This window comes from Populus alba, chromosome 7, assembly GCF_005239225.2.
Source record: "Populus alba chromosome 7, ASM523922v2, whole genome shotgun sequence".
NCBI classification, from domain to species: domain Eukaryota; kingdom Viridiplantae; phylum Streptophyta; class Magnoliopsida; order Malpighiales; family Salicaceae; genus Populus; species Populus alba.
The window spans coordinates 5,186,711-5,258,799 of NC_133290.1; the positions used below are offsets into that span (position 1 = coordinate 5,186,711).

General features: G+C 37.1%; 3 protein-coding genes and 1 pseudogene across 3 annotated transcripts in view; 1 reads left to right on the top strand and 3 right to left on the bottom strand.

The window, feature by feature from the left end:
* The first annotated feature begins 5 nt into the window (after window positions 1–5).
* LOC118047913 (nuclear pore complex protein NUP58-like) lies at window positions 6–2,733 on the top strand (annotated as a pseudogene).
* A 19,721-nt stretch (window positions 2,734–22,454) lies between these two features.
* LOC118047901 (cysteine-rich receptor-like protein kinase 34) lies at window positions 22,455–25,371 on the bottom strand. The gene is made up of 7 exons (XM_035057335.2): window positions 24,490–25,371; window positions 24,265–24,387; window positions 23,994–24,115; window positions 23,635–23,845; window positions 23,241–23,478; window positions 22,997–23,144; window positions 22,455–22,911 (listed from the first exon to the last, which is right to left on the bottom strand). Exons 1-7 carry the CDS (start codon window positions 25,322–25,324, stop codon window positions 22,573–22,575), a joined length of 2,016 nt encoding a protein of 671 aa, XP_034913226.1. The 5' UTR covers window positions 25,325–25,371; the 3' UTR covers window positions 22,455–22,572.
* A 21,649-nt stretch (window positions 25,372–47,020) lies between these two features.
* On the bottom strand, window positions 47,021–49,944 carry LOC118047895 (cysteine-rich receptor-like protein kinase 34). Its single transcript, XM_073410368.1, has 7 exons — window positions 49,071–49,944; window positions 48,846–48,968; window positions 48,575–48,696; window positions 48,215–48,425; window positions 47,820–48,057; window positions 47,576–47,723; window positions 47,021–47,490 (listed from the first exon to the last, which is right to left on the bottom strand). The coding sequence occupies exons 1-7, from the start codon at window positions 49,903–49,905 to the stop codon at window positions 47,152–47,154; spliced, it is 2,016 nt and encodes a 671-aa protein (XP_073266469.1). The 5' UTR covers window positions 49,906–49,944; the 3' UTR covers window positions 47,021–47,151.
* Window positions 49,945–70,137: 20,193 nt separating this feature from the next.
* The window catches only part of LOC140955810 (uncharacterized), a 3,031-nt gene continuing 1,079 nt past the window's right edge, over window positions 70,138–72,089 (bottom strand). The window contains exons 3-6 of the mRNA XM_073410533.1: window positions 72,009–72,089; window positions 71,210–71,540; window positions 70,604–70,837; window positions 70,138–70,485 (exon numbers count right to left, since the gene is read on the bottom strand). The exon at window positions 72,009–72,089 is cut by the window's right edge and continues 173 nt beyond it. Coding sequence (XP_073266634.1) covers window positions 70,138–70,485; window positions 70,604–70,837; window positions 71,210–71,540; window positions 72,009–72,089 — 994 coding nt within the window. The remainder of the gene's footprint in view (window positions 70,486–70,603; window positions 70,838–71,209; window positions 71,541–72,008) is intronic.

Sequence of the window (72,089 nt, forward strand, 5' to 3'; positions counted from 1 at the left end):
TGATAATGAATACTTTAAGGCATATTTGCAGGAACTTGGGAATCAGTACTTCCATGGAGAGACAGAAAGCTCTTTTACAAGAACTTATGACTAATGTTAAAGACATGTTACGGAACCACAGAGATGGCTGTTCGTTCTTTCATGATGGCTACATGCCTAGATTCCTTCATTCTAATGCAGGAGGTGGTGCTTCAAATGCACAGCACCATCCCAGCCTCCTGGAACAACAGGAATACCTGGTTCCAACTAGTCAGCCAAAACCTTCCTCTATAGTTCCAGTGTTTGATTTTTACAGTGGCCTTCCGAAGAAACCATCTCCCTTTTTACAGCAGACAGTTGCTAGATTGAAAAGTAATTTGGGTGAATGCAGCCAGTGGATTGAAGAATTAGAGCAACTGCTCCTCTTAGATTTCTGAGAGGAACTCTTCCCCCCTGGATCCTCATTATTGCAGTCTCTGCAAAAGTCATGTCAAATGTGCATGATTTTTTGTTCATGTGGCTGCTAAGGTTAAAATAAAGATAGATGTGGTCGCAACCCTCAATATCTTGTTATATGTCATTGCCTGTGTTGGAATATCTTATGACAGTCCATATTTTCTACATATAGTATATTTCTAGGCGGATGGACATGTGATCTTCGAATTCTCTCATTTCCATGTTAACAAGGATGGACCCATGAAAATATATTCTTATCTGACAGACAACAGTTGGGCTTATGATTTATTTTTTTTATTCGAATTCAGTTAAAAGTTTTCACAAATCTGGGATGCTCCCTTTTTATTAATTTTTCCTGAGTGAAGTATTATAGTATTTCAATCCATGATACATGCACATAAAAACTATACCATGCTAGTTTATTGATGATACAGGCTGCTTATATTGCCTGTGTAAGAATTCTCACACAGTCAAGGTTCAGATTTGATTCAATATACATGTGGGCTTTCCTTAAAAGTGGAAGCATGTGCGTGCGCTAAAGTTTAGAACATATTTTAATTGTTTCTTTTAATGTCCTTTAGGTGGAGAGCATTCATCAGTACATTGAATCCATGAAAACAGCCTATCTTGTTGACCAGCGTCGTCGAGGGGATGGGAATGATCCATTCCTTGAGGCTGATCGACGTGAAAGAGCAAGAAAAGAAGCTGCTGCTAAAAGGGCGCATCCAACTTTGCATTTGCCTTCAAATTCACAGCCTTCTACACAAGGTGCTGGTTTTGTTTGCAAGCTCGGCAACTTCTTTCAGCATCAAACTGCTCCCCAGATATCCACAGCAACAGCACCAGCACCAGCACCTTCAGGAAATGCTTTCTCACTTTTTAACACACCTTCTGTGCCATCTTCCTCCATGTCATCTTCTTTGTTCGCAACACCGACAACCTCTGCTCCAGTATCCACTTTGTTTGGGTCAGCTGCAACTCCCTCTTTATTTGGCAGTGCTTCTCAAGCTTTTGGCGCTTCTTCATCAGCACCAGCTCTTGGCTCTGCTTCAACTCCCTCTTTGTTTGGCAGTACCACTCCAGCTTTCGGTACTATTTCTACTGGAGGTTCACTATTTTCAACACCACTTCCAGGTGCCTTCTTTTCTAGTTTGTGTTCAACTGGGTCCTTAAAACATCCATAGGTGGATTGTCGTACAATGTGCTTAATAACTTGAAGGAAGTTTAAAGTTGTGCAACCTCTATTATTTCATTAATTTTTTCTACAGTATGTGCAAATCATTGCCAAGATAAATGAAAGAGCTTAAATTTCAGTGACTAAAGAGTTGTTTCTGAAAACAATCTTTAATTTTCCTGCTAGGTACGGTGGCAGGATCTGGCACTAGCTTCGGACCTACATCTGTGAGTATATTTTTTCCTTCTGAAGCTTTATTATTATTATGGAAGAAATTCAGTTAATTTGGTACCAATATCCATGTTGTGTTCTCAATCCTCATTTAGACATTGTTCTTATTTTAGAATGGCTGCAAGAGCAACAAACATGGGATTTAAAAATCCCTCAGTCATTGTTATTTTTGAAGCCATAATGTCTAATGTCACCCTCTTAATGTCTATGTTTCCACTGTCTATCTACTAAATCTCAATTCCACGTTCCTTTGCTTCTGTCTTGCAGAAACCATCAAGACCAAAATATCGAACTGTCCGTCGCTAATCTCCATGGCATTGGATGATGAAATCTGATGTCAACTTGTATGCTGGCTGCCCTGATGATTGCCTGAATTTAACAAGGATCCTTAAATTTCATTTTAAGAACATGTTTCACTGCTCTATATGTTGTCTTTCTCCCGGCTTTTGCTCAGGAGTGTTCCAAATCACCTACTTACTGAGTCTTAGAAATTTCTTTTCTTTTCATATTTGCATGGGAGGCAGCATTGTCCGTTCTATTCATGCATGTCCTTAATGCTACACAAGATGCTGCACCATGTTCCTATAACGTTGTATAAATTCTAGGTAGGATGTATTTGGATATATCAGTGTGAAAAAATGGCGGTTACATGTCAAGGCATCATTCAAGCATGTCAAATAAACTCCTTTTGTAGCTGGTCATATCTACGTTGTCAAAACAATACGCTGGATTTTGTTTGCCAACAAGCTTGATGCGCATTTACTGGTAGTTTTCACCTGATTTGTTTATTGGTGGACAGTCGTGTATTTATTTCTATTATTTGGAGCACTGTTTTCTCCAAACACTATTTGTGTGGCTGAAAAGATGATCTCTTCATTTTTTTCGTACGAACAGTTCATCTGTGTATTTTGTCTCCCTCTTACCTAAAGTTTAGGGCAGATTATGAATATGAGAGAGCAAGGTTCTCCAATGTTATTTTGACAAGATACGAAAAATATAATATAAATTTAGATAGTAAAATTAAAAGTAATTTTTTTAATTAATTATATATTGATAATTCTAACTATGAAATTAAATTACATCAAAATTTAATAAAGTGAGTGAATAATATTATAATCAATGAGTGAACTAAATAAATAAAATAAGATATATAATATGAATAAATAAATTAATAACATGAGGAGGTAAATTGTTTCATAACAAAACTTTTCAATATAGAGAAATTATTGAATGGTAGGAAGTATACATGAACCTAGTGACAACTTGGTTGTTTCTCATCATAATAAGTCATAATGGATCCCTTTTGGGTAACAAGCTAATGAGCCTAAATTAATAATTAACTAATATAAATTTAGTAATGTAATAAACCCTTAAACAATGTTTAATGCGTTAGAAAAAAATTCAAATTCAAATTAATTATTTAAAAATAAATAAATAAATAAATAAAATAATAACAAAAAGTTTTCATGTTAAATTCTTCCATATAGCTTGAATTTTCATTTTTTGCATATATTTTTGTGAATTTGAGTCTCGATTTCAAACATGTCGTTCTCTCTCTTTGGATGAATTACTAGGCCTAAGATATATGGTTGGAAAGCTTCAAATGTCTAGTTTCCAGCCCAACTTTAATCGTAGCAAAATTCCACCAATAGCTTTAGATATGTCCTAAACAGTATACGAATGTCTAGTTTGACATATTTGACAAAATGTCTACTAACTTTGACCCTTTAAAATATTATGTTCTCGAATCTCATTTGACTTGAAAATTTATCACAATATATTTTTCATATGTCTAATATTTCTCTGTAAAATATTAGCTCTATCCAATGTATAGATTGAAAGATATGTCAAATCTTACAAAACTAGTCAGCATATATTGTAAGACCAAAATTGGATCTGACTTGGTTTATATTATAAATTTAATAAACTTGTAAAATCGAATCGAGTTTACCTATTTTACACGAATTAAGTTTGATTTTACTGGTTTCAAGTATTTAGTTTGATTTAACATGTTAGATATATGTTAACTCGTAAAATCATATAATTTTGCAAGTTAACTCGTGATTTTAACAATAATGGGAGAGAGACTCTTTTATTCGTGTTCTGCTTGCGTTTTATGCAAAAATACAACAAGAAAATCTTCATTACCATGAATCGAATAAAATAGAACATCCTTGAGTACAACGTTGGTCACACACATCATGTATTGCTACCCTCTCATGATAACACAGGCATTAAGCAAACGAGCAACAGATGTAAATCATGAAGCTACATATATGTTCAACAACGCATGAAGACACAATATTCGCTGCTTTGTTACAAGGTTTCCTAATATGATGAATGATAAAAACACTTGCTCCATCAAACACTACAATTATATCGTTTAAAATTATTTCAATGATGGAATCATATTATTTGATAGTTTTATTTATATTTACTTAATGTTTTGTTCATGTTTTATATATAAATGCATTGATAATCTTTGTTTTATGTTTTGAAAGTACTTTTGGATGTGAGATATGAAAGAAAGTAAATTGGAGATAAAATTCAGACCATGTTCCAACTGGTGTTAAATATTAATAGATTTGACATCTGATTGATATTTTATGCAAAACTTGAGTTGTAGAGGTCAAAATGAAGTGGTTTTAGTAAAATTAGAAAGCTAACATCTATACCTTTCTATACATATATGGCAAGAAAAAAAAGAGAGGATGGAAATCGCAGCCTTTAAAGACAAGTCTTCCATTCTGCCAATTTTAACCTTCGGTCATTTCAACTTGAATATCTTGAGTTAGAGAAGTCCATTTGATGCAAACTCAATTGTTTTGGATTCCTGACTTAAAGACCTATCATCCTACCAAATTTTAGCAAGAAAGAAAAAAAAAAATCCTCAAATGAGAGAGATATGATTTTTCTAAGACAGCCTATAAATTCTGTCAGCAGACATATTTTGTGAATAAACAAGTTTAACTTACTTAAATGTAGATTGTTTACTTTGGAAATGACTATTTTTATATTTTTTAGGAGAATACAAACGAATTAAAGGGATGAGAGGATTGGGGTTTCATATCAATTAAAAATAAAAAGAGAGAAAAAAAGGAGGCCGGTAGAAAGAAGAGGGAAACTCTACCATTTTCTCCTATACCTAAAATTATATTTTCATCTGTTCTAATCATTAGTTTTTTTAATAGACATGCAAGGCTAAGTTATTTTTCTTAGTTGAAAGGATACAGAAACCTTTGGATTTCAAAAACTATAAGATCTATTTTATCTTATCTTTCAGTTTATATGATGAGTATGAATGTTTTTCTATACTTATTTCATAAGAATGTTAAGTTTCATTGTTAAAACAGACTTTAAATTATTATTCTGAATCAATATGATATGAATCATACGTGGAGTACATGTTGAATCACACCTGGAGCTACATGTGAAGTGGACTAAGTTAGGAGCAGTAATTGTGAGTAAGGTGTCTGTTGCACTAGAATCGGTCAACTAAATAAAAGGCTGATTAGTGGGTGCTCCATGTCTTCAGAGCTATTTTGTTAGGAGCCAATCTGTTAGGATTTCTTGTTTTATTGCTAGCTATTTTCGTGCTTTGTCAGTTGTAAGGTTGCTGGCCTATTTAGGCAGCAAAGAAGAGGAATAAGATTATCAATCAAGCATTTAAACATCCTTTCTACTCTGTTATTCTTCTTCTCTTGTCTTACCAAATTAATTCTATCAGTGGTATCAGAGCTTTTGTTTTCGATTCATGGATACACGTTCGAAATCAAATGCAGAATTCCGAACTGAAGTCACCGACATCTTAACCCGTCACGAGTCCAGCTTTGATGAGACAAAACAAGACGTCAATGCGATGAAACATGACTTGAATGAAATAAAACAAAATTTTTCCCAGGTTACGTCAACATTGCAGGGTGTCATGGCTGAACTACAAGCTTTTCGACTTAGCCGCCAAGATACTTCCAGAGACAGGGAAGGCAATTTCTTTGAAAGAGGAGAGACGTCTGGCAGCAGTCCTACCACCATCACACGGCCAGGTTTCGAACGATATCCGAATGCTTTTGACAGAATTCAGAATCAGGCACCTGACAGAATTCACCATCAGACTCAACTCAAATTGAATTTTCCGATATATCGTGGTGATGAAGATCCTACCGGGTGGATTTTTAAGGCAGAACAATATTTCGAGTTCAAGGGAATCGAACTCACGCAGCAAGTGCAATTGGCGTCATTCCATCTTGAAAAGCTGGCCTTACAGTGGTATCGCTGGTTCACAAGGGATAGAGGACCGATGAATTGGGCGGAATTCACCAAAGTTATTCTTAAACGCTTTGGACCTACAGACTATGATGATCCATCAGAAGCCTTGTCTAGGCTCAAGCAAACTACCAGCGTTATAGCCTACCAAGAAGTCTTTGAGCGACTCTCCCATAAGGTGGACGGGCTGCCTGAGAATTTTTTAATCGGTTCTTTTATTGCAGGTTTAAAGGATGACATCCGGATAGATGTACGGGTCAAACAACCGAAGACTCTCTCAGAAACCATCAGTGTAGCCCATCTCATTGAAGAAAGGAATCTGTTGCAGCGGAAGCCTAGCTCCAATTTTCGTTCGGCAATGCCAAACTACAATCATAGGGCACAACCTACAACAACAGTGGGTCTTCTGGGACCACCTCCAATGCAACCTGTCACCCAACCAACCGGAAACAAGTTTCCAGGTCCTATTCGGCGCATCACCAGTCAGGAAGCCAGGGAGAGACGAGAGAAGGGGTTATGTTTCTATTGTGATGACAAATTCGCTCCTGGACACAGGTGCATCAGGCCACAGTTGTTCATGATGGAAGACATACTCTTTGAAGATTGTCCAGCCGATGTAGACATGGACATTGAGAGTAATGGAGAAGAGGCCATTCCAGAAATTTCTTTCCATGCTCTGGCCGGAACAAATCACCCTCAAACCTTTCGGGTGATTGGAAAGGTAGGAAATAAAGAGGTCACGGTCCTCATTGATGGAGGAAGTACTCATAACTTCATAGATCAAGCGGTTGTCAGCAAACTGGCGTTACCAGTAATCCGTGACAAGGTGTTTCGGGTGACTGTTGGAAACAAAGAAATCATTGAGTGTACAGGGCGCTGTATGGGGCTTCTACTCACTATCCAGGGGTTGCCAATTCGAGCTGATTTTTATGTGTTGCCCGTGGCTGCATGTCAAGCAGTTTTGGGAGTGCAATGGCTGGAAACATTGGGTCCGATTGAGACAGATTACAAACAACTTAGCATGTCATTCTGTCATGCAGGAAAGTCACACACCATTCTAGGATTACACCGGTCTGAGTTAGCCCCCATGACAGAAAAGGAGTTGCTGTACCATTCAGGCCCCAGATTTTTCCTTCATATGATGTCAACAACAGCCCCGCTAGAACCACCAACGCACATTCCAGCTGACTTGCAGCGGTTGTTAACAGAGTTCGATCATTTATTCAAGGAGCCATCCGGGTTGCCGCCAGTACGAAGTCATGATCACCATATTTCCTTACTGCCAAATCAGCCACCGGTTAGCACACGGCCCTATCGGTACCCCCATTATCAGAAAAATGAGATAGAAAAATTGGTGAGTGAATTCCTTGAATCCGGCATCATCCGTCCAAGCAGGAGTCCATTTTCGTCACCAGTTCTGTTGATAAAAAAATCTGATGGCTCGTGGCGGTTTTGCGTGGATTATCGTGCTCTCAACGACATCACAATTAAAGATAAGTTTCCAATTCCAGTTATTGACGAGTTATTAGATGAATTGCAAGGTGCAAAATATTTTTCGAAGTTAGATTTGAGGTCTGGCTATCATCAAATAAGGGTTTGTGACGACGACATCTCCAAAACTGCCTTCCGCACTCATGATGGTCATTACGAGTTCCTTGTGATGCCTTTTGGTTTGACTAACGCTCCCGCCACATTCCAGAACTTAATGAATGACATTTTTCGACCTTATTTACGGAGGTTTGTCTTGGTTTTTTTTGATGATATTCTGGTGTACAGCAAGTCTTGGGACGAGCATTTACAACATCTTAAAGTGGTCCTCCAACTCCTGACCACTCATCAGTTGTTTGTCAAAGCATCCAAGTGCCAATTTGGGGTTTTAATGGTTGACTACTTAGGCCACCGAATTTCATGGGAGGGGGTTGCGGTAGACCCCAATAAGATCAATTCAGTCCAACAATGGCCTGTGCCGACTTCAGCAAAAGGGGTTCGCGGATTCCTTGGGTTGGCAGGATACTACAGGAAATTCGTCCGTGATTTTGGTTCAATTGCTGCACCTCTGACACAGCTCTTAACCAAGGATGGATTTCGGTGGACAACTGAATCTCAGGAAGCATTTCTGAAATTAAAGACAGCACTTATTACTCCTCCGGTTTTGCGACTTCCAGATTTTGAGCAGCCCTTTGTTGTCGAATGTGATGCAAGCGGGACAGGTCTAGGAGCTATACTGTCACAAAATGATCAACCAATTGCGTTCTTTAGTGAAGCCTTGAAAGGGTCGGCAAGGGCACTCTCAACTTACGATAAGGAAATGTTGGCAGTGGTGAAAGCTGTGCGCAAGTGGCGACCGTATTTGTTGGGCAAACCGTTCATCATCAAAACCGATCACCAAAGTTTAAAATACTTACTGGAGCAACGTATTTCTACTCCTTCTCAAGCTAGATGGCTGCCCAAACTTATGGGATATGACTACACCATACTGTACAAACGTGGCAGAGATAATCAAGGTCCGGATGCTCTATCTCGTGTCACCTTGCTTCAGTTTCAGGCCATCTCATTATCCTCCGCAGATTGGTGGTCTTCCTTGCAACAAGAGGTAATTGTTAATCCTTACTATGCCACCTTGAGTACGAAGGGTTCCTCCAATTGTGTTCTCAGAGATGGAGTTTGGATGGAAAATGGTAAAGTCCACTTGAGCCCAAACTCCTCCTTACTACCTGCAGTATTAGCAGACGCACACTCCTCGCCGGTTGGAGGGCATTTTGGCTATCTTAAAACCATCAACAGGGTCAGCTCAAGTTTTATATGGCCTGGGTTACGCCCAGCTGTGAAGGAATTCATCCGCAATTGCATGGTCTGCCAACGTTGCAAGTATGACACTCTTAAGCCAGCAGGGTTGCTGCAACCCCTTGCTATTCCGGATCGTATTTGGTCTGACATTTCTATGGATTTCATCGACGGACTACCGTCCTCCCAAGGCCACGATACGATTATGGTGGTAGTCGATCGATTATCAAAATATGCTCATTTTGTGCCTATCAAGCATCCTTACACAGCATTATCGGTTGCCAAGGCCTTCGTTGCTAACATTGTGCGGTTACATGGTATGCCTCTCTCAATTGTCAGTGATCGTGACAGGGTCTTTCTCAGCAATTTCTGGCGGTCCCTTTTCCAGTTGCACAACACTGCTCTTTGTTACAGCTCCAGCTATCATCCTCAGTCGGATGGCCAGACCGAGGTAATAAATCGTATCCTGGAGCAGTATCTTCGCTGCTACACATTTGATAATCCTAAAAAATGGTTGGAGTGGCTGTCATGGGCTGAGTACAGTTACAATACATCAGTCCATTCATCAACAAAAATGTCTCCTTTCGAAGCTGTATATGGTGTGTCCCCGCCTTCTATGGTTTCGTATATACCCGGTACTGCTAAGGTTCAGGAAGTGGATGATATGTTGCGTTCACGGGACGACATTCTTCGTGATCTTCGAAAGAATTTGGTTGCTGCTCAAGTTCGGATGAAGTGTCAGGCTGATCGTCACAGACGAGAGGTTTCATTTGAGGTAGGAGACTATGTTTATTTACGTCTCCAGCCGTATCGTCAAACATCTGTTGCGTTCCGGAGTTCGTTGAAATTGTCTCCTCGATTCTTTGGTCCCTTCAAAATTATGGCCAAGATAGGGACTGTGGCATATCGGTTGGACTTGCCCGCGGGAGCTCAAATTCACAACGTGTTCCATGTGAGTTTACTAAGGAAACATTTTGGTCCGCTCGAATTACCTATCGTGTCATTACCTCCTATTTCAACTGATGTCCACATTTTACCTGAACCTGAAGTTATTTTGGATCGACGGGTGGTTCAGAAAGGCAAGTATAGACCAAAAACTGAAGTGTTGGTTCAATGGAAGGGTGCTGGCCGTGAAGATGCAACATGGGAGAACTTATGGCGACTTTCCAATTCCTATCCAGATTTTGACCTTGAGGACAAGGTCACTCCAAGGGGAGGGGAATGATATGAATCATACGTGGAGTACATGTTGAATCACACCTGGAGCTACATGTGAAGTGGACTAAGTTAGGAGCAGTAATTGTGAGTAAGGTGTCTGTTGCACTAGAATCGGTCAACTAAATAAAAGGCTGATTAGTGGGTGCTCCATGTCTTCAGAGCTATTTTGTTAGGAGCCAATCTGTTAGGATTTCTTGTTTTATTGCTAGCTATTTTCGTGCTTTGTCAGTTGTAAGGTTGCTGGCCTATTTAGGCAGCAAAGAAGAGGAATAAGATTATCAATCAAGCATTTAAACATCCTTTCTACTCTGTTATTCTTCTTCTCTTGTCTTACCAAATTAATTCTATCACAATATATTGCTAAGTTTGCTATCAAAACTAGAGTTATGATATTTGAACTTGTGAAAGAACTAAGTTTAATAATTATGACATATCTATATTGTTAATCTTAGAAAAAACACAATTAAATCAAACATAGACTGCAGACAATTATGTTGTCTAGATTTATCAATCTATTTAGTTCTTAAGGCTGCCATTGAATTAAATTATTAGTGCAGATATTGTGGTTGTTTAATGGTTAAGGTTAGGTACATTGCGAATCAATTAACTGACTAATGTTAAGGAAATATAGATATTCAGAATATAAATTGACGTATCGTTTTAGTGATCAGTTTTGATTTCCGTACGTAGACGTTTACTTGAGACAATTGTTTTTCTCTTGATAAGTTTTGGATTTATTTAATTTAACTTGATTGTTTTCTTCTGTTTACCGTAACATAGACTAAATAACTTCAAAACCCTTTAATTTTGAACCATCTAGCATAAAAACCTAAATTAGGTATCTCTTGTGGGATCAACCCTTACCTTACTTTATGCTATCTTGTTTGTTTTAGTTAGAATAATTAATTTATATGCCCATGACATCGCAACATTGAACAACAGGTTCATGAGCACCGATATGAAGATCATTAATTATTCCATACAATCAATTCCCATTTCAAAATTTTGCCATTACACAAGAGGAGCCCAAATGGATGCGCTTCTTCAAGTTTCAATAAACCAAGCATCAGAAACATGCTAAGGGTAGCTCTTTTGCAGCAATGAATTGCCAGAATCACCATGAAGAATGATGTTGATTTCACCCTCTTTACATTCTATAGACCATGCCCTCATCAACATTGATCTTCAGCAAGCCACGAGGAGGAGCCTGCCAATATGAAGAAATAGTAGATCAAGGCGGAACAACTTTGATATTGTTGATTTTTGACACTTTTTTAATTGCCAATGAATTGTTATTACTGGATCAACTATAGCATTATCAAATACCACATCATTTTGCTGTTTTAATTGTGCCATACTAGTATATAACCCTTTGCTATTCTCACATCTATCTAGTTTGTTAACAACCTGATTTCACCATTTGGCAAATGAATTTTAACCTAAAGAGGAGTCTGGCTGTAAAGGAGAGCACAATACCAAATGATCCTACCCAAAGGGCAAATGGGAAGAGATGAAGCTGGTCTCCATAGAGTTTCATATTCAGGAAGAGCAAATAAACGCAACTCCTTGATTCGTCAAATTTTCTCCTAGAGGAATCATTGATATGTTTAATTTAGAATTTTGTGAAACAAAGAGAGGAGAAAGACAAGGAGTAGAATTTTGGACAAAATCACTTAATTGAATTCAACTGGCTATATAAATAGCCATTACAACTAACAGAAATAAAGCAACTTAATACAATTAATTGCTGCAGAATGGAACTGCCGCTGGAGAATAGGAACTGCTTTATAATTGAAACAATTCCTCTGTATTATTGAATGAAAGTATCTGAAATGCAATTAATCTGTGCCCACGTCTAATGCCCTCGTCTGCAAAGTAAATAACTGAAATGCAATTAACTATGCCTTCATCTGTACCCACATTTAGTGCACCTTTGCCAAACATGCGTTCCATGCATGCATTGAGTGAAGCTCGTAACAATCCTGCCCACTTAAACTGTCATTGTCCTCAAGGACAAAAATAGGGGTAGGACTTAAAAAACCGCCACTCATTTTCCCAAGTGGCATCATCATTTGATGCACCCACCCATTTCACTAACACTTCTGCCTTGGGATGATATTTTCCTTTCTAAATTTCATGCCTGGCCAATATGGAAGCAGGTTAGGGAAGAATGGAAGAATCGTCTACGCGAGGAGGAAGTTGGGATGATAGAGGCGTGATTGATCCCAAATGTTTCCATAACAAATTGATATGGAAAACATTATAAATTTGGTAGTTTTTGGGGAGGTCCAACTGGTATGCCACGAGACCGACTTTACTCAGTATCTGGAATGGTCCATAAAATCGAGGGGAGAGCTTTAAGGAACTTCTGAATGCAACTGTAGTCTAATGATAAGGTTGTAACTTCAAATATACATAATCATCGACCTTAAATGAAACCTCTCGCCTTCGCTGATTAGCATGGCTCGTCATTCTCTCTTGAGCAAGATGAAGATTTCTACAAAGACCACGTAAGAGGGAGTCTCGATCTTGGAGGTATTCCTCAACAGCTTGAACCTTGGTAGTCCCTAGAATAATAGGTGAGCGGGTGTGGTGATGGAATTCCATAGAGAGCCTCAAAGGTAGTGATCTTGGTTGGTAAATGGGTCGACGTATTGTAGCTAAACTCTGCCTTAGGTATCTAGTCCATCCATGACTTTGGTTGTAGGCTGACAAAGCAACAAAGATATTGCTCTAGGATGCGATTAACGACCTTTGTCTGTCCATCGGTCTGGGGATGATAGCTAGAACTCATACATAACTGCGTCCCTAGTAGCTGAAAGAGGGTTTGCTAGAAGGAGCTAATGAAGACCTTATCCCTGTGACTCACAATGGAGGTGGGAATACCATGTAAACGAACCACATTTGCCACAAATGTTTTAGCAACTGAAACAGCTGTAAAGGGATGCTTTAGGGGAATAAAATGAGCATACTTGGAGAGATGATCTACCACTACCATAATGACAGAATGACCATTTGAAATGGGAAGGCCTTCAATGAAATCTATTAAAATATTTGTCCAGATTTGCATAGGAATAGGCAGAGGCTGAAGCAACCCCGCAGGTTTTATGTAATATGATTTGCGTTGTTGGCAGACCGCAAACAATTATAGGTATTCCTTCACTGTCTATCATAGCTTTGACCAAAAGAAGTTGTGGCTGATCCGAGAAAGGGTCTTATGGAACTTGAAATGTCCCCCCACAGGAAATGAGTGACTGTCAGCTAGAATAAATGGAATTAGGGAGGAGGTGGGACTTATAAAAACTCTATCATTGTGGAACCAAACCCCATCACATAGAGTCATCGGTTGGGAGGTATTCTTGCTTGTATACGAAGCATAAAAGGGATCTTGTTTCACCTTCATTTGTAGTTGGGGCCACCAATTTGCATGGGGAACTGAAATGGAGAGGAAGTGTACCTCTCCTGTACGTGATAAGGAGTTTGCAACCTGATTCTCAACCCCCTTCTTATACTCAATAGTGTAATCGTATCCCAGAAGCTTGGGAAGCCACCATGTCTGGGCAGGAGTGGTAATGCGCTGCTCCAGCAAGTACTTGAGGCTTTTATGGTCTGTACACACGATAAATGGTTTCCCAAATAGGTAATGTCGCCACTTCCAGATTGCTTTGACAATGGCTAACATGTCCTTTTCATATGTAGAAAGAGTGAGGGATGTTCCTTTAAGGGCTATACTAAAATAAGCCACGGGGTGGATGTTTTGTGTAATGACGACACCTATTCCTAACCCACTGGCATCACATTTAACTACAAAGGACTGGGAAAAATTCGAAAGGCATATGATGGGTGGAGTTGTGAGTGCCTGCTTGAGTTGATTGAATGCTGCCTCCGTTTTGTCAGTCCAATGGAACTTTTCTTTAGTCAAGAGTTTGGTTATAGGAGCTGCCATGTTGCCAAAGTGACGAATGAATTTCCTGTAATATTTGGCTAAGCCTTGGAATCCTCGAACTTCCCTAGCTGTAATGGGTGTGGGCTAAGCCACAACTGCTTGTATTTTGTCGGGGTCCATATATATGCCATCTTTGTTGATAAAATGCCCTAAATACTTAACCTGTCGAACTCCAAAATGACATTTGGACTCTTTGGAAAACAACTGGTTAGTAGCTAAAATCTTAAGGACAAGTTGCAAGTGAGTTATGTGATCTTCCTATGACTTGGAACAAACTAGGATGTCATCGAAGAATACCAAAATAAATTGCCAAAGATAGGGTCGAAAAAGGTCGTTCATGAGGCTTTGGAAAGTTGCTGGGGCATTAGTTAGCCCGAAAGGCATGACAATGAACTCATAGTGTCCTTTGTGAGTTCGAAATGCTGTCTTTGAAATATCATCCTCCTTCACACGAATTTGGTGATAGCCTGACCGTAAATCCAATTTAAAAAAGAACTTAGCTCCATGGAGCTCGTCTAGTAACTCATCAGTCACTGGTATATGATACTTATCTTTTATGGTGATCTTGTTAAGAGCCCGTTAGTCAATGCAAAATCACCAAGTGCCATCAGTTTTTTTTACCAACAAAACTGGTGAGGAAAATGGGCTATTGCTTGGTCGTATGAGTCTTGATTCTAAAAGCTCCACCATGCGTTCAATCGCTACCTTTTGATAGTATGGATATCTATAAGGGTGCACGCTTACTGGACCTGTGCTAGGCTAGAATGGAATCTTATGGTCATGTTGGTATTGAGGAGGAAGACTGGGATTAGGGGCGAAGACCTCTGCAAACTCCTTCAAAAGACATTGGATCGATGGAGGGCATGTATTTGTTGAAAGCGTGTCTTTAAGTGGTTGAATTTGAAAAAAGAACCCCATCCTTTGCAAACCTGAACACTCTTTATTATGCAGAACCTCGCTGCTAGATGCTTCAGCCTCCTGTCCAAGATGCTACAAAGTATACCTGACTCCGCCGATTCTAAAGGTCATGGTGTGTTGTTTGTAGTCTGTCTCTACTGGTCCCAGGGTCTCCAACCATTGCACCCCTAGAACCACCTGACAGGCTGCAACTGCAGAACATAATAATCAGTCGTGATGGTAATTCCTTGGATTCATAACCTGATTCCTTGGCAATGGCCTGCACTTTCTACATGTTCCTGATTAGCAACCACCACCTGAAGTTTCTTGTCTTTGATGATCGGCAAGCCAAACCGAGTTACAATGGCTTGGTCAATGAAATTATGAGTGTTGCCCCCATTTATCAACACTATCGAGCTTTTGTTCTGTAGTTTTCCCAAGACCCGAATTGTTTGGGGATGCTCAACACCAGCAATAACATGTAAGGAAATCTCCAGTGTCACCTCTATAAGCTCTGCCTCCAGCTGGTCTTCCTCAGAGTTCTCATCGCGGGGAGATTCCTCTATCATGAACAATTATGGCCGTTCACAACGATGGCCTTTATAGTATTTCTCATCATAGTAATAGCAAAGTCCCTTCCCTCGTCGTTCCCTAGCTTCCTGATTTGTAATTCTTCAGAACGAAGTAGTTGAAGGTGAGGATTCAATATTTGCTCGTTGATTAGGAGACGAGCCTAGAATCCCAGAAGAAGAATTAGAGTGCCCTTTCTGAAATGTCGTTACTAGCAGTAAACGATTATTCAAAAAAGGCTTGTGCTGTGGTTGGTTGTGCTCTTCCACCAGTTGTGCCACTCCAATTGTGTTTGCCAAGGTTTTGGGTTGTTTTTTCTTGACATCTAATCGAATTTCATCCTGTAATTCTGTAATAAAACAACCAATTAGGAATGTTTTGGGGAGGCCATCAACTCTATGGGAGAGCCTTTCAAAGGCTTCCTGGTAAACAGCAACAGTTGATGTTTGTTTCAATCGGGTCAAAGCTTCAGAGGGATCTTCATATTTGGTTGGGCCGAATCTCAATGAGATGGCTTATGTAAGTTCATCCCAAGTGAGTAGCACACGAAACTTTGTTAGCCAACAAAACCATTGTAACGGAATGCCTTCCAAGTGGAATGCAGCTAATTGTACGCGTTATGCAGCTCTAATGGTCTGAAACTCAAAATATTGTTCAACTTTATAAAGCCAACCAATTGGGTCTTCTCCGTTGAACTTTGGGAAATGCAGCTTGAGTTGTGGTGGATGTGGGTGATTAAAACTAGTAATAAGAGGGGGGCCGTTTGTTCGATGGGAAGAAGATTCCTGTTTAAATGGGTTGATGTCAAGAGGAACGACTTACATACATTGGGTGGTACAAATGGCCTGTAATTCAATGAGAATAGTTTGTAAGGTTGCATTGAGTTGATCAAAGCTGGCCTCGTGCCTAACCAAAGTCTCATTGACTTCGTTGCGGAATTCAACATTAGTTTTCCCACAGGTGTCCATGGGCCGAAACGGCTTTGATACGAAATGATGTGTTTAATTTAAAATTTTGTGAAATAGAGAGAGGATAAAGACAAGGAGTATAGTTCTGGACAATATCATAATACCTAATTGAATTCAACCGGCTATATAAATAGCCATTACAACTAACATAAATAAAGCAACTTAATACAATTAATAGAGAGAGGAGAAAGACAAGAAGCACATAACAATCGCATATGAAAACCGAATGGGGTATTTAACCTTACCCTCTATATGAAAACACTCCTCCACTTTAGTAAACATCGCTTTGTGTCTGGGGATCCATCCGTAAAACTGAAACCATTATTACTGAATTATTAGGCGGAGAAGTAGCTCTTAAATGTAGTCGTAAGACATGGTAACCATGCATTAACTTAACCAGCTTGTAGTGTAAGGAAAAAAAATAGATTCAACAGAGTAATTACTCTTTTCGTTTCATTTTTATGCTTTATTATATAACAGCAGCAAACAAGACTCTCACATGTTAAGACAAAATTATACAATTGAGTTACTGAGAACAACATTTTATATTCTACAAGGCTTCAATAAGCTATAGAAACTTTGAGCCTTTTAAGTTGATATTACTTTACCTTCACTTTTGGTTTCACTAATAATCTCTCAAACTTCGAAAAGAAGAAAAAAAGAAAAGGAAAAAGAAAAGAAAAGAACAATGTAGCAATAGAACGTTCCCTGCAGTTCTGTATTTTTTAGGGGATGTGTTATGTAATTTTAGGAATTGTTAAGGTGTTGTTTGGGTAATTTGAATTTTTGTTATTTTTTTTTACATGTAAAAAGATGGTGTATGAGAAAATCATAATTAAAAAAAAAGATGTGTGTCTGTTTGTATTTTTATTTATGTTATTGAATTATAAAAAATAAAAAAAAGACAAAAAGAATTAAGTGTTCAATTTGAATATGGGCAAATATCTCAAGGATAAATAAAATCATGTTGTAGTTTCCATGAAAATGTAAGAACATGGTTCTACATATATTCTGGGATTTAATAACTAATTTACTAAAGCTTTAGAATTTAACTAATATTTTAAATTTTCAAAACACATCAAACCATAAAGCAACTTACCTCAGGTAGGGTGCGCTAGTGGTGTTAATACCTTCCCTAGCCACAACCAGTTACTTACCCTCGAATCTCTGACAAGACTAGTATATCCAGGTTTCCTAGTAGCCTTTAACCAAATACTAGGTGGCGACTCCCAAAGAACAAGCAAACGAAATGAAAAATTGCCAGCTGACGCCGCGTGGGTGACGTGCGACAATGGTTACTGCTAAGACAGTGGGAAGCTTATTCTACTAGAGGGGACAACAAAAACACATAAGGCAACATGTCAAAGAACGCAGTGTGTCAAAGAAACAAACATGAAAATATGGCTAGCCCAGGTCTTCTACAGCCACTGCTTATTCCATATGCACGATTCATTAATATCAGTATGGATTTCATCGAAGGCCTACCCAGATCTGAGGGAAAGGATGTTATTCTAGTGGTGGTGGATCGCTTCAGTAAGTATGCTCACTGCCTTGCACTAAGTCACCCTTATTCTGCTTTTAAGGTTGTGAAGATGTTTATAGACAATATATACAAACTACATGGGTTACCAGCATCTATCACTAGCGACAGGGATCCAATATTTCTTAGTAGGTTTTGGAAAGAGATGTTCAATATCCAAGGCGTGGATCTTTACTACTCTACAACATACCACCCGCAGAATGATGGTTAGATCAAAATTGTCAACAAATACATAGAACACTACCTAAGACGTATGATCAGAGATCATCCTCACCAATGGGCAAAATGGCTTCCCCTTGTAGAGTGGTGGTATAACACCAATTATCACTCTGCTACCAAGATGACACCCTACGAAGTGTTGTACGGGGTTCTTCCTACCATATACATTCCTTACTTCCCTAGAGATTTTGCAGTGGAGTCGGTGGATGCATAGCTAACTACTAAAGAAAACCTAATTAAGAGAGTCAGGTCACACCCACAAACAACTCAGCATAGAATGACTACAATTGCAAACCGGAGGCGGAGTGGCAGAAGTTTTGAGGTGAAGGACTATGTTTATCTCAAGCTTCAACCATATAGACAACAATCTATAGCTGCTAGAGTTTCACACAAATTAGCTGTGAAATACTACGGTCCTTACCAAGTGTTAGCAAAGGTGGGAACCGTGGCATATAAGCTCAATCTGCCACCATCTTCAATGATTCATCCAGTTTTCCATGTATCTCAACTTAAGGGCAACCAAATAGCGCAGCAGACCCTATCGACACCACAAACAACACCTTACCTGTAACTAAGAGCCATATTAGACAGGCGTTTAGGAAGAAAAAATCACAAAGCTACCACCCAAGTTCTAGTGCATTGGGAGGGACTACCTCTTGCTTATGCCACATGGGAATTCATTGATGAATTAAGAATGAGGTTTTTGAGTTTCAATCTTGAGGATAAGGTTGGATTCAAGGAGGGGCGATTGTTACCAACCAAAGATGGAGAAGAAGAGGATTGATATGAGATTCAAATTAACTTTCAATTACTGTAAACGCACAATTTAATTAAGCCATTAAACTGTACTGTTTTGTATTTTTCTTTAAACACATCATTTTGATTAAATGTAATAAATCCATCAGGAGCAGCTGAGGGTAGTCTAGAGAAGCTTCAGCTATATCTACCTGTAAAAGACTGCATAAGTTTCTATGTGAAAAAGAAAATGAGAAATGAATGACTCTCTTGCAATTCAGGAATGTTAACAAACTTACCACTATCACCAAGCTACCCATACCCTTGCCATGTTCACACACTGAACCTTATTGTTTCTTCTCTGCTAAGCTTCCTCTTACTCAAACCTGCCATGCAGAACCAATACTGTTTGGATCATTGAACATTGCACACGTAACACAAGACCGTTACATTGATGATGGAGACGTATTGTGGGGTGCGGGGCGACTTTTCCTCTTCCAGTTTGGTTTGCTTAAGAAGATGAATAGTGTCTATTAAAGCGCCACCGCTTTGGGACGAGAATAGCCATTTTCAATTTGGTAACTGACATTCTGCAATTTTGTAATCAAGTCCCCTGGAAAATTATAATTAAGCCCTTTAAGTTTATCACTATGTATATAATGGTCAATTACTTTAATTTCTTGCCATTTTAACCTGAATCAGCACCAAACTTTGGTATTTCTTCAATTAAGCCCCCAATTTCCTTAATTAAACTAATTTCAAGTTCAATTAAGACCCCATACTTATCTATTATTCATTTAAGCTCTTGATTGGATTAATTAAAGTAATCCAAAGTTTAATTAAGTCTTCAAAGTTCCAATTTATATTGTCTTAACTCAAATTTCAATTTATTCTTCATTCATTTAATTTTTTTTCTTTTTTCATCATCCTTTTCTTCCATTTTTTTTTATCATCACTTTCCCAATTTTTTTCATCATTTTTTTTTTCATTATCATTTTGATTATTTTTTTTTAAAAAAAAAAAAAAAAAAAATTAGGTTATGACTGTCACATGTCACTCGCGCGACTTTGACTGATGATTTTTCTTTTTCTATTTGCTTTGGCTCGTTCGTTGGGAGTCGCCACCTAGTATTTAATCGAGGGCTACTAGGAAACCCAGGTGTACTGGTCTTGTCAGAGATTCACGGGTAAGGGATTGGTTGTGGTTAGGGAAGGTATTAGTACCCCTAACACACCCTACCTGAGGTAAGTTGCTTAATGGCTTTGACGCGTTAAAGAAGTTTTAAAAATTGTCTTTTCATCGAATATTAGAAATACGACTTACATGAAAGTTCATGACCGTGAACAAATCAAAATATTAAATTCTTCTTTATTAACAAATATCCATAAAACAAAAACAAATACACACATACACTTTTACTATATTTTTTCCTTTTTTTCTTTTCTTTTTATTTTTTATACACTACAAATTATACAAATTCAAAAACAACTAAAAAAAATTACATTAAACACTTTAAAAATTACAAAACAGGCCCAAAAAATCCTTAACAATGTTGGGAAACCTTTTGCCGCCACTAGCGGCGCGTCTCCTCCACGTGCCACTGTATAAAAACTAGGAAAACGGGTGGGTCTGGCTCAGCTTCTTCTCCTCTTCCCTTCCTTGCTAGCGGTGAGGGGCCTCATCACCCGCAAAAGAAAAAAAACTCCCAAGCCAGTTGATTTTAATTTTTCTTTCTTTTTCAGATCTGTTTCGGTCTTCTCCTTTTCAGATATGCTTCACCGCATATATTTTTTGGTTTACATCTTTTTCTCCTTCGCTTCAGGTGGTCGACAGCTTGACCAAAGGGTTGCTGGCGATTGGGTTTCTATCACATCGGTGCAGATATATGAGGACGAGCTCAGTTTTGTTGGGTGAAGGAGAGCGAGGTGGAATATTTTCCGGTTGAAAGGGTGAGTGGCGACCTCTGTGCGCGTGCTGCTGGAGAAGGGCCGTTGTGGTGTTCGACTATGAGAGGAGAGGCTGGTGCTGAGGGTTAGCGGGGACACCACTGTTGGGAGGAGGATATGAAGGAGATGATCGGGGAAGTGGTGAGGCGATGTGAAGTGGGGGTTGCTGTGTTTGGGCTGATGGTAAAGGAAAAATCACTAGGGGAAAAATGGTTTTGGGGGTTGTGGGAGGAGAAGGGGAGCTCTGGTTTCTGTCGGGTGTGTGGCTGAGGGAAGAAGAGGAACATGTTGCCAGATTGGAATGGAGGATGGTGAGCAGCAGGGGAAAATGTGGGTGTCTGATATGGTGGAGGGTCCTTGGCTCTAAGGTTATGGGAGAGAAAAAGCCAAGGACCCCCCAAGGGGGACAACAATTATTATTATTATTTTTAAATCTCTCAGCTGTTGGGGGGGGGGTTTTCTTTGGCTTAAGGAGAAAGATTTAGGTTTAGGGTTTTTTTTGTGTTACCTCCAAATAAGCAAAATTGCCCCTCCTCCATGTGTAGGTGTTGGAAACTCCTATTCATAGGCAAATATGTTGCTAGGGCTCCAAACTTGGTCCCTCAACTTCTTTTTTTTATAAATTTGATTTTTCTTATTTATTTGGATTTTTCTTATCAATATTGACTTGAATGAGGAAAATCAGTTATTTTAAAAATAACACGTTAAAAGTCGAATGCGTTCCAAAGATCCTTGAAAATTTAAATTCCTTTGAGACGATGCTGAAAGTACTAAAAACGATGCAAATATATTAAAAAACGTATTTTTTTGGATTTTCATTGTTTTTTGCTATTTTTGGATTTTTTTAAATTTATTTTTCAAAAAGATGGGTAAAAATTGGGTAGCAACAATGACAATGAACAAGCGATCAACCAGTTCACTTGATATCATCATGTGGTCAATTGAGGCAAGTTAAATTCGTACGAGAACAACCGCAAATCAAATTCAAAGTCAAAATTTCATGTTTTGTTCTTGAATATAACAATAAACAAGGAGTAAATACTCCAAATAGAAAAATTATGCCACAAAATGCACATTTTTTGTTTTCATAGCAATAAATGATAGAGACTTAAAGGGGTAAATACTTGTTTTCATAGCAATAAACAAGGAGTAAATACTCCAAATAGTAAGATGAAACAATAATTCAAGATTTGATGAATCAATGAAATAAAATAGAAGGCAGACAATAAAAAAAATTAAAAACACAGTGTTTTAAAGTGATTGAATAGATGATATAAAGTCACATGCCTAAAAAAAAAGTTAATATTTAAAGTAAGATATAATTAACTTGCTCTAATACAATGTAGAAGTTTAGAATATAAAAAGAGTTTTCACAATTCCATAATTTAATTATATATATTTTATTCAACTTATGTATAAATTATATATATTGTCATACAACAAAATATATAATGAAATAGAATAGAACAAATTATACAAGATGTTTTATCATCCTCTTTAAGATGACTAAAATAATTTTGTGATTGTCTTGAATTGCTCTCTCCCTTGATTTCTTCCTTTTGTAAATTAGGAAATAGCCAAGAATACTTACTGGATTATTTTCTTAATAATAAGAAACCCCATTTTTTCGCTATATGATGAGGAAATTATCGAGGATCTAACTCAGTAATTGAAATCTCATTCTTCGATGGTGGGACAGTCTTAAGCTGGGATTGCGTCATCCTTGAAGTATAGCTGATCAATGAAGAAGCTGGTTGATCTGTTCTTCTGCTAATAAAAAATGCTGGTTTAGAAGGTATATGTAAAGTAAAAGAAGAGCTGCTTAGCATCAGAACAACTGAAGCCATTGTCGGCCTGTCAGCTAGATTTTCTTGAACGCAGAGTAACCCTAAGTGGATACATCTCATCATTGCAGCTGCTGAGTCGTTCCTCAAAATGGGATCTATAAGATCTAAAGCAGTCCCTTCCCTCCAACGTCTCCATGCCTACAAAATTTATCCGAAGTGAATTCACAATATTCAAGGGTAAATCTTTCAATGATGTGTTTGATTTGTAGGTAGTTGTACTTACATGGCTCGTAAGGTGCTCTATGTCATCTCCATCGTGGAAACTAGGTTTTTGACCGCTCACAATCTCCAAGACTAGCACTCCAAAACTAAACACATCTGACTTGACCGAGAACTGTCTTTTCCTTGCATATTCCGGAGCAATATAGCCACTGAAATGGTACATTAACAGATCTTAGTTGCAATGGTGCGAATCATAAGCATTCTGTATTCACACCTCTTCCATTATTGCTGTAAATTAGACTTACAAGGTTCCAGCGATCCTCGATGCAGCATCATGAGTTTGATCAGTTTTCATTAACTTTGCCATTCCAAAATCTGAAATTTTAGCATTCATGTTTCCATCTAACAGAATGTTGCTAGGCTTGAGATCACGATGAATAATCCGGAGCTGAGAATCTTGATGCAGGTACAGAATCCCTCTAGCTATGCCTTCTATGATTTTGTAGCGCTTCTCCCAATCCAGGATGAATCGTTTGTTTGGATCTAAGCGTTCATAAAATGAGAGCTTCAGAAACTTCGGAAAACTTGTCTATAGAATTTGACACCATTTATAATTCCCTTACAAACATGAATTGATCTTGATAAAAAAAAAATGATGAGGAAAAAAAAATTACAAGATAATGTGGAATTCAGGATTACCATGTATAAATTGATCGAGACTTGAATTAGGCACAAACTCGTAGATTAGAAGCTTTTCTGTTCCTTCCAAGCAGAAGCCCAGTAACCTAACAAGATTCCGGTGATCAAGTTTGGCTAGTAGCCGTACCTCATTCTTAAATTCAGCTTCTCCTTGCCCAGAATTACTTGATAATCTCTTTACAGCTATAGCTTGTCCGTCTGCAAGTATACCCTGAAGCGTATATCCATTGAGAAAAAGAAACAGAGAAAATTAAGTGCATCAATTTGAAATATGAATTAACCTTCAAAGTTCTTTTTTTATTTTTTTTTAAATAAAAAAAATCGATACCGTTTATTTTCTACTAGTTATAATAAAGTACCTTGTAAACAGCACCAAAACCACCTTGTCCAAGCTTATTATCATCAGAGAAGTCGTTTGTTGCAAGTTTGATGGTGGCGAATTTGAATTCCCAGCATTTTGTGATACTAATTTCATCGAAATCTTCACAAAAAGCAAGTTGTTAATGTTTTGTTTCCAAAGTTAATTTGTAGGATGTTTGGAAGAAAAACAAATTATCTAGTGAATTTGATTCGTATTAATGAATGAACCCAAGCTGTTTACTATGTAAGAACCAATAAGCAACAACTTACTTTTGACCTCTTGCTTTGGCTTCCTAAAACAGAAAATGGTGAGAATAAGGATAACAAGTGCCAAGAAGATAGCTGTAGGGACGATGGTAACAATAACTGTCCGAGAAGCAGTATTCTCCTTCCCTGCCAAGCACAGCCATGTTTAGGATAGAAATTACAGAAGCTGAAACTGGAAATCGTGAAACAAGTGAAATGATTTCAGTATAGAAAAAGAAGTTAGCCTACCTTTCCTGATTGTGGTATTGGTTGGCGGAGGAGAACTAATAACAAATGGAGGAGATGGTGGAGGTGGAGATGGAGATGGTGGTGGAGATGGAGATGTTAGTTGAGGAAATAAGTTGTAGTAGGGATACAAATCCCACCGAAAAACACAGTTTGGTTTCATGACAATACCTCCTTGATACCCGTAGCAACAACTTTTATAGTCATCTACGGATTGTTGTAGGCAAACACTGCAATTACCCGGTGATACATCAGGAGTGCACTGCATAAACACATAAGCTTTTTGATTGGATGGTAGGTCTGCTGTCTCAACTGCTGGCATAAGCATGGATGAGCCCGTGGAAGCGTTTCTTACCGTTTCTCCCAAACCACTCCAAAATTGTTCAAACTGTCTAGAAGTTACGTCAAGGATACCCGTATTATATAGAATGCTAGGAGGAGATTGCTCAAGTGTTCCTAAAAAATAACGATTCGCATAATGTACAATACATGGAAGTGGATTCCCTCCCCATGAAATTGCTTCTTTTTGGTTTGGACATCCCGCCATGAGAGTTTGAATAGCATAATTGACGCAGCTGGAACAATTTTCAGCTGATGGGGAAGCCATACAGAGCACAAGACCATAAACTGTGTCATTGCCTAGACCTATTGTAGTATTGTAGGAACCCCCATTGTTTGTGACATTGGAAGCTAGTGAACGGAGAACAAGGTCTCGGTTTTTTGCGTAGGTGCTATTAGCTGTAAAGTTTCCTGTGTTATAACAGGATTGAGCATCGGTAAGAGTGATGCTTACGATAATAACATGTAAAAGAAGAGAGACGATAGTTTTAGAACCCATTTCAACAGAGGAAATATTAACTTCTGTTCACAATTTCTTTCTTCGTGAAAGAAATCCCTTGCATAGATGGTATTTTATATACAAAGAGGCATGGCCAATTTTGTTAACGAATTTAGGACAGAAAAAGAGGTAGCAATTTCGATGGTGCCATCTAGTGGAAAGTACTCTATATCTAGGCTTTCCGCGTAAGAACAGATCAAGAAGTTTTGAGGTTAAATCGTGGGATTTTCTTAGAGAAATGGTCGGTATCACAGTGTGAAATGGCGACTTTACTTATGGTCCCAGTTCCTGACTGCTTAATTGTCTTTACTTGTGGTACAAAATTATTCAAAGACTCCGTGGAAGACATAGACACATTGACTGTGACAAAAAAAAAAAAAAAAAAAAAGTCAATAGACTCAGTCACATGCAACTTCTTCTTTTTTTTCGTCCCATACTACTTGTTTGGTTTGAAGACTTACCCGATGTCCCACACTAGCGTTGCTGTGCTAGAATTTCAAAACTTTGATGTTGGAATAGCAAAACAATGTCATTAATTAATCATTATAAACAACACGTTAGCGCATGGTCGTAGTCAGCCATTTGAGGTGTCGCTAATCTTCTTGCAAGTTCTTTTTTTTTTTTTTTTTATTATTATTATTAGTGAACATTAGTTACAACATTAAAATCTGATGAGAAGGACATGGAAATATGTGTGTGATATGAAAGTCAAAGAGTTGAAATCTCGTGCCAAAGTGACCCACATATGCTAGCAGAAGAGATCAATTAAAAGTAAGCAAGTTTTAAAACGACAACGCGATATCAGACAACAAGAAGTAAAACAAAATTTTAATTAAAAATTAAAACGACAACGCGATATCAGACAACGCGCTCGGTGTGGCAGCTCTGTATAGAGAGAGGTGTCCACAGATCATCAGCTTATATGCAGTGGCGGAGCCAGAGTTTTTTTAATGAGGGGGCAAATTATTAACAAATACTAAATTATATAGATATACATTAGAAATCAATTCAAAGCATATATACTAATTCATATCAAGTAAAATTAATTTAAAAATACTTTTAAAATGAAAGAACTTACATTATAATTGTTCTCATGATTAGTGTCTACATAATAATTAACACAACTACATAATAATTCACTGTTAAATAAAAATCAGTTGAGTTACACAATAATTCTAAATCTTTCATATGAAATTCATAGCAAAATACATATCAATTCATCAAAATCAAAACCTATTTCAATTCATATCTATATATACATATAATAAGTATGTTGATTGAATTATACTTAATTATTTCTAGATATTTAATTGAGGAGCAATGCCTAGTGTATGTGTAAAAGAAACAATTCTTGAAAAACATGTTTTCTACTTGATATTTTACTTACAAACAAGTCATATGAAAATATTAAATTTCAATAAACTACTCTGCCAATACAAGAAATGTCAAGAATAGTGGTTTTACATGAATATTAATCTATTCCTTTATAATAAGAAAAGAAATATTTAATTGATTAAATTAGTAAATTTAAACATTTATTTTGAACATATTTATATCAAAATCTATAAATTATCATAAACCCAAATATTTTTTATAACTAATTATAAAAGAATAAAATTAAAATTAAACAATGAAATAAATAGAAAAAATAAAATTTTTTTACCTAAAATATAAAGCAAAAGACAAAAAAAGATTAATTGATTACCTATACTTGATGAGAAATTTGCATACGAGAGAGGCAGAGAACAACAACTCATGAAAAAAACAAAAACGGCAGAGCAACTCATGAAAAGTGTTGCTACCCAATTTTTGACCCATGTTTTTGATATATTTTTAAAAAATCCAAAAATAGAGAAAAACAATGAAAATCCAAAAAAAATATGTTTTTTTAATATATTTTCGTCATTTTAGCATTTTCAACGTCGTCTAAAAAAGAATTTAAATTGTTAAAAGATTTTCAAACGCGTTCGACTTTTCACGCGTCATTTTTAAATCATTGATTTTCCACATTTGAGTCGACGTTGATATTGCTCATTTTCAAAAAATACAAAAAATAAGAAAAATCAAAATTTACAAAAAAGAAAGAAGTTGAGGGACCAAGTTGAAAAACCTAGCAACATTTTGCCTATAAATACTGGTTTCCTCAACACATTTAAGGGGGGGGCAATTTTGACAACTTCAGAAAAAATACAAAACCTAACCCTAAACCCTTTTTTTTCAAGACAAGCCGCCCCCCCCCCCTCTCTTGGTTTGAATTTTTCTATAGCCGCCGGCCACAAACACAAGCCAAACAGCAGCCCCTCACCTGACACGGTTCCCCGGCCATTCTCGTTTTTTTTTATCCTCTCTCCCGGCCGGTTCCAGCTTTTCCTTCTTTTCCCCCACAAAATCCTGGCCTCCACACCGTAGCCCCTTCCCCGGTTGAGATTTTCTTCTTCTCAAAAACAGCCTCACCACGCCGCCATCGTCCCCTCCACCGCAGCCGACTGCAGCTGCCCTCTTCCCCATTTTTCTCCTTCTCACAAACCACCAGCCGACCACTTATTTTTTCCCTTGGCTTTGCTAAAACAAACCGGAGAGCATCGGACTGACCTCTCTCTCTCGGCCACGATTTCCATCTTCTCCGCAGACCCACCTCCTTCTTCCAGCAGCAGCGGCGCCCCCTTTTCGGTTGTTCCTCTTCACCGCCAGCCACCTGAAGCGGAGGAGAAGAAGAAACACTCCCAGCCACCAGATCGGCCATGACAGAAGGAGAACCAACCGAAGGACAGTAGAAGGGAGCAGAAAACCGAGACTTGAAAGGCGCGCCGATCTCCCAACAGTTGCAGCGGTGGACGACACCGCCGGTGTAGAAATGAAGGAGGAAGATGGAAGTTGCCGATCCTGACATCCACATGCCTGAACTGTCATCGGCGGTCCGTGTAGCATCCAGCTTCAGATTCGGCAGATTTAAAGAAAAGAGAGGAGAAGCAGATCCGAAAACAGTGGTGGAAAAATAACTAAAATCAACTGGCTTTTGTGCTTTGATTTTTCTTTTCAGGTCACCGCCGGCAGAAGAACGAAGAGGGGAGGAAGCCGCCCCAGGCGCCCCTGATTTTTTCGGTTTTCCAGCGGCGGCGCGTGAACCCACGCGCCGCCAGTGGCGGTGGTGCGTGGGGTCCACGTGCCGCTACTGTTCAGCAGCCCAGAACTGTTCCTGAAGGGTTTCCCAGTACTGTTATGGATTGTTTTAGGGACCATTTTGTAATTTCCAAAGGGTTTAATGTAATATTTGTTTAGTTTTTAGTTTTTGTAATTTGTATTTTGTAAATATGGATGTAAAAGAAAAGAAAAGAAAAGAAAAAGAAAAGAAACAAAAATAAAAAATAGTGAAAGTGTATGTGTATGTGTGTGTTTTTGTATTTGTTTTATGAATTTGTTATTTTATTTATTTTATTTTTTCAGGATAAAATTGCAAATATATTAAAGAAGAATTTAATATTTTGATCGGATCACGGTTAAGAATTTATTAACTTATACGTAAGTGATATTTCTAATTTCCGATGAAAAGACAATTATTAAAACTTCTTTAACACATCAAAGCCACGAAGCAGCTTATCTCAGGTAGGGTGCGTTAGGGGTGCTAATACCTTGCCTAACCACAACCAGTCCCGTACCCGCGAATCTCTAACAAGACCAGTACATCAGGTTTCCTAGTAGCCCTCAATAAATTACTAGGTGGCGACTCCAACGAACCAATTCAAGCAACGAACGCAACATACGAGATTTAAGTCGCCAGCCGATGCCGCGCGCTGAATGATTTTTTTTGGGGTGCGACAGAATGGCGACTCCACTGGGGAAGGTACTGTTTCTGACATTATTGGACTAAGCTTTGTGTATTTGATGTGTTTAAGTTTTTGCATTTTTATCTTTTTTTTTTTTAATATTTATTTCCATGCATTTTATAGAATTGTCTCATGCATCACCTGTATTTATTTTTAAAAGCACACACAAGCTTCTAGGTTAGGTGGGGAACTAGCGATCTGCCCTAAGACTATTGGTCAGGGTTCAGATGCGTGAAACACCCAACTCATATCTGAGTGCCTGCTTGGTAATGGTGGGTATATGTGCCTTAACCATTCCTTGCAACGCCCCCATACTGTCTTTACGAAGAACGTCACTGGGCAGATATGAGACCCTTTTGAGACCAGATAGAAAACCTACCCATGTTCACATAATGAATAGAACCTGTCCTTAGGTTGTATGTGCTACCGTTTTTTGCATAAGGGCAAACCCTTCTTGAAGCATCTTGAATTCAAGACTTGTGGGTGACACATTGGCCGTTGCTCCGAAAATTTTCATTGTAGAGTTTGGTCAAAAATCACGATTCTTGTCCATCATACAAGAGTTACGACCATATTGTCACCTCTCGAAGGGTGAGTTCATCATATAGATTACATGTTCATACATTTATTATGCATGTACCGGGCTGAAAGGTAGGTCCCCCACACAAGTTGTGCTACACGTGATTGGAGAAAAATGACGGAGGTGAAGAAAGGTGTCAGATAGAGGCTCATTATCAGATTAAGGTTGAGAGCATTAAATGTGAAGTAGCTAGACTCAGATCTGCTCAAACAAGTGTTGAGCATCAAATGGAAAGAGAATATCTGTACAGTCTTCTGTGGGAACACTGCTTGTTCACATCTAATTGAAGTTGTATCTCTCTTTTTTTTTCGTCATGAACAAAAGCAACAACGCCTTCAGTCATCAACTGATGACAACTCTGGTTCTTATCCAGTTGCATTGTTAAATGTTCATCACCTCCACATCATCTAATGGAACCAAACAACTATCGGTCTCCTGTACATGGTGCATTAATCTGTTTTGAAGCCACCCCAATTATGAGCTCAACTCCAGTTCAACAGCACAAGATGGTCTGAAAAATCATGATTAAACACTGAACTTCAATGTGGCAGAGCTCCCTCCATAAAAATCCATTTATGGCTCTGCAAATTGGGAATGCAAGAGGGAATTTATAAGTTGCATATGCTACAAATATTTCTCTCATCAGTTTCAGCACGGAGACATCTTAGTACATTGAAGATCCACACCTGGTCTGAAAAATACGAGCAGATTTCAAACTTCAACGTAGCAGAGCTCTTTCGGCAGGAATTTGTTTGTAGATCCGCAAATGGGAAATCCAAGAAGGAATACAGTAGTTTCAGATCAGCTATGATTTTCCTCCAACAGTGTCAGTATTAAAATGCAAGAGTAGAGAGAAGAGACATGCCTAGAATGAAAAACATGAAGAAGACTGAAACTTCAACAGAGCAGGACTTCCTCTATAGGTGTTTGTTTGCTGCACTGTCAGTGAGAAATTGAAGAGGGGACAAAGGAGTTTTAGATTCACCAGGTGCTCGTCCAATAGAGACAATGTGTGATTCCACACGTCGGTAGCGGCGATACTACGAGTTTCTAGGCGCTGCCAAGATTACCAAGCTATTTGAAAGTTTTCTAACAATCCTCAACCAACCACAACAACATTGAAATGATGTTGTGAGGATTTGCCGAAGAATTGAACAAGCTATGAAGAGAGGAAAGATTGAAGGATCTGCCATGGATTCCAGAACAATGATGAGAGGTGCATCAGAAGATGACTCTCGATTGAGAAACCTCAGTTACTTTGCCTAGTCAAGTCTCGCTCAAGCATCAATTGCTCAAGTGTCTTTGCCAAGGTTGACATTCCTCTGCCACTTATGTTTGTCGGCCAACACCTGCCAGATTCTAGAATTTTTGCTTGACTCCGACAAATCCCATGCAACCACCAATTTCTAGGTGGTATAATCCAGATAAGAGATGTGATGTCATAGTGGGGTCCTCGACCATTTTAGTAAACAGATGCAAGAGTTTCAAGAGTCGAGCTTAATTTGCGAAAGATAATGTCATCAATCATTTTCAGAATGACAAGTGATTGGAATTGCTCGGCAAAACACAGATATTGCCAGAGAAGCTGATCCAAGAAGGAGTTAAATTGTCAAGCATTTTTGTTATGGATTTTGCATTTTTGTTTTGATATCACATCTCATCCTTCAACGAAACATGCCTTGCTTTTGTCTTTTTGTTGTTTTGAAATCAACAGATGTTTAACATTTTATTTTGACAAAATGTTTTGATCAAACTCCAACATGCAATAAAGGTTAATCAAGTCGAAAGATTAAAAGTGTTTTGATTACAGAAATGACTCGATACTTGAAAATAACATGAGGTGACCAAACAATTTTGAGCTCACACCTGAAACTGAACCACACATCATATAGCTAAGTTTTAACAGTATGCATAATGACATGTAGTGGATTCAGTAGTTATAGACTCGTGAATCATGATTCTTACAAGTCCCAATCATTACACTGGATGAGGTCAAAATTTATCGGTTCTAACCGACCTTGCTTGAAATGAGAAAAGGCCATCTTTGATATCCCTTCACTTTCTAAAGATTATATCCCTTGTAGTCCCATTTTGAGCCTAGTAAAATATTTTCTTTCAAAAAAGAAACCCTGACTAGGATCACACCCCACACTGGGGGCAAATGAGAGATATTTTGGAGACATTGATATAATTAATGGATAAAGGGGAAGGCTTAGAACAAAGGTCCAATGATTGAGAGAGAGCTAAAAGAAAACACATAGACTGGGGGCATATAAGAAAATTTTGAGGAAGGCTATGAAAAAAAAAGAGAATGAAAAAAGGAAGTTGAAATTGCCCTTACTTAAATACAAGTCAAAGATAAAGGAAGGAGAACGCCTATCAAGTCTATGAAGAGCAAAAGAAATTTCAATCAAGGAAATGCACAACAAAAGTCAATACCAGAAAAGACTAAGCTATAAACGTGACTTTTGGTGTCCATTATAAAGCTTTTGATGTTATCAGGTGATTAAGGTTGGTTATTCATCAAGGAAAGGTGGATTTGCATTATGACTTATGTTAAGCGAAGGCTGATCTTTGAGGTTAACAAGGTTATATGTCGTCTCCTCTACAAAGACAACAATATAAAAGAGTTGATGAATAGTTGATGTTGATCCTAGGTCTTTGAAACCCTCAAACACCGTTTGAGCCTTTGAAATTCCTTTCTTTCATAGCCATGAACCATAGCCTGCATTACGTGCTTTTAAAAGCCCTTTTTAATCAAGCAAGCAATTTGAACCGATAAATGACGCTCTCAAAACTTGAAGAGTTTTTCTATAAGAGTCGTGACTTCATAAATTAAGCTACTAGTTATTATGCATGCTGATAAAATAAATGATAAGAAAAGAAACAACTTTTCTTAATAAAGCCTGAGCATCTTGTTTTTGAAATTCATAAAAATGTCACCTCATCACAGACCATCAAATGATATACCCAATATCAAGGATTCAAATTGATACAAAGAACCATGGAAAAAGCCATTTTAATCCTACAACGGGTCGATTTCTGTTTTCAAAATACAAGACAATCAAAGGACTGTGTATTTCGAATAACGTGTGTTGGGTCTTTGATAAAAAAGCTTGATTTTCAAAAGATTTCCAAAAAAGGACATCTCTGATTTCATTTCAACAAACTAGACTTTGAATAGACATGATTTTTGAAATATGAGAGTTGATTCCAGAACAAGGAAGATTATCAAACACAGAAGAACATTGATTGAGTATGCAAAATCGTTGATAGAAATGACATTGAAGTCCTCGACACTCCTTGAAAAGTTGAGCAGCTGGGGGCAATACAGTGGACCTTAAGAAGGGAAACAAACAGTATCCAGATCAGCTGGGGGCAAAGAAAGAATCAGATGATGAGTCATCAAAGTCCCGGAAAGTTATGATTATCATCTGACAATGACAAAGGAAAACATCATTGCGTATAAACTGATGAACGAGCATTCATATCATTGCTGGGGCAATGTTGCTCAAAGACAATCCATGATTCAGTGAACTTCAGCAGCAATTGATGAGCAACGCTGCACTTGAAGGATATTTTCATATCTCCATCTTGGGTCACCCTCTGAAACATGGCTATGACTCCTGACAGATGTTATCGGGTGAGTGCATTTGAATGAACATCGAACATATGCACACCACCAAGACTGACTGTGGAACAATGATGCACTTGAAGGACAATCTTATATTGTCATCCTTTGAAACATGGTTATCGACAGACATTACCACACAACTGCATTGAATGAATGTCAGAAAGGCACCCACCCCGAAGACTGACTGTGTGGGACAATTTGTTTTGAAGCTAGATGAGCACTTCACCGCATGAGTATGGGTGATAGAAGTAGCATCATTGATGAGGCCGAGGCATTTCTTTTCACAATCTGATTAGAAGAGTTGAAAGGAGTCTATGAGAAGAGCACTGAGCATACAACCATGAGCCTTTGTACTGCAAGCTATGAGATGCATGATTGGATGACTGAATGAGTTCCAAGAAGGCTGATGATAACATGTACTTAAAGAGTACTGTTTCAAATAGAGGCAAGTTCATGACTGATTAACAATTGTGATGGGTATTGGCATGATGCACACAATCAATCAGAGGATAATTCTCAGAAGAAGCCAGGAGAAAATCCTTCATGATGAATCAAGCAGTACCACACTTGGGGGCAGGGTCAAGCTTGATGAACGATGCAAGCAGTAATTGTCGAAGACAGCCCAGGTTGGGCACTACATTTACAGCTGAGTGGATGGCTTGCACATGAATGAGTCAATGCATCGAAAGAGCAAGGAAAGCTTTGGAATGAAAACAAAGGCACCCTATGACGATGGAGCATCAAAGAGGGGGGGACCTATATTTCAAAACAGGTAAGGATGCATGCATGTCATCTAACCTAAAAAAAAAAAAAAAAAAAAAAACAAAAAAAAAAAATTGCACATATTTTTGAATTGTTACAGGAAAATCCTTAAGGAGGTCCAGCAAGATATTGGAAAAAGAAAGAAGCATGGTGGTGATGATAATAAAGAATCGGTTTCGATCATGGAATAAAAGGACAATGGGATGAACCCTAACATTAGGAAAATCCCAAAGAAATGACAAGATCAACCTTGCAATCGGGAAGCCTCGAGTTTTCAACCCTCGCAGTCAGGAAACACCGAGTTTTCAAATCCTATGATCGGGAATTATCAGGAAGCACCAAGTTTTCCAGCCCTTTCTTCTGTCATCCCTTCAGAACTTCACCAGGTAAGTCCTATTTTTCACACTTGTCATATCACATTTTTTTCCCATCTGGGTAGGTCGCCCATCATAATAAGACCGTTTTTCATATTTTTTCATCTGGGTTGGTCACCCATTACAATGAGACCACACTTCATATTTTTTCCATTTTTGGGTAGGTCACCCATTACAATGAGACCGCACTTCATATTCTTTCTATTTGGGTAGGTCGCCCATCACAACGAGACCGTTCATCATATCTTTTCCATCTGGGTTGGTCACCCATTACAATGAGACCACATTTCATATTTTTTCCATTTTTGGGTAGGTCACCCATTACAATGAGACCGCACTTCATATTCTTTCTATTTGGGTAGGTCACCCATCACAACGAGACCGTTCATCATATTTTTTCCATCTGGGTAGGTCACCCATTACAATGAGACCCCACTTCATATTTTTTCCATTTTCGGGTAGGTCACCCATGACAATGAGACCGCACTTCATCATATTTTTTCCATCTGGGTAGGTCACCCATTACAATGAGACCACACTTCATCATATTTTTTCCATTTGGGTAGGTCACCCATTATAATGAGACCGCACATCACATTCTTTGTATTTGGGTAGGTCGCCCATCACAACGAGACCACCTTTTCATATTCTTTCCACGTGGGTAGGTCACCCATTACAATGAGACCACACTTCTTCACATTTTTTCCATTTTTGGGTCGGTCACCCATACAATGAGACCAGCATTTTTTCCAGGGTTAGTCACCCGTACAATGAGACCAGCATTTTTCTAGGGTTCGTCACCCGTACAATGAGACCAACATAGGGTTCGTCACCCGTACAATGAGACCAGCTTTTTTTTCTAGGGTTCGTCACCCGTACAATGAGACCAGCACCAGGGTTAGTCACCCGTACAATGAGACCAGCATTTTTCTAGGGTTCGTCACCCGTACAATGAGACCAACATAGGGTTCGTCACCCGTACAATGAGACCAGCTTTTTTTCTAGGGTTCGTCACCCGTACAATGAGACCAGCAGCAGGGTTCGTCACCCGTACAATGAGACCAGCAGCACCAGGGTTCGTCACCCGTACAATGAGACCAGCACTAGGGTTAGTCACCCGTACAATGAGACCAGAATGAGGTCGCCAGATGGGATCTCATGTAGCTTTGGTTAAAGGGAATCGCCAGATGGGATTTCAGGTTAACCGAGTTACGCATATTTCGTTCCAGAATGAGGTCGCCAGATGGGATCTCATGTAGCTTTGGTTAAAGGGAATCGCCAGATGGGATTTCAGGTTAACCGAGTTACACATATTTTCGTTCCAGTTGAATGAGGTCGCCAGATGGGATCTCAGGTAAACCCAATGTGTGGGCAGGTCGCCCGTAAAAATAGACTATTGGGAGAGTGTGGGCAGGTCGCCCGTGAAAATAGACTTGAGTGAGTACGTGTGGGTAGGTCGCCCGTGAAAATAGATCAGTGTGAGTGTGTGGGCAGGTCGCCCAAGATAATGGAATCATTTTCCTTTTGTTTTCTTTACAAAGCTTACTATGCAAATTTTGAGGAGTTTTGCTTCGTAAGCATTGTAAAGAGGGGGCATCTGTTGCTACCCAATTTTTGACCCATGTTTTTGATATATTTTTAAAAAATCCAAAAATAGAGAAAAACAATGAAAATCCAAAAAATATGTTTTTTTAATATATTTTCGTCATTTTAGCATTTTCAACGTCGTCTAAAAAAGAATTTAAATTGTTAAAAGATTTTCAAACGCGTTCGACTTTTCACGCGTCATTTTTAAATCATTGATTTTCCACATTTGAGTCGACGTTGATATTGCTCATTTTCAAAAAATACAAAAAATAAGAAAAAATCAAAATTTACAAAAAAGAAAGAAGTTGAGGGACCAAGTTGAAAAACCTAGCAACATTTTGCCTATAAATACTGGTTTCCTCAACACATTTAAGGGGGGGGCAATTTTGACAACTTCAGAAAAAATACAAAACCTAACCCTAAACCCTTTTTTTTCAAGACAAGCCGCCCCCCCCCCCTCTCTTGGTTTGAATTTTTCTATAGCCGCCGGCCACAAACACAAGCCAAACAGCAGCCCCTCACCTGACACGGTTCCCCGGCCATTCTCGTTTTTTTTTATCCTCTCTCCCGGCCGGTTCCAGCTTTTCCTTCTTTTCCCCCACAAAATCCTGGCCTCCACACCGTAGCCCCTTCCCCGGTTGAGATTTTCTTCTTCTCAAAACAGCCTCACCACGCCGCCATCGTCCCCTCCACCGCAGCCGACTGCAGCTGCCCTCTTCCCCATTTTTCTCCTTCTCACAAACCACCAGCCGACCACTTATTTTTTCCCTTGGCTTTGCTAAAACAAACCGGAGAGCATCGGACTGACCTCTCTCTCTCGGCCACGATTTCCATCTTCTCCGCAGACCCACCTCCTTCTTCCAGCAGCAGCGGCGCCCCCTTTTCGGTTGTTCCTCTTCACCGCCAGCCACCTGAAGCGGAGGAGAAGAAGAAACACTCCCAGCCACCAGATCGGCCATGACAGAAGGAGAACCAACCGAAGGACAGTAGAAGGGAGCAGAAAACCGAGACTTGAAAGGCGCGCCGATCTCCCAACAGTTGCAGCGGTGGACGACACCGCCGGTGTAGAAATGAAGGAGGAAGATGGAAGTTGCCGATCCTGACATCCACATGCCTGAACTGTCATCGGCGGTCCGTGTAGCATCCAGCTTCAGATTCGGCAGATTTAAAGAAAAGAGAGGAGAAGCAGATCCGAAAACAGTGGTGGAAAAATAACTAAAATCAACTGGCTTTTGTGCTTTGATTTTTCTTTTCAGGTCACCGCCGGCAGAAGAACGAAGAGGGGAGGAAGCCGCCCCAGGCGCCCCTGATTTTTCGGTTTTCCAGCGGCGGCGCGTGAACCCACGCGCCGCCAGTGGCGGTGGTGCGTGGGGTCCACGTGCCGCTACTGTTCAGCAGCCCAGAACTGTTCCTGAAGGGTTTCCCAGTACTGTTATGGATTGTTTAGGGACCATTTTGTAATTTCCAAAGGGTTTAATGTAATATTTGTTTAGTTTTTAGTTTTTGTAATTTGTATTTTGTAAATATGGATGTAAAAGAAAAGAAAAGAAAAGAAAAAGAAAAGAAACAAAAATAAAAATAGTGAAAGTGTATGTGTATGTGTGTGTTTTTGTATTTGTTTTATGAATTTGTTATTTTATTTATTTTATTTTTTCAGGATAAAATTGCAAATATATTAAAGAAGAATTTAATATTTTGATCGGATCACGGTTAAGAATTTATTAACTTATACGTAAGTGATATTTCTAATTTCCGATGAAAAGACAATTATTAAAACTTCTTTAACACATCAAAGCCACGAAGCAGCTTATCTCAGGTAGGGTGCGTTAGGGGTGCTAATACCTTCCCTAACCACAACCAGTCCCGTACCCGCGAATCTCTAACAAGACCAGTACATCAGGTTTCCTAGTAGCCCTCAATAAATTACTAGGTGGCGACTCCAACGAACCAATTCAAGCAACGAACGCAACATACGAGATTTAAGTCGCCAGCCGATGCCGCGCGCTGAATGATTTTTTTTGGGGTGCGACAAAAAGAATAACGTGGCAAAAGTAGGAAACAAAAAATAATTTTTGATAGCTAGGGATTCTATATTTTAAAACCGGTACCCTCAATTTAATAGGGAAACAAAAGGAAAAAGGAAAAAAATTATGCAATGAGCTATGTATATATATTATATTATATTATATTACAAGTCAACAATTATAAACAATTGACAGCTTTCCTTTTTCCTTCCTGCAGTAAAACATTTCGTAAACTAATATATTAATATTAAAAAAAAAAAAAAAGTTAAGGGGGCAATTGCCCCCGTTTGTCCCCACGTGGCTCCGCCACTGTCTATATGTAAATCTGTGAGTGTAAGATTATAAAATAAAAATCCTTCTCAACCAATTAGCTATTGTCAAGGTTATTTTGATAAATGTGTTTTTTAATATACAATAAATTACTAATATAACCCTTAAATAAAATAATCAAATGTTTTCAAGGGTCTTTTTGTATTTCATATTTCACTACAAGATTTTATATTTTTACCGATGGACATATTCCGTCGTTGTGTGATTCATAGTTTGTTGGTAATAAAATTACCGACGAACACACCGACAAAAACAATCTGTTGGCTTTCCTTTCATCGGTAATACCTAATTCCATCGCTAACGCAGTTGGTAAAAAAAAAAAATTGCCGATGGTTTTATAGACATAAATTGCGAGAAAAAAAAAGTTACTGCTTGAAATATATCGACAGAATAAATCCGCTGGTGAGCGAATTAAATACCAACAAACTATGTCCGTCGGTAAACTCTTCGGTGATTATGAAATTTGCACCAAGCTATCGTGAAATGTCGACGGAGTTATTCCGTTGGTAAACTCGTCGGCAATTGTGAAATTTACACCAAGCTACTGTGAAATGCCGACAGAGTTATTCCATCGGTAAACTCGTTGGCGATTGTGAAATTTGCACCAAGCTACCGTGAAATGCCGATGGAGTTAATTTCGTTGGTAAAACTCTCGGTGAGTATTTTTTATATTTTTTTATTTGCATAATTTTAAATATTTTTTAAAAAATTATTTAGAATTCATAATATAAAATTATATAAATTAATAGTAAAAAACAATTATGCAAATAAATTTTTTATTAAACATAAAAAAAAAAGTTAAATAATATTCATTACAAATTGAATGTGTTTCAAAAAAAATATTAAATTAACTATTAAAATTAAATAATGTTCATTACAAATTAACATAATGGTGGAGCTTGAGGAGGAGGAGGAGGAGGCGCACATGGATCACCACTTTGCGAAGCCGTTCATGATCATTTGGTGAAGCCGTTCATGATTCGCTTTGAGTTTTGTATACTTCGCTGATAGGTGGTTGTATTTTTTGGTGAGCTGAGCCGTGTGTTGCTTCAAGGCCACAAACTCCTTAGATTGGGTGCTCGTAAAATCATATAATTTTGCAAGTTAACTCGTGATTTTAACAATAATGGGAGAGAGACTCTTTTATTTGTGTTCTGCTTGCGTTTTATGCAAAAATACAACAGGAAAATCTTCATTACCATGAATCGAATAAAATAGAACATCCTTGAGTACAACGTTGGTCACACACATCATGTATTGCTACCCTCTCATGATAACACAGGCATTAAGCAAACGAGCAACAGATGTAAATCATGAAGCTACATATATGTTCAACAACGCATGAAGACACAATATTCGCTGCTTTGTTATAAGGTTTCCTAATATGATGAATGATAAAAACACTTGCTCCATCAAACACTACAATTATATCGTTTAAAATTATTTCAATGATGGAATCATATTATTTGATAGTTTTATTTATATTTACTTAATGTTTTGTTCATGTTTTATATATAAATGCATTGATAATCTTTGTTTTATGTTATGAAAGTACTTTTGGATGTGAGATATGAAAGAAAGTAAATTGGAGATAAAATTCAGACCATGTTCCAACTGGTGTTGAATATTAATAGATTTGACATCTGATTGATATTTTATGCAAAACTTGAGTTGTGGAGGTCAAAATAAAGTGCTTTTAGTAAAATTAGAAAGCTAACATCTATACCTTTCTATACATATATGGCAAGAAAAAAAAGAGAGGATGGAAATCACAGCCTTCAAAGACAAGTCTTCCGTTCTGCCAATTTTGACCTTAGGTCATTTCAACTTGAATATCTAGAGTTAGAGAAGTCCATTTGATGCAAACTCAATTGTTTTGGATTCCTGACATAAAGACCTATCATCCTACCAAATTTTAGCAAGAAAAAAAAAAATCTCAAATGAGAGAGATATGATTTTTCTAAGACAGCCTATAAATTCTGTCAGCAGATAGATTTTGTGAATAAACAAGTTTAACTTACTTAAATGTAGATTGTTTACTTTGGAAATGACTATTTTTATATTTTTTAGGAGAATACAAACGAATTAAAGGGATGAGAGGATTGGGGTTTCATATCAATTAAAAATAAAGAGAGAGAAAAAAAGGAGGCCGGTAGAAAGAAGAGGGAAACTCTACCATTTTCTCCTATACCCAAAATTATATTTTCATCTGTTCTAATCATTTTTTTTTTAATAGACATGCAAGGCTAAGTTATTTTTCTTAGTTAAAAGGATACAAAAACCTTTGGATTTCAAAAACTATAAGATCTATTTTATCTTATCTTTCAGTTTATATGATGAGTATGAATGTTTTTCTATACTTATTTCCTAAGAATGTTAAGTTTGATTGTTAAAACAGACTTTAAATTATTATTCTGAATCAATCTATTGCTAAGTTTGCTATCAAAACTAGATTTATGATATTTGAACTTGTGAAACAACTAAGTTTAATAATTATGACAGATCTATATTGTTAATCTTAGAAAGAACACAATTAAATCAAACATAGACTGCAGACAATTATGTTGTCTAGATTTATCAATCTATTTAGTTCTTAAGGCTGCCATTGAATTAAATTATTAGTGCAGGCATTGTGGTTGTTTAATGGTTAAGGTTAGGTACACTACGAATCAATTAACTGACTAATGTTAAGGAAATATAGATATTCAGAATATAAATTGACGTATCGTTTTAGTGATCAGTTTTGATTTCCGTACGTAGACGTTTACTTGAGACAATTGTTTTTCTCTTGATAAGTTTTGGATTTATTTAATTTAACTTGATTGTTTTCTTCTGTTTACAGTAACATAACCTAAATAACTTCAAAACCCTTCAATTTTGAACCATCTAGCATAAAAACCTAAATTAGGTATCTCTTGTGGGATCGACCCTTACCTTACTTTATGATATCTTGTTTGTTTTAGTTAGAATAATTAATTTATATGCCCATGACATCGCAACATTGAACAACAGGTTCATGAGCACCGATATGAAGATCATTAATTATTCCATACAATTAATTCCCATTTCAAAATTTTGCCATTACACAAGAGGAGCCCAAATGGATGCGCTTCTTCAAGCTTCAATAAACCAAGCATCGTAAACATGCTAAGGGTAGCTCTTTTGCAGCAATGAACTGCTAGAATCACCATGAAGAATGATGTTGATTTCACCCGCTTTACATTCTATAGACCATGCCCTCATCAACATTGATCTTCAACAAGCCACAAGGAGGAGCCTGCCAATATGAAGAAACAGTAGATCAAGGCCGAACAACTTTGATATTGTTGATTTTTGACACTTTTTTAATTGCCAATGAATTGTTATTACTAGATCAACTATAGCATTATCAAATACCACATCATTTTGCTGTTTTAATTGTGCCATACTAGTATATAACCCTTTACTATTCTCACATCTATCCAGTTTGTTAACAACCTGATTTCACCATTCGACAAATGAATTTTAACCTAAAGAGGAGTCTGGCTCTAAAGGAGAGCACAATACCAAATGATCCTACCCAAAGGGAAAATGGGAAGAGATGAAGCTGGTCTCCACAGAGTTTCATATTCAGCAAGAGTAAATAGACGCAACTCCTTGATTCGTCAAATTTTCTCCTAGAGGAATCATTGATGTGTTTAATTTAGAATTTTGTGAAACAGAGAGAGGAGAAAGACAAGGAGTAGAGTTCTGGACAATATCATAATACTTAATTGAATTCAACTGGCTATATAAATAGCCATTACAACTAACAAAAATAAAGCAACTTAATACAATTAATTGCTGCAGAATGGAACTGCCGCTGGAGAATATGAACCACTTTATAACTGAAACAATTCCTTTGTATTATTGAATGAAAGTAACTGAAATGCAATTAATCTGTGCCCACGTCCAATGCCTTCGTCTGCAAAGTAAATAACTGAAATGCAATTAACTATGCCTTCATCTGCACCCATGTTTAGTGCACCTTTGCCAAGCATGCGTTGCATGCATGCATTGAGTGAAGCACGTAACAATCTTTCCCACTTAAACTGTCCTTGTCCTCAAGGACAAAAATAAGGGTAGGACTTAAAAAACCGCCACTCATTTTCCCAAGTGGCATCATCATCTGATGCACCCACCCATTTTACTAACACTTGTGCCTTGGGATGATATTTTCCTTTCTGAATTTCATGCCTGGCCAATATCGAAGCAGGTTGGGGAAGAATGGAAGAATCGTCTACGCGAGGAGGAAGTTGGGATGATAGAGGCGTGATTGATCCCAAATGTTTCCATAACAAATTGATATGGAAAACATTATGAATTTGGTAGTCTTTGTGGAGGTCCAACTGGTATGCCACGAGACCGACTTTACTCAGTATCTGGAATGTTCCATAAAATCGAGGGGAGAGCTTTAAGGAACTTTTGAATGCAACTGTAGTCTAATGATAAGGTTGTAACTTCAAATATACATAATCACCGACCTCAAATGAAACCTCTCGCCTTCGCTGATTAGCATGGCTCGTCATTCTCTCTTGAGCAAGATGAAGATTTCTACAAAGATCACGTAAGAGGTAGTCTCGGTCTTGGAGGTATTCCTCAATAGCTTGAACCTTGGCAGTCCCTAGAACAATAGGTGAGCGGGTGTGGTGATGGAATTCCATAGACATCCTCAAAGGTAGCGATCTTGGTTGGTAAATGGATCGATGTATTGTAGCTAAACTCTGCCCTAGGTATCTAGTCCATCCATGACTTTGGTTGTAGGCTGACAAAGCAGCAAAGATATTGCTCTAGGATGCGATTAACGACCGTTGTCTATCTATCGGTCTGGGGATGATAGCTAGAACTCATACATAACTGCGTCCCTAGTAGCTGAAAGAGGGTTTGCTAGAAAGAGCTAATGAAGACCTTATCCCTGTCACTCACAATGGAGGTGGGAATACCATGTAAACGAACCATATTTGCCACAAATGTCTTAGTAACTGAAGCAGTTGTAAAGGGATGCTTTAGGGGAATAAAATGAGCATACTTGGAGAGATGATCTACCACTACCATAATGACAGAATGACCATTTGAAATGGGAAGGCATAAATATTTCTTGTTCTCGGATATAACAAGAAATAAAAGGGATAAAAGGGATCTTGTTTCACCTTCATTTGTAGTTGGGGCCACCAATTTGCATGGGGAACTGAAATGGAGAGGAAGTGTACCTCTTCTATACGTGATAAGGAGTTTGCAACCTGATTCTCAACCCCCTTCTTATACTCAATAGTGTAATCGTATCCCAGAAGCTTGGGAAGCCATCATGTCTGGGCAGGAGTGGTAATGCGCTGCTCTAGCAAGTACTTGAGGCTTTTATGGTCTGTACGCACGATAAATGGTTTCCCAAGTAGGTAATGTCGCCACTTCCAGATTGCTTTGACAATGGCTAACATGTCCTTTTCATATGTAGAAAGAGTGAGGGATGTTCCTTTAAGGGCTGTACTAAAATAAGCCATGGGGTGGATGTTTTGTGTAATGACGACACCTATTCCTAACCCACTGGCATCATATTTAACTACAAAGGGCTGAGAAAAATTCGAAAGGCATATGATGGGTGGAGTTGTGAGTGCCTGCTTGAGTTGATTGAATGCTGCCTCCGTTTTGTTAGTCCAATGGAACTTTTCTTTAGTCAAGAGTTTGGTTATAGGAGCTGCCATGTTGCCAAAGTGACGAATGAATTTCCTGTAATATTTGGCTAAGCCTTGGAATCCTCGAACTTCCCTAGCTGTAATGGGTGTGGGCTAAGCCACAACTGCTTGTATTTTTTCGGGGTCCATATATATGCCATCTTTGTTGATAGAATGCCCTAAATACTTAACCTGTTGAACTCCAAAATGACATTTGGACTCTTTGGCAAACAACTGGTTAGTAGCTAAAATCTTAAGGACAAGTTGCAAGTGAGTTATGTGATCTTCCTATGACTTGGAACAAACTAGGATGTCATCGAAGAATACCAAAATAAATTGCCAAAGGTAGGGTCGAAAAAGGTCGTTCATGAGGCTTTGGAAAGTTGCCAGGGCATTAGTTAGCCCGAAAGGCATGGCAATGAACTCATAGTGTCCTTTGTGAGTTCGAAATGCTGTCTTTGAAATATCATCCTCCTTCAGACGAATTTGGTGATAGCCTGACCGTAAATCCAATTTAAAAAAGAACTTAGCTCCATGGAGCTCGTCTAGTAACTCATCAATCACTGGTATATGATACTTATCTTTTATGGTGATCTTGTTAAGAGCCCGTTAGTCAATGCAAAATCACCAAGTGCCATCAGTTTTTTTTACCAACAAAACTGGTGAGGAAAATGGGCTATTGCTTGGTCGTATGAGTCTTGATTCTAAAAGCTCCTTCACCATGCGTTCAATCGCTGCCTTTTGATAGTATGGATATCTATAAGGGTGCACGCTTACTAGACCTGTGCTAGGCTAGAATGGAATCTTATGGTCATGTTGGTATTGAGGAGGAAGACTGGGATTAGGGGCGAAGACCTCTGCAAACTCCTTCAAAAGACATTGGATCGATGGAGGGTATGTATTTGTTGAAAGCGTGTCTTTAAGTGGTTGAATTTGAAAGAAGAACCCCATCCTTTGCAAACCTGAACACTCTTTATTATGCAGAACCTCGCTGCTAGATGCTTCAGCCTCCTGTCCAAGATGCTACAAAGTATACCTGACTCCGCCGATTCTAAAGGTCATGGTGTGTTGTTTGTAGTCTGTCTCTACTGGTCCTAGGGTCTCCAACCATTGCACCCCTAGAACCACCTGACAGGCTGCAACTGCAGAACATAATAATCAGTCGTGATGGTAATTCCTTGGATTCATAACCTGATTCCTTGGCAATGGCCTACGCTTTCTACATGTTCCTGATTAGCAACCACCACCTGAAGTTTCTTGTCTTTGATGATCGGCAAGCCAAACCGAGTTACAATGGCTTGGTCAATGAAATTATGAGTGTTGCCCCCATCTATCAACACTATCAAGCTTTTGTTCTGTAGTTTTCCCAAGACCCGAATTGTTTGGGGATGCTCAGCACCAGCAATAACATGTAAGGAAATCTCTAGTGTCACCTCTATAAGCTCTGCCTCCAGCTGGTCTTCCTCAGAGTTCTCATCGCGGGGAGAGTCCTCTATCATGAACAATTATGGTCGTTCACAACGATGGCCTTTATAGTATTTCTCATCATAGTAATAGCAAAGTCCCTTCCCTCGTCGTTCCCTAGCTTCCTGATTTGTAATTCTTCAGAACGAAGTAGTTGAAGGTAAGGATTCAATATTTGCTCGTTGATTAGGAGACGAGCCTAGAATCCCAGAAGAAGAATTAGAGTGCCCTTTCTGAAATGTCGTTACTAGCAGTAAACGATTATTCAAAAAAGGCTTGTGCTGTGGTTGGTTGTGCTCTTCCACCAGTTGTGCCACTCCAATTGTGTCTGCCAAGGTTTTGGGTTGTTTTTTCTTGACATCTAATCGAATTTCATCCTGTAATTCTGTAATAAAACAACCAATTAGGAATGTTTTGGGGAGGCCATCAACTCTATGGGAGAGCCTTTCAAAGGCTTTCTGGTAAACAACAACAGTTGATGTTTGTTTCAATTGGGTCAAAGCTTCAGAGGGATCTTCATATTTGGTTGGGCCGAATCTCAATGAGATGGCTTATGTAAGTTCATCCCAAGTGAGTAGCACACGAAACTTTGTTAGCCAACAAAACCATTGTAACGGAATGCCTTCCAAGTGGAATGCAGCTAATTGTACGCGTTGTGCAGCTCTAATGGTCTGAAACTCAAAATATTGTTCAGCTTTATAAAGCCAACCAATTGGGTCTTCTCCGTTGAACTTTGGGAAATGCAGCTTGAGTTGTGGTGGATGTGGGTGATCAAAACTAGCAACAAGAAGGGGGCCGTTTGTTTGATGGGAAGAAGATTCCTGTTCAAATGGGTTGATGTCAAAAGGAACGACTTACGTACGTTGGGTGGTACAAATGGCCTGTAATTCAGTGAGAATAGTTTGTAAGGTTGCATCAAGATCCCTTTTATGCTTCGTATACAAGAAATAAGGAGTAAATACTCCAAATAGAAAAGTTATGCCTAAGAAGGCACATTTTTGGTTTTCATAGCAATAAATGATAGAGACTCCAAGGAGTAAATACTTGTTTTCATAGCAATAAACAAGGAGTAAATACTCCAAATAGGAAGATGAAACAATAATTCAAGATTTGATGAATCATTGAAATAAAATAGAAGGCAGACAATAAAAAAAATTAAAAACACAGTTTTTTAAAGTGATTGAATAGACGATATAAAGTCACATGCAAAAAAAAAGAAGTTAATATTTAAAGTAAGATATAATTAACTTGCTCTAATACAATGTAGAAGTTTAGAATATAAAAGAATTTCACAATTCCATAATTTAATTATATATAATTTATTCAACTTATGTATAAATTATATTGTCATACAACAAAATATATAATGAAATAGAATAGAACAAATTATACAAGATGTTTCAACATCCTCTTTAAGATGACTGAAGTAATTTTGTGATTGTCTTGAATTGTTCTCTCCCTTGATTTCTTCCTTTTGTTAATTAGGAAATGGCCAAGAATATTTACTGGATTATTTTCTTAATAATAACAAACCCCATTTTTTCGCTATATGACGAGGAAATTATCGAGGATCTAACTCAGTAATTGAAATCTCATTCTTCGATGGTGGGACAGTCTTAAGCTGGGATTGCGTCATCCTTGAAGTATAGCTGATCAATGAAGAAGCTGGTTGATCTGTTCTTCTGCTAATAAAAAATGCTGGTTTAGAAGGTATATGTAAAGTAAAAGAAGAGTTGCTTAGCATCAGAACAACTGCAGCCATTGTCGGCCTGTCAGCTACGTTGTCTTGAACGCAGAGTAACCCTATGTGGATGCATCTCATCATTGCAGCTGCTGAGTCGTTCCTCAAAATGGGATCTATAAGATCTAAAGCAGTCCCTTCCCTCCAACGTCTCCATGCCTACAAAATTTATCCGAAGTGAATTCACAATATTGAAGGGTAAATCTTCCAATGATGTGTTTGATTTGTAGATAGTTGTACTTACATGGCTCGTAAGGTGCTCTATGTCATCTCCATCGCGGAAACTAGGTTTTTGACCGCTCACAATCTCCAAGACTAGCACTCCAAAACTAAACACATCTGACTTGACCGAGAACTGTCTTTTCCTTGCATATTCCGGAGCAATATAGCCACTGAAATGGTACATTAACAGATCTTAGTTGCAATGGTGCGAATCATAAGCATTCAGTATTCACACCTCTTCCATTATTGCTGTAAATTAGACTTACAAGGTTCCAGCGATCCTCGATGCAGCATCATGAGTTTGATCAGTTTTCATTAACTTTGCCATTCCAAAATCTGAAATTTTAGCATTCATGTTTCCATCTAACAGAATGTTGCTAGGCTTGAGATCACGATGAATAATCCGGAGCTGAGAATCTTGATGCAGGTACAGAATCCCTCTAGCTATGCCTTCTATGATTTTGTAGCGCTTCTCCCAATCCAGGATGAATCGTTTGTTTGGATCTAAGCGTTCATAAAATGAGAGCTTCAGAAACTTCGGAAAACTTGTCTATAGAATTTGACACTATTTATAATTCCCTTACAAACATGAATTGATCTTGATAAAAAAAAAAATGATGAGGAAAAAAAAATTACAAGATAATGTGGAATTCAGGATTACCATGTATAAATTGATCGAGACTTGAATTAGGCACAAACTCGTAGATTAGAAGCTTTTCTGTTCCTTCCAAGCAGAACCCCAGTAACCTAACAAGATTCCGGTGATCAAGTTTAGCTAGTAGCCGTACCTCATTCTTAAATTCGACTTCTCCTTGCCCAGAATTACTTGATAATCTCTTTACAGCTATAGCTTGTCCGTCTGCAAGTATACCCTGAAGCGTATATCCATTGAGAAAAAGAAACAGAGAAAATTAAGTGCATCAATTTGAAATATGAATTAACCTTCAAAGTTCTTTTTTTATTTTTTTTTTAAATAAAAAAAATCGATACCGTTTATTTTCTACTAGTTATAATAAAGTACCTTGTAAACAGCACCAAAACCACCTTGTCCAAGCTTATTATCATCAGAGAAGTCGTTTGTTGCAAGTTTGATGGTGGCGAATTTGAATTCCCAGCATTTTGTGATACTAATTTCATCGAAATCTTCACAAAAAGCAAGTTGTTAATGTTTTGTTTCCAAAGTTAATTTGTAGGATGTTTGGAAGAAAAACAAATTATCAAGTGAATTTGATTCGTATTAATGAATGAACCCAAGCTGTTTACTATGTAAGAACCAATAAGCAACAACTTACTTTTGACCTCTTGCTTTGGCTTCCTAAAACAGAAAATGGTGAGAATAAGGATAGCAAGTGCCAAGAAGATAGCTGTAGGGACGATGGTAACAATAACTGTCCGAGAAGCAGTATTCTCCTTCCCTGCCAAGCACAGCCATGTTTAAGATAGAAATTACAGAAGCTGAAACTGGAAACCGTGAAACAAGTGAAATAATTTCAGTATAGAAAAAGAAGTTAGCCAACCTTTCCTGATTGTGGTATTGGTTGGCGGAGGAGAACTAATTACAAATGGAGGAGATGGAGATGGTGGAGATGGAGATGGTGGTGGAGATGTTACTTGAGGAAATAAGTCGTAGAAGGGATACAAATCCCACCGAAAAAAACAGTTCGGTGTCCGGGCATAACCTCCTTGATACCCGTTGCAGCAACTTTTATAGTAATCTACGCAATGTTGTAGGCAAACACTGCAATTACTCGGTGATACATCAGGAGTGCACTGCATAAATACATAAATTTTTTGAGTGGATGATAGGTCTGCTGTCTCAGCTGCTGGCATAAGCCTGGATGAGCTCGTGGAAGCTATTGTTACTGTGTCTGTCATCAAACCACTCCAAATTTGAAGAAACTGTCTAAAATTTGCGTCAATGAGACCCGTATTATATCCAGCATCAGTAGGAGATAGCTCAAGTGATCCTAAAAAATAACGATTGCCATAATGTACAATACATGGAACCGGATTCCCTCCCCATGAAATTGCTTCTTTTTGGTTTGGACAACTTGCCATGAGAGTTCGAATAGCATCATTGACGCAGCTGGAACAATTTTCAGCTGATGGGGAAGCCATACAGAGCACAAGACCATAAACTGTGTCATTGCCTAAACCTATTGTAGTATTGTAGAAACCCCCATTGTTTGTGACATTGGAAGCTAGTGAACGGAGAGCAAGGTCTCGGTTTTTTGCGTAGGTGCTATTAGCTGTAAAGTTTCCTGTGGTATAACAGATCATTTGAGCATCGGTAAGAGTGATGCTTACGATAATAACATGTAAAAGAAGAGAGACGATAGTTTTAGAACCCATTTCAACAGAGGAAATATTAACTTCTGTTCACAATTTCTTTCTTCGTGAAAGAAATCCCTTGTATAGATGGTGTTTTATATACAAAGAGGCATGGCCAATTTGTTAACGAATTTAGGACAGAAAAAGAGGTAGCAATTTCGATGGTGCCATCTAGTGGAAAGTACTCTATATCTAGGCTTTCCGCGTAAGAACAGATCAAGGGAAGTTTTGATCGTGGGATTTTCTTAGAGAAAATGATCGGTATCACAGTGTGAAATGGTGACTTTACTTGCGGTCCCAATTCCTGACTGCTTAATTGCTTTACTTGTGGTACAAAATTATTCAAAGACTCCGTGGAAGACATGGACACATTGACCGTGACAAAAAAAAAAAAAAAAAAAGTCAATAGACTCAGTCACATGCAACTTTTTTTCTTTTCCCGTCCCATACTAACTTCTTGTTTGGTTTGAAGACTTACCGGATGTCCCACACTAGCGTTGCTGTGTTAGAATTTCAAAACTTTGATGTTGGAATAGCAAAACAATGTCATTAATTAATCGCTATAAACAACACGTTAGCGCATGGTCGCAGTTAGCCATTTGAGGTGTCGCTAATCTTCTTGCAAGTTTTTTTTTTTTTTTTAATTATTAGTGAGCATTAGTTACAACATTAAAATCTGATGACAAGGACATGGAAATATGTGTGTGTTATGAAAGTCAAAGAGTTGAAATCTCGTGCCAAAGTGGCCCACATTTGCTAGCAGAAGAGATCAATTAAAAGTAAGCAAGTTTTAAAACGACAATGCGATATCAAAAAACAACTAGTAAAACAAAATTTTAATTAAAAATTAAAACGACAACGCTATATCAGACAACACGCTCGGTGTGGCAGCTCTATATAGAGAGAGATGTCCACAGATCATCAGCTCTACATGTAAGTCTGTGAGTGTAAGATTATAAAAAAAAACTCTTCTCAACCAATAAGCTATTGTCAAGGTTATTTTGATAAATGTGTCTTTTAATATACAATAAAATTACTAATATAACCCTTAAATAAATATAATCAAATGTTTTCAAAGGTCTTTTTGTATTTCATATTTCACTACAAGATTTCACAGTTTTACCGACGGACATATTCTGTCGGTGTGTGATTCATAGTTCATCAGTAATAAAATTACCGACGGAAACAATCCGCTGGCTTTCCTTTCGTCGGTAATACTTAATTCTGTCACTAACGCGGTCGGTTAAAAAAAAAACAATTGCCGATGGTTTTACAGACGGAAATTGCGAGCAAAAAAAAAAAAATTCCCGCTTAAAATAAACTGATGGAATAAATCCGTCGGTGAGTGAATTAAATACCGATAAACTATTTTCATTGGTAAACTCGTCGGTGATTGTGAAATTTGCACTAAGCTACTGTGAAATGCCGACGGAGTTATTCCGTCGATAAACTCGTTGGCGATTGTGAAATTTGCACCAAGCTACTGTGAAATGCCGACGGAGTTATTCCGTTGGTAAACTTGTTGGTGATTATGAAATTTGCACCAAGCTATTGTGAAATGCTGATGGAGTTATTTTATCGGTAAAACCCTCGGTGAGTATTTTTTATATTTTTTTATTTGCATAATTTTAAATATTTTTTACAAAATTATTTAGAATTCATAATATAAAATTATATAAATTAATAGTAAAAAAACCAAATAAGCAAATAAATTTTTATTAAACATAAAAAAATGAAGTTAAATAATATTCATTACAAACTGAATGTGTTTCAAAAAAATAAATATTAAATTAACTATTAAAATTAAATAATGTTCATTACAAATTAACATAATGGTGGAGCTGGAGGAGGAGGAGGAGGCTGGTTGTTATACGGCCAAAAGGAGGAGGCACACATGGACCACCACTCTGTGATGCCATATTCATGACCATTTGGCGAAGCCGTTCATGATCCGCTTTGAGTTCTGTATACTCCGTTGATAGGTGGTTGTATTTTTCGATGAGCTGAGTCGTGTGTAGCTTCAAGGCTACGAACTCCTTAGATTGGGTACTCGATACTGATTGGGAGCTGCCAACAATTAAGACACTATAGGCTGTTTGCAAGTTCTCGGCCGTAGTGTTGGAGATCCCGTAAACCTTAATTTTATTGGGTCCAACGGACGATCCAACCTCCATGCATTCACAAATCTGGATCGAATTGCGGATGGGTCAAAGCATTGTCCCCACACCTCTCTCTCAACCAACTATTATAGGTCTCTGGAAAATGAAAAAAGTAATCATCATATTCAATTCAATAAAAATAATAACTTACAAAATAAAATGGTTGAACAAACATATCACAAAAGAGTTGAGCACGGTTGTCAACGAACTGTTGAGCCCCCTTCTGGTGGTCTTGACTCCGCACGTGCGTCTTAACAAACTAGCTTCGGACCTACATCTGTGAGTATATTTTTTCCTTCTGAAGCTTTATTATTATTATTATTATTATTATTATGGAACAAATTCAGTTAATTAGGTACCAATATCCATGATGTGTTCTCAATCCTCATTTAGACATTGTTCTTATTTTAGAATGGCTGCAAGAGCAACAAACATGGGATTTAAAAATCCCTCAGTCATTGTTATTTTTGAAGCCATAATGTCTAATGTCACCCTCTTAATGTCTATGTTTCCACTGTCTATCTACTAAATCTCAATTCCACGTTCCTTTGCTTCTGTCTCACAGAAACCATCAAGACCAAAATATCGAACTGTCCGTCGCTAATCTCCATGGCATTGGATGATGAAATCTGATGTCAACTTGTATGCTGGCTGCCCTGATGATTGCCTGAATTTAACGAGGATCCTTAAATTTCATTTTAAGAACATGTTTCACTGCTCTATATGTTGTCTTTCTCCCGGCTTTTGCTCAGGAGTGTTCCAAATCACCTACTTATTGAGTCTTAGAAATTTCGTTTCTTTTCATATTTGCATGGGAGGCAGCATTGTCCGTTCTATTCATGCATGTCCTTAATGCTACACAAGATGTATTTTCCTATAACGTTGTATAAATTCTAGGCAGGATGTATTTGGATATATCAGTGTGAAAAAATGGCGGTTACATGTCAAGGCATCATTCAAGCATGTGAAATAAACTCCTTTTGTAGCTGGTCATATCTACGTTGTCAAAACAATACGCTGGATTTTGTTTGCCAACAAGCTTGATGCGCATTTACTGGTTGTTTTCACCTGATTTGTTTATTGGTGGACAGTCGTGTATTTATTTCTATTATTTGGAGCACTGTTTTCTCCAAACACTATTTGTGTGGCTGAAAAGATGATCTCTTCATTTTTTTCGTACGAACAGTTCATCTGTGTGTTTTGTCTCCCTCTTACCAAAAGTTTAGGGCAGATTATGAATATGAGAGAGCAAGGTTCTCGAATGTTATTTTGACAAGATACGAAAAACATAATTTAAATTTAGATAGTAAAATTAAAAAGTAATGTTTTAAATTAATTATATATTGATAATTCTAACTATGAAATTAAATTATATCAAAATTTAATAAAGTGAGTTAATAATATTATAATCAATAAGTGAACTAAATAAAATGAGATAGATAGTATGAATAAATAAATTAATAACATGAAGAGGTAAATTGTGCAAAACTTTTCAATATAGAAAAATTATTGAATGGTAGGAAGTATACATGAACCTAGTGACAACTTGGTTGTTCTCATCATAATAAGTCATAATGGATCCCTTTTGGGTTACAAGCTAATGAGCCTAAATTAATAATTGACACGACCAAAAGTTTGATGTCTTCTCCCAAGTGCAAGAGTGTCGAAGTAATAAATAACCCGGCAAGACCGAGGTCGAACCACAGAGAGGTTAATTGTATAAATTATAAATAACAAGACAATAACAATAACAACAACAACAACAACAATAATAACAATAATAGTAATAGTAATAATAATAATAATAATACTCAGTACGTGGCGTTGTTATACCTGAGAATGATCTAAAAGATCGGGTCACAGGTTTCCAGCCTATATACTGAGTTTATGAAAAGATTAAAGAGATATATTATATAATATAAAACAGAATGCAAATAATAATAATAATAATAATAAAAGAAGAAGAAGAAGAAGAAGATGAAGAAATTAATGAGAACTTTGAGATGAAAGATCAATGTAAGGATTAAACATCGATACAAATAAATGTCAAGGTTAGAGGATCCACTAATGGTACTTTAAACAAGTATAGTATAAAATCTTATTACTCAATTGCAAAACCACATATAAAGGAGGTTCCAATCACATTAAGGTCCATGTTAAGTTTATATTATACTTATTCTTACACCATTAGTGTACCCTTTTCACCTTGACATAATTAACTTAGCTAAACATAATGAAAGAAAGAAACATAAATGAACAAGATAAGAACACAAATGAGAAAGAAGTTAACTAAGTAAAGGAAAGGAAATGAAGTGCATAAACTTGATATTAATGAAAGCAAAACATAAGCAATACAAAGAGAGAAAGCAAGAGCATGATCTTGATCTGGAAACCAAGATGGCTCAATACATGGTAAGTACCTCCTTTTATAGGCCAAAATTTGGAAGTATTGATTTGTTGACTAATTGATGAGTGGGTGGCCACATCTTGACTTGGTGACAATCCTTATCTTCTTGTCTGAACAAGATGTCATTGCTAACATCATAATTTGCCCAGAATCCTCAGGAATGTTTTAGGAAATTGTCTCAGCTTTCCAACAAAAAAAAGATGAGGTCATTTGGACTTTTAGAACTCAAGATATAGGCTAAACACTAAATAGTGTCTGGGCTGCAAGACAGCTTCGGACTTCTTCGTTGTTCCTTCAATTTGGACTTCAAAACGGCCTTTTTAAATCTTGGGCTCCTCATGAAAGTTGTAGGCCTTTGTCTTACCTTTCCATCCATATAAAATGGACCTAAATCCGAGATCTAGAGCTCTAGATATGATCCAATTACTGAGCAAAGTTCCAGTTTGGACTGCACCAGCATCTCTTTTCTAAGTTTGGCCATCTCTTTGTCCTTTCACTTTCAATACTTAAACTCATCATTCAATCCTTTTATTTATGTGATAGGCCTGCATTTAAGATGAACATTTACCATAAATTAAGGTATCTTATAGTATCAAACTTGTTATTATAAAACATGCTTTAGTTAAGGAGTTATTGATACTTCAAGTGCAAAATGATGATATAAAAACTTGATAAACATGCACTTTTAAGTACTAATCAATAATTAACTAATATAAATTTAATAATGTAATAAACCCTTAAACAATGTTTAATGCATTAGAAAAAATTCAAATTCAAAATTAATTATTCAAAATTAATTAAATAAATAAAAATAGAATAATAATAAAAAGTTTTCATGTTAAAATTCTTCCATATAGCTTGAATTTTCATTTTTTGCATATATTTTTTGTGAATTTGAGTCCCGATTTCAAGCATGTCGTTCTCTCTCTTTTGGATGAATTACTAGGCCTACGATATATGGTTGGAAAGCTTCAGATGTATAGTTTCCAGCCCAACTTTAATCGTAGCAAAATTCCACCAATAACTTTAGATATGTCCTAAACAGTACATGAATGTCTAGTTTGACATATTTGACAAGATTTGTCTACTAACTTTGACCCTTTAAAATATTATGTTCTCGAATCTCATTTGACTTGAAAATTTATCACAATATATTTTAATATGTCTAATATTTCTCTGTAAAATATTAGCTCTATCCAATGTATGGATTGAAAGATATGTCAAATCTTACAAAACTAGTCAGCATATATTGTAAGACCAAAATTGGATTTGACTTGGTTTATATTATAAATTTAATAAACTTGTAAAATCGAATCGAGTTTACCTATTTTACATGAATTAAGTTTGATTTTACTGGTTTCAAGTATTTAGATTGATTTAACACGTTAGATATATGCTAACTCGTAAAATCATACAATTTTGCAAGTTAACTCGTGATTTTAACAATAATGGAAGAGAGACTCTTTTATTCATGTTCTGCTTGCGTTTTATGCAAAAATCAAGAGGAAAATCTTCATTACCATGAATCGAATCAAATAGAACATCCTTGAGTACAACGTTGGTCACACACATCATGTATTGCTACCCTCTCATGATAACACAGGCATTAAGCAAACGAGCAACAAATGTAAATCATGAAGCTACATATATGTTCAACAACGCATGAAGACACAATATTCGCTGCTTTGTTACAAGGTTTCCTAATATGATGAATGATAAAAACACTTGCTCCATCAAACACTACAATTATATCATTTAAAATTATTTCAATGATGGAATCATATTATTTGATAGTTTTATTTATATTTACTTAATGTTTTGTTCATGTTTTATATATAAATGCATTGATAATCTTTGTTTTATGTTTTGAAAGTACTTTTGGATGTGAGATATGAAAGAAAGTAAATTGGAGATAAAATTCAGACCATGTTTCAACTGGTGTTGAATATTAATAGATTTGACATCTGATTGATAGTTTATGCAAAACTTGAGTTGTGGAGGTCAAAATGAAGTGATTTTAGTAAAATTAGAAAGCTAACATCTATACCTTTCTATACATATATGGCAAGAAAAAAAAGAGAGGATGGAAATCGCAGCCTTCAAAGACAAGTCTTCCATTCTGCCAATTTTGACCTTCGGTCATTTCAACTTGAATATCTAGAGTTAGAGAAGTCCATTTGATGTAAACTCAATTGTTTTGGATTCCTGACATAAAGACCTATCACCTACCAAATTTTAGCAAGAAAAAAAAAAATTCTCAAATGAGAGAGATATGATTTTTCTAAGACAGCCTATAAATTCTGTCAGCAGACAAATTTTGTGAATAAACAAGTTTAACTTACTTAAATGTAGATTGTTTACTTTGGAAATGACTATTTTTATATTTTTTAGGAGAATACAAACGAATTAAAGGGATGAGAGGATTGGGGTTTCATATCAATTAAAAATAAAGAGAGAGAAAAAAAGGAGGCCGGTAGAAAGAAGAGGGAAACTCTACCATTTTCTCCTATACCCAAAATTATATTTTCATCTGTTCTAATCATTAGTTTTTTTAATAGACATGCAAGGGTAAGTTATTTTTCTTAGTTAAAAGGATACAGAAACCTTTGGATTTCAAAAACTATAAGATCTATTTTATCTTATCTTTCAGTTTATATGATGAGTATGAATGTTTTTCTATACTTATTTCCTAAGAATGTTAAGTTTGATTGTTAAAACAAACTTTAAATTATTATTCTGAATCAATCTATTGCTAAGTTTGCTATCAAAACTAGAGTTGTGATATTTGAACTTGTGAAACAACTAAGTTTAATAATTATGACAGATCTATATTGTTAATCTTAGAAAGAACACAATTAAATCAAACATACTCTTTAATTTAATTATGTTGTCTAGATTTATCAATCTATTTAGTTCTTAAGGCTGCCATTGAATTAAATTATTAGTGCAGACATTGTGGTTGTTTAATGGTTAAGGTTAGGTACACTACGAATCAATTAACTGACTAATGTTAAGGAAATATAGATATTCAGAATATAAATTGACGTATCGTTTTAGTGATCAGTTTTGATTTCCGTACATAGACGTTTACTTGAGACAATTGTTTTTCTCTTGATAAGTTTTGGATTTATTTAATTTAACTTGATTGTTTTCTTCTGTTTACCGTAACATAGCCTAAATAACTTCAAAACCCTTCAATTTTGAACCATCTAGCATAAAAACCTAAATTAGGTATCTCTTGTGGGATCAACCCTTACCTTACTTTATGCTATCTTGTTTGTTTTAGTTAGAATAATTAATTTATATGCCCATGACATCGCAACATTGAACAACAGGTTCATGAGCACCGATATGAAGATCATTAATTATTCCATACAATCAATTCCCATTTCAAAATTTTGCCATTACACAAGAGGAGCCCAAATGGATGCGCTTCTTCAAGTTTCAATAAACCAAGCATCAGAAACATACTAAGGGTAGCTCTTTTGCAGCAATGAACTGCTAGAATCACCATGAAGAATGATGTTGATTTCACCCTCTTTACATTCTATAGACCATGCCCTCATCAACATTGATCTTCAACAAGCCACGAGGAGGAGCCTGCCAATATGAAGAAACAATAGATCAAGGCAGAACAACTTTGATATTGTTGATTTTTGACACTTTTTTAATTGCCAATGAATTGTTATTACTAGATCAACTATAGCATTATCAAATACCACATCATTTTGCTATTTTAATTGTGCCATACTAGTATATAACCCTTTGCTATTCTCACATCTATCCAGTTTGTTAACAACCTGATTTCACCATTCGGCAAATGAATTTTAACCTAAAGAGGAGTCTGGCTGTAAAGGAGAGCACAATACCAAATGATCCTACCCAAAGGGCAAATGGGAAGAGATGAAGCTGGTCTCCACAGAGTTTCATATTCAGGAAGAGCAAATAGACGCAACTCCTTGATTCGTCAAATTTTCTCCTAGAGGAATCATTGATGTGTTTAATTTAGAATTTTGTGAAACAGAGAGAGGAGAAAGACAAGGAGTAAAGTTCTGGACAATATCATAATACTTAATTGAATTCAACTGGCTATATAAATAGCCATTACAACTAAGAGAAATAAAGCAACTCAATACAATTAATTGCTGCAGAATGGAACTGCGCTGGAGAATAGGAACCGCTTTATAACTGAAACAATTCCTCTGTATTATTGAATGAAAGTAACTGAAATGCAATTAATCTGTGCCCACGTCCAATGCCCTCGTCTGCAAAGTAAATAACTGAAATGCAATTAACTATGCCTTCATCTGCACCCATGTTTAGTGCACCTTTGCCAAGCATGCGTTGAGTGAAGCACGTAACAATCTTGCCCACTTAAACTGTCCTTGTCCTCAAGGACAAAAATAAGGGTAGGACTTAAAAAACCGCCACTCATTTTCCCAAGTGGCATCATCATTTGATGCACCCACCCATTTCACTAACACTTCTACCTTGGGATAATATTTTCCTTTCTGAATTTCATGCCTGGCCAATATAGAAGCAGGTTGGGGAAGAATGGAAGAATCGTCTACGCAAGGAGGAAGTTGGGATGATTGACACGACCAAAAGCTTGATGTCTTCTCCCAAGTGCAGGAGTGTCGAAGTAATAAATAACCCGGCAAGACCGGGGTCGAACCACAGAGAGGTTAATTGTATAAATTATAAATAACAACGGAACAATAACAATAATAACGATAATAATAACAATAGTACTACTAGTAATAGTAATAGTAATAATAATACTCAGTACGTGGCGTTGTTATACCTGAGAATGATCTAAAAGATGGGGTCACAGGTTTCCAGCCTATATACTGAGTTTATGAACAGATAATAATAATAATAATAATAATAACAATAATAAAGAAGAGAAGGAAGAAATTAATGAGAACTTTGAGTTGAAAGATTAATGTAAGGATTAAACAACGATAAAAATAAATGTCAAGGTTAGAGGATCCACTAATGGTACTTCAAACAAGTATAGTATAAACTCTTATTACTCAATTGGAAGCCACACATAAAGGAGGTTCCAATCAGATTATAAATTGTTAACATGATTACATTAGTTATCTTATTCGAATAAAGCTAATACTTGTAAATGTTGGCAGGCATTCATGATTATAACTTATGTTAACAACAAATCAAGTTCCTTTCATAGCTCAGGTGTCGGTTATACCATACAGTATGGGCTATGAAAGTACCAAGTATTTGTTGTACCAAGTGTTATACAACATAAATCTAGATTAACCATTTAACAAGCAAAGTATTAAAAGTGAACAAGATAACAAATATAAAACATGTTAGTATCCAACGTTAAGGTCCATGTTAAGTTTATATTATACTTATTCTTACACCATTAGTGTACCCTTTTCACCTTGACATAATTAACTTAGCTAAACATAATGAAAGAAAGAAACATAAATGAACAAGATAAGAACATAAATGAGAAAGAAGTTAACTAAGTAAAGGAAAGGAAATGAAGTGCATAAACTTGATATTAATGAAAGCAAAACATAAGCAATACAAAGAGAGAAAGCAAGAGCATGATCTTGATCTGGAAACCAAGATGGCTCAATGCATGGTAAGTGCCTCCTTTTATAGGCCAAAATTTGGAACTATTGATTTGTTAATTAATTGATGAGTGGGTGGCCACATCTTGACTTGGTGACAATCCTTATCTTCTTGTCTGAACAAGAAGTCATTGATAACATCATAATTTGCACAGAATCCTCAGGAATGTTCTAGGAAATTGTCTCAGCTTTCCAACAAAAAAAAGATGAGGTCATTTGGACTTCTAGAACTCAAGATATGGGCTGAACACTAAATAGTGTTTGGGCTGCAGGACAGCTTCGGACTTCTTCGTTGTTCCTTCAGTTTGGACTTCAAAACGGCCTTTTTAAATCTTGGGCTCCTCATGAAAGTTGTAGGCCTTTGTCTTACCTTTCCATCCATATAAAATGGACCTAAATCCGAGATCTAGAGCTCTAGATATGATCCAATTACTGAGCAATGTTCCGGTTTGGACTGCACCGGCATCTCTTTTCTATGTTTGGCCATCTCTTTGTCCTTTCACTTTCAATACTTAAACTCATCAATCAATCCTTTTATTTATGTGATAGGCTTGCATTTAAGATGAGCATTTACCATAAATTAAGGTATCTTATAGTATCAAACTTGTTATTATAAAACATGCTTTAGTTAAGGAGTTATTGATACTTCAAGTGCAAAATGATGATATAAAACCTTGATAAACATGCACTTTTAAGGCTTGTTATGAATATTGCAAATAACCATTAGAAAATTTTTACTAAGATGCGTCTCAAGAATAATTCCTCTTTACTCTGCCATCCTAGTAATAACAGTTTTGCCAAATGGTTTTTTTAAAAACAAAAACAGTTAGTTGGTTAGTTTTTTTTTTTTTTAAAACTACTACCCTCTCCCCCCAACCAAAACGAGATATTGTCCTCAATGTACTAAGGTAGAAAGATAGAATATAGAAGACATCACCTGAAACAACGAACAATGATAAACCTGAAACACACTTAAACAAATATAAGAAGTAACAAAACAAAATAATATGCTATTAATAAAACCAAAAGACACAAGGTTTCACAGATGAAGGCTCAAATCTAATCTAAGCTTTTTACGGCTTTCCTTAGCTGACCAATCTAGGCGACTCATGCAAGGATCAATGACAGGGATGAAAGATTGTAGTTGGTCAATCAATTGTTCAGCAGTAGCAGCAGAGATTATGATTTGTCGTGCCGAAGATGTTAGAAATTCCTGTTCCACAGCTTGATCAAGGAAAGATAGCAACTTATCATAAAAACCATTAACATTTAACAAACCTATAGGTTTATGGTGAATGTGCAGTTGGGCCCAAGATGAAATATGAAAGATCTCTTCCAATGTGCCCAGACCACTTGGTAAGACAATGAAGGCATCAGCATGGTTAAACATGGTATTTAGTCGGTCAGACATTGTTGGGACCTGTAGTTCCTCTCCAATTGTTTTTCCAATGATGTCCCCATTTGCTAAAGCTTTGGGGATAACCCCCAAAACTTGATTGCCTCCTAAAAATACAGCCATTGAAACACCTCCCATTAACCCAAGGCTGCCTCCCCCATACACTAAATGAATCTTTCTCTCAGCTAGTACTTGACCAAGATGATTTGCTGATTCTAAAAACTCTTTTTCTTTCCCAGGGCTAGATCCACCGAAAACACAAATATTTCTTATGTGATGACTTGAGGAACCTGCCATTTCTACACACTTCTATATTTGATGAATGTATGGGATGAGTAGAAATGAAGGGAAGAGAAGAATTTATAAATGAAAAAGTGAAAATGCAATCATACCACCTACATGTAGGCCAGCTGTAGTCTCACACTCTCTCTCTTTATTTATTTATTTTGACAAAGCATGTATGTACAGGTAGTTGTGATTGTGGCTCACATCTTCCCTTGGTTTTACGTCTAAGAACGGCTTAAACGCCCTCTATGGGTCGGGGATAGGCTTCCCATCCAGTTTTCTTAAAAACTAGCAAACAGGGTCTTTTTTAGTCAGATTCCCAAGACTAAGTTGATCATGTTCTTTATGGAATTGTGGCCATAAATCATGAATTACACGATGCACATCTCCACTAGGATGCGTCTCAAGGGTCAATAAAAGATTATCTAAAGACCCCTTACTCAGGCCATCCTTAATGAATTGTATTTTATCTTCACGGTTTGCAGATACCATTCCTAAAGAACGACATGTCGCATTACAAGTCCATCTGGCACATCTGTGACAGACTTTCAGTCGTTTTGCACGACATTTCTTTGCAAAAGTGCTTTTACCTGTTCCAGGCATGTGTGAAATGAAAGAATTGGAGGACTCACCTGATAATCGGACCTTTGCTTCAATCAGCCAATGAATATCTTCAGGAATTCCATGGTTCATTAACAACCTTAATCTTTCACACCTAGCACGGTAAATTTTTGCAATCGCATTCTGAGGCAGAGCGGGAAAATACTTTTTCAATTTTTCAAGAGTGGTGTCCATTTTTAAATGAGAATTGGATGGGAGATTCAAAGAAAGAAGAAAGAGCAGAGAATTGCACAATTATATACACAGATATCAGTTATCATGGGAAACTGAAATAACCGACTTAAGAGTCACGGAGTACCGTTATCCGCCATTTGACCGGGGTGAGAGAAACTTGCAAAACAAAAGATACACCAAAACAAACACAAAACAATGTGAGAAAAAGAATCAATCTTTATATACAGGATCACTCAATTCAGTGGAGTCATTTTCAACTAAAAAATTATCAAAATAAACTTTCAACCGATGCCCATTTACCTTGAAAACATTGCCATTCTTTGGATTCTCGATATCACAGGCCCCATAGGGATACACATGTTTCACAATAAAAGAACCACTCCATCTTGATCTTAGTTTTCCAGGAAATAAATGGAGTCGAGAATTATAAAGCAAGACTTTTTGACCAACATTGAATGTTTTTCTCAGTATTTTCTTGTCATGAAACTCTTTGATTCTTGCTTTATGAATTCTTGAATTGTCATATGCATCATTTCTAATTTCCTCAAGCTCATTTATTAGCAATTTTCGCAGCTGACTAGCATCATCAATGTTTGAATTGAAAGCTTTAATAGCCCAATAAGCTTTATGTTCAATTTCCACAGGTAAGTGACAAGGTTTTCCATAGACTAGTCTATAAGGTGACATACCTAATGATGTTTTATATGCAGTTCGATAAGCCCAAAGTGCATCATTAAGTCTTAAAGACCAGTCTTTCCGATTAGGGTTCACCGTTTTCTCTAAAATCTGTTTGATCTCCCTATTAGCAAGCTCTACTTGTCCACTTGTCTGAGGGTGATAAGGGGTGGCAACTTTGTGTGTGATTCCATATTTCTTCATTAAAGAAGCAAATGGCTTGTTGCAGAAATGTGTTCCACCATCACTTATTATGGCTCGAGGAATTTCAAATCGACTCAAAATATTGTCTTTCAAAAACTTTATCACTGTTTTGTGATCATTGTTTCGACTTGGAATTGCCTCTATCCATTTTGAAACATAATCTACTGCGACTAATATGTACACGAAACCAAATGATGGAGGAAATGGACCCATGAAATCTATACCCCAACAGTCAAAGATCTCAATGACAAGAATAGGATTTAAAGGCATCATGTGACGTTTTGAAATAGATCCCAACTTTTGACAATTTTCACAAGTCTTGCAGAATGCATGTGAGTCTTTGAACATGGTGGGCCAATAAAATCCACTTTGTAAGATTTTTGCAGTTGTCTTTCTTGATGAGAAATGACCCCCACATGCCTCAGAATGACAAAATTTAATGACACTACTAACCTCATTGTCAGGAATGCATCTTCGAAATATTTGATCAGGACAATATTTGAATAAATAAGGGTCATTCCAATAAAAGTTCTTAACTTCGTTCAAGAACTTTCTTTTGTCTTGGGTACTCCAATGAGCTGTCAATTGTCCTGAAACAAGAAAATTAACAATATTAGCAAACCAAGGCATCGTAGAAACGGAAAATAAAGATTCATCGGGAAAGTAGTCATCGATTGGTGTGATGTCAGATTTCGAATCTGATGTCAATCTTGACAAATGATCTGCAACAACATTTTCGGTGCCTTTCTTGTCTTTGATTGTGATATCAAATTCTTGAAGTAACAAAATCCACCGCACCAATCTAGCCTTAGAATCTTTCTTAGAAAGAAGATATTTCAATGCTGCATGATCACTAAAAACAACAACAGGTGAGCCAACAAGATAAGATCTGAATTTATCACAAGCAAATACTACTGGAAGTAATTCTTTTTCAGTGGTGGTGTAATTCATTTGAGCATTATTTAAAGTTTTACTTGCATAGTAAATCACATAAGGTTTCTTATCTTTTCTTTGTCCCAAGACAGCACCCACGGCATAATCACTAGCGTCACATATTATTTCAAAAGGTAATGACCAATCAGGAGGTTGAATGACAGGAGCAGAAGTAAGCAAGTTTTTAAGTTTAACAAAGGCTTCTTCACAATGTTCAGTCCATTCAAAAATATTATCCTTTGTTAGAAGGTTACTCAAGGGCTTAGATATTACACTAAAATCTTTGATGAACCTTCTGTAAAAACCAGCATGTCCTAAGAATGATCTAACATCTTTAACAGATTTTGGTGTTGGTAAGTTGGCAATTAACTCGATTTTAGATTTGTCAACCTCAATTCCTTTCGATGAAACAATGTGACCAAGTACAATGCCGTTTGTTACCATAAAGTGACATTTTTCCCAATTCAATACAAGATTCTTCTCTTCACACCTGCTCAAAACCTTTTCTAAGTTAGTCAAACAATCATCAAATGAATCACCAAAAACAGAAAAATCATCCATAAAAATCTCAAGAAAACGTTCAACCATATAACTGAATATGCTAAGCATGCATCTTTGAAACGTGGCTGGTGCATTACATAATCCAAAAGGCATCCTTCGATATGCAAAAGTACCAAATGGACATGTGAAAGTAGTCTTCTCTTGATCTCCCAATGCAATTTCAATTTGATTGTAACCTGAATAGCCATCTAGGAAACAATAAAATTCATGACTTGCAACTCTTTCTAGGATTTGATCCATGAAAGGTAAAGGGAAATGATCTTTTCTAGTCATAGAATTAAGTTTCCTATAGTCAATGCACATGCGCCAACCAGTAACAGTCCTAGTTGGAATTAACTCATTTTTCTCATTCGTTATCACAGTGACTCCAGACTTTTTGGGTACAACTTGGGTAGGACTTACCCATTTGCTGTCAGAAATAGGATAAATGATTCCAATATCTAGAAGCTTAATGACTTCATTTTTCACTACTTCTTTCATATTAGGATTAAGCCTTCGTTGCATTTCTCTAGAGGGTTTAGCATTTTCCTCCAAATAAATCCTGTGCGTGCAAATCAAAGGGCTAATTCCTTTTATGTCAGCTATGGTCCATCCTAATGCATTTTTATGCATTTTCAGAGTCTGTAATAACTTACCTTCTTGATGTGCATTAAGTTTGGATGAGATTATTACCGGAAAAGTTTTATTTTCTCCCAAAAATGAGTATTTGAGATTAAATGGTAACGGCTTCAATTCAGGTTTTGGTGGTTGAACACTTGAAGGTATGAGCTCAATTGATCGTGGTGGCAATTCTTCAATTTGTGGTCTCCAATTGCATGCCTTTGATTCCTGAAAGTAGACCATTTGCAAATCATCAGATTCATCAATCTCAGTTTCACCAGAAGTGGTTTGAAATTGATCATGAACTAATTTTTCAATAAAGTCCACTTCCTGTAAATCATTATCATCTCCAGGTTGCTTGTAAATGTTGAAAATATTCATCTCTAATGTCATGTTTCCAAATGATAGCTTCATCATTCCATTCCTACAGTTAATCAATGCATTAGAAGTGGCAAGAAATGGACGTCCTAAAATGACAGGAATTGAATTACATGCTTCAACAGGTTGTGTATCCAAGACAACAAAATCTATAGGGTAAATGAATTTATCAACTTGTACTAACACATCCTCAACTATTCCTCTAGGAACTTTTACAGATCTATCGGCAAGTAAAAAAGTTATAGAGGTTGGTTTTAACTCACCTAGATTGAGACTTTGAAAGACTGAATATGGAAGTAAATTCACACTAGCTCCAAGATCAAGTAAGGCTCTTTCAATTTTATGTTCTCCAATAAAGCAAGAAATTGTAGGACAACCAGGGTCTTTATATTTCAAAGCATTATTGTTTTGAAGAATGACACTTACTTGTTCGGCTAAAAAGGCTTTCTTTTTCACATTCAGTTTTCTCTTCACAATGCATAGATCTTTCAAAAATTTAGCATAGGAAGGAACCTGTTTAATAGCATCCAACAAAGGTATATTGATCCTTACCTGTTTGAAAGTTTCAAAAATTTCAGAGTTGTGATTGACTTTCCTTTGTTTGGTCATGGCATGAGGAAATGGAAGTACTGGCGGGGAATCAGTCTTTTCTTTGCAATGTTCAGGTTCAACCCCTTCCTTACCCTTAGAGATAGACTCATCATCTTTCTCACAAGGTTCAAGAATGGGTTTTTCAATAACCTTACCACTACGAAGAGTGATGACTGATTTGACTTGATCCATGTGTTGGCTTCCAGAACCACTTGCATTTACATTGTATTGCCCCTTTGGATTTTGTTGTGGTTGAGATGGAAACTTACCTTTCTCTTGGAAACTGAGAGCAGATGTTAATTTTGCAAGAGCATCTTTAAAATCTGTCATGCTTTGAGCAAGTTGAGTGTTGATTGTCTCCTGCTTTTCAATAAATGCATGCAATGTTTCCTCAAAATTTCTTCTAGGAGGTGGAGCATAAGGAGGTGCATATCCATGAGAATTTTGAAAATTATGATGTGCTTGAAACGGTGGTTGTGAAGTTTGTGCATTGTTTCTATCACTCTTCCAACTAAAATTTGGGTGATTTCTCCAATCAGGGTTGTATGTTTGTGAGTATGGGTTATGGTTGGGTCTTTGGAAACTGTTTAAAGCATGGGCTTGTTCATGGAGGCATTCCTTAAAAGAAGGCAAAGTTGGACAATCATTTGTTGAATGTTCATTGGTTTCACAGATTTGACACACAATGTCTTGAACAAATTTTAATTGACCACTTTTTTTCAATTCAAGTGCTTCGACTTTTCTAGCTAAAGATGCAAACTTGGCTTGGAGGTCATGATCTTCCCTAAGGTTGTGCATACCTCCACTAGATGTATGAGGTTGAGTTTTACTTGGTGCCTCATAAGTACCTGTGGTGTCCTAATTTTAAGCATTTTCGGCTAGCAAGTCTAGGTACTCCATTGCTTTATTAGGGTCTTTATCTTCGAAAGTTCCATTGCACATCAATTCAACCATTTGCCTATCTCTAGGTGTTAAACCTTCATAAAAATGTGAAACCAATCTCTATGTTTCAAAACCATGATGCGGGCAAGTATTACGCAAATCTCGATACCTATCCCAACATTGGTAAAATGTTTCTCCTGGTTTTTGAGTGAAAGTGATGATTTGTCTTTTGAAAGAGTTTGTTCTGTGAGACGGAAAAAACTTCTTTAAAAATTGTTGTTGCATTTCATCCCAAGCACGAATAGATCCTGGTCTCAAATTTTGTAGCCATGTTTTAGCTTTATCTTTTAATGAAAAAGGAAAAAGCTTTAATCGAATGGTGTTCATGCTACAATTTGAGTCATTATAGGTATTACAGACCTCCTCAAATTCCCTTAAATTCAAGTATGGATTTTCTAAGTCTAAGCCATGAAAAGATGGTAAAAGTTGAATAATGCCTGGCTTAAAATTAAAATGAGATGCATTAGGAGGGAAAACTATGCATGAGGGTGCACTTGTTCTTGTGGGGTTCATGTGGTCTCTAAGTGTTCTCATACGGTTATTCTCATTATTCTCATTATGAAGCGATTGATTATCTTCTTCGGCCATATTTTTTGAAAATGATGAGGATACCCTACAAAGTTGACCACTTAATGTACGTGACCAAACTCGCATGCACGTGTAAAAAGAGAATAAAAGGAAGAAAAGAAAATAGAAGAGAAAGAAACAAAACAAAACAAAGAAAACAAAAGTTAGATAAAATGAAAAGTGAAAAGAGAAAATAAATTAAATATTATAATTTATACAAGAATTTACCTCCCCGGCAACGGCGCCAAAAACTTGACACGACCAAAAGCTTGATGTCTTCTCCCAAGTGCAGGAGTGTCGAAGTAATAAATAATCCGGCAAGACCGGGGTCGAATCACAGAGAGGTTAATTGTATAAATTATAAATAACAACGCAACAATAACAATAATAACGATAATAATAATAATAGTACTACTATTAATAGTAATAGTAATAATAATACTCAGTAAGTGGCGTTGTTATACCTGAGAATGATCTAAAAGATCGGGTCACAGGTTTCCAGCCTATATACTGAGTTTATGAACAAATAATAATAATAATAATAATAATAATAACAATAATAAAGAAGAGAAGGAAGAAATTAATGAGAACTTTGAGTTGAAAGATTAATGTAAGGATTAAACAACGATAAAAATAAATGTCAAGGTTAGAGGATCCACTAATGGTACTTCAAACAAGTATAGTATAAACTCTTATTACTCAATTGGAAGCCACACATAAAGGAGGTTCCAATCAGATTATAAATTGTTAACATGATTACATTAGTTATCTTATTCGAATAAAGCTAATACTTGTAAATGTTGGCAGGCATTCATGATTATAACTTATGTTAACAACAAATCAAGTTCCTTTCATAGCTCAGGTGTCGGTTATACCATACAGTATGGGCTATGAAAGTACCAAGTATTTGTTGTACCAAGTGTTATACAACATAAATCTAGATTAACCATTTAACAAGCAAAGTATTAAAAGTGAACAAGATAACAAATATAAAACATGTTAGTATCCAACGTTAAGGTCCATGTTAAGTTTATATTATACTTATTCTTACACCATTAGTGTACCCTTTTCACCTTGACATAATTAACTTAGCTAAACATAATGAAAGAAAGAAACATAAATGAACAAGATAAGAACATAAATGAGAAAGAAGTTAACTAAGTAAAGGAAAGGAAATGAAGTGCATAAACTTGATATTAATGAAAGCAAAACATAAGCAATACAAAGAGAGAAAGCAAGAGCATGATCTTGATCTGGAAACCAAGATGCCTCAATACATGGTAAGTGCCTCCTTTTATAGGCTAAAATTTGGAACTATTGATTTGTTAATTAATTGATGAGTGGGTGGCCACATCTTGACTTGGTGACAATCCTTATCTTCTTGTCTGAACAAGACGTCATTGCTAACATCATAATTTGCCCAGAATCCTCAAGAATGTTCTAGGAAATTGTCTCAGCTTTCCAACAAAAAAAGATGAGGTCATTTGGACTTCTAGAACTCAAGATATGGGCTGAACACTAAATAGTGTCTGGGCTGCAGGACAGCTTCGGACTTCTTCGTTGTTCCTTCAGTTTGGACTTCAAAACGGCCTTTTTAAATCTTGGGCTCCTCATGAAAGTTGTAGGCCTTTGTCTTACCTTTCCATCCATATAAAATGGACCTAAATCCGAGATCTAGAGCTCCAGATATGATCCAATTACCGAGCAATGTTCCGGTTTGGACTGCACCGGCATCTCTTTTCTATGTTTGGCCATCTCTTTGTCCTTTCACTTTCAATACTTAAACTCATCAATCAATCCTTTTATTTATGTGATAGGCCTGCATTTAAGATGAGCATTTACCATAAATTAAGGTATCTTATAGTATCAAACTTGTTATTATAAAACATGCTTTAGTTAAGGAGTTATTGATACTTCAAGTGCAAAATGATGATATAAAACCTTGATAAACATGCACTTTTAAGTACTAATCAATGATAGAGGCGTGATTGATCCCAAATGTTTCCATAACAAATTGATATGGAAAACATTATGAATTTGGTAGTCTTTGGGGAGGTCCAACTGGTATGCCACGAGACCGACTTTACTCAGTATCTGGAATGGTCCATAAAATCAAGGGGAGAGCTTTAAGGAACTTTTGAATGCAACTGTAGTCTAATGATAAGGTTGTAACTTCAAATATACATAATCACCGACCTCAAATGAAACCTCTCGCCTTCGCTGATTAGCATGGCTCGTCGTTCTCTCTTGAGCAAGATGAAGATTTCTACAAAGATCACGTAAGAGGGAGTCTCGGTCTTGGAGGTATTCCTCAATAGCTTGAACCTTGGCAGTCCCTAGAACAATAGGTGAGCGGGTGTGGTGATGGAATTCCATAGACAGCCTCAAAGGTAGCGATCTTGGTTGGTAAATGGGTCGATGTATTGTAGCTAAACTCTGCCCTAGGTATCTAGTCCATCCATGACTTTGGTTGTAGGCTGACAAAGCAGTAAAGATATTGCTCTAGGATGCGATTAACGACCGTTGTCTATCTATCGGTCTAGGGATGATAGCTAGAACTCATACATAACTGCGTCCCTAGTAGCTGAAAGATGGTTTGCTAGAAGGAGCTAATGAAGACCTTATCCCTGTCACTCACAATGGAGGTGGGAATACCATGTAAACGAACCACATTTGCCACAAATGTCTTAGCAACTGAAGCAGTTGTACAGGGATGCTTTAGGGGAATAAAATGAGCATACTTGGAGAGATGATCTACCACTACCATAATGACAGAATGACCATTTGAAATGGGAAGGCCTTCAATGAAATCCATTAAAATATTTGTCCAGATTTGCATAGGAATAGGCAGAGGCTGAAGCAACCTCGCAGGTTTTATGTAATATGATTTGCATTGTTGGCAGACCGCACACAATTGCAGGTATTCCTTCATTGTCTATCGTAGCTTTGGCCAAAAGAAGTTGTGGCTGATCCGAGAAAGGGTCTTATGGAACTTGAAATGTCCCCCCACAGGAGATGAGTGACTGTCAGCTAGAATCAATGGAATTAGGGAGGAGGTGGGACTTATAAAAACTCTATCATTGTGGAACCAAACCCCATCACATAGAGTCATCGGTTAAGAGGAATTCTTGCTTGTATACGAAGCATAAAAGGGATCTTGTTTCACCTTCATTTGTAGTTGGGGCCACCAATTTGCATGGGGAACTGAAATGGCGAGGAAGTGTACCTCTCCTATACGTGATAAGGAGTTTGCAACCTGATTCTCAACCCCCTTCTTATACTCAATAGTGTAATCGTATCCCAAAAGCTTGGGAAGCCACCATGTCTGGGCAAGAGTGGTAATGCGCTGCTCCAGCAAGTACTTGAGGCTTTTATGGTCTGTACGCACGATAAATGGTTTCCCAAGTAGGTAATGTCGCCACTTCCAGATTGCTTTGACAATGGCTAACATGTCTTTTTCATATGTAGAAAGAGTGAGGGATGTTCCTTTAAGGGTTATACTAAAATAAGCCACGGGGTGGATGTTTTGTGTAATGATGACACCTATTCCCAACCCACTGGCATCACATTTAACTACAAAAGACTGAGAAAAATTCGAAAGGCATATGATGGGTGGAGTTGTGAGTGCCTGCTTGAGTTGATTGAATGCTGCCTTCGTTTTGTCAGTCCAATGGAACTTTTCTTTAGTCAAGAGTTTGGTTATAGGAGCTGCCATGTTGCCAAAGTGACGAATGAATTTCCTATAATATCTGGCTAAGCCTTGGAATCCTCGAACTTCCCTAGCTGTAATTGGTGTGGGCTAAGCCACAACTGCTTGTATTTTGTCGGGGTCCATTTATACGCCATTTTTGTTGATAGAATGCCCTAAATACTTAACCTGTTGAACTCCAAAATGACATTTGGACTCTTTGGCAAACAACTAGTTAGCAGCTAAAATCTTAAGGACAAGTTGCAAGTGAGTTATGTGATCTTCCTATGACTTGGAACAAACTAGGATGTCATCGAAGAATACCAAAATAAATTGCCAAAGGTAGGGTCGAAAAAGGTCGTTCATGAGGCTTTGGAAAGTTGCTGGGGCATTAGTTAGCCCGAAAGGCATGACAATG

Excerpts from the sequence above, each read along its gene's own strand:
- LOC118047895 (XM_073410368.1), bottom strand. The coding sequence starts at position 49,905 with ATGGGTTCTAAAACTATCGTCTCTCTTCTTTTACATGTTATTATCGTA. Across the intron at positions 47,724-47,819 it reads TCGAGGATCGCTGGAACCTT|TGGCTATATTGCTCCGGAAT; the intron begins GTAAGTCTAATT and ends GTACCATTTCAG. Across the intron at positions 47,491-47,575 it reads TAGAGCACCTTACGAGCCAT|GCATGGAGACGTTGGAGGGA; the intron begins GTAAGTACAACT and ends TAAATTTTGTAG.
- LOC118047901 (XM_035057335.2), bottom strand. The coding sequence starts at position 25,324 with ATGGGTTCTAAAACTATCGTCTCTCTTCTTTTACATGTTATTATCGTA. Across the intron at positions 23,479-23,634 it reads TCTCGATCAATTTATACATG|ATCCAAACAAACGATTCATC; the intron begins GTAATCCTGAAT and ends ATGAACGCTTAG. Across the intron at positions 23,145-23,240 it reads TCGAGGATCGCTGGAACCTT|TGGCTATATTGCTCCGGAAT; the intron begins GTAAGTCTAATT and ends GTACCATTTCAG.